The sequence below is a fragment of the Diospyros lotus genome, chromosome 8, assembly GCF_014633365.1.
Source record: "Diospyros lotus cultivar Yz01 chromosome 8, ASM1463336v1, whole genome shotgun sequence".
In the NCBI taxonomy this organism is placed as follows: Eukaryota; Viridiplantae; Streptophyta; class Magnoliopsida; order Ericales; family Ebenaceae; genus Diospyros; species Diospyros lotus.
The window spans coordinates 14,501,711-14,573,799 of NC_068345.1; the positions used below are offsets into that span (position 1 = coordinate 14,501,711).

The 72,089-nt window shown below is 35.4% G+C and overlaps 1 protein-coding gene and 1 non-coding gene across 4 annotated transcripts; one reads left to right on the forward strand and one right to left on the reverse strand.

Moving 5' to 3' along the window:
* The first annotated feature begins 9,399 nt into the window (after positions 1–9,399).
* On the forward strand, positions 9,400–24,308 carry LOC127807978 (transcription factor bHLH81-like). Of its 3 annotated transcripts, XM_052346263.1 has the most exons (6): positions 9,400–9,983; positions 10,690–10,833; positions 10,965–11,030; positions 23,428–23,496; positions 23,870–23,927; positions 24,033–24,308. In XM_052346263.1, exons 1-5 carry the CDS (start codon positions 9,528–9,530, stop codon positions 23,915–23,917), a joined length of 783 nt encoding a protein of 260 aa, XP_052202223.1. In that variant the 5' UTR covers positions 9,400–9,527; the 3' UTR covers positions 23,918–23,927; positions 24,033–24,308. The 3 variants fall into 3 exon arrangements, with proteins under 3 accessions (XP_052202223.1, XP_052202222.1, XP_052202224.1); XM_052346262.1 differs by lacking the exon at positions 23,870–23,927; XM_052346264.1 differs by lacking the exons at positions 23,870–23,927; positions 24,033–24,308 and having other exon boundaries at positions 23,388–23,496.
* Positions 24,309–67,317: 43,009 nt separating this feature from the next.
* TRNAW-CCA (transfer RNA tryptophan (anticodon CCA)) lies at positions 67,318–67,389 on the reverse strand. Its single transcript has one exon. It is a non-coding gene; the product is annotated as a tRNA-Trp (tRNA).
* Positions 67,390–72,089: the final 4,700 nt, after the last annotated feature.

The following is a 72,089-nucleotide window of genomic DNA, read 5'->3' on the forward strand; positions in this document are numbered from 1 at the left end:
AAAAATAATTTTTATATAATATTTTTAATCAAATAAAAATATAATATTCCAAATGCGATTAAAAAATTTATCACAAGATATTTTGGCATTGGATTTACTTTTCATTCAATAAATTTGATCAAATAGAAACATAACATTTCAAATGTCATTAAAAATTTTATAACAATATTTTTGACATTTAATTGTATGATTAATTTTTATTTTGATATGCTTAATAAATCGCATAAAAGAAATTTAGAGTACCAAGTTAATAAAAATTAATAAAATGAAATCTGATGAGTCTATTTTGAAATGTTTACTAGATTTATTGATATTATTAATAATCTTAAATCTCTTAGCAAAACTTGCATAACCTGAAATTGTTAGAAAGATCTTAAAGTGTTTGCCAAATGAATGGAAGCCCAAAGTCACTATCATTCAAGAGTTAAAGAATTTTCAGACTCTTGCCCTTGATGAGCTAATGAGATCTCTCATTACCTATGAGATGGAGCTCAAAGAAGAGGAAGAAGAGGACAACAACATCAAAAAGAAAAGAACTATTGTGTTGAAGTCCATTGAAGAGGAAGAGGAAAGGGATGACAGTGATGAGGATGACGAGCTTGCCCTCATCACAAGAAGATACAACATGTTAATGAAGAGGAAGTTCCTCAAAAAGAAACCTCAAAAGAAAATGGAGGAGTCTCAAAAGAACGAGTCAATTATTTGCTATTAGTGCAAGAAATCTGGCCATATTAAGCCCAAATGTCCATTGCTCAAGAAATCAAAGAAGAAGTCAATGGTGGCGGCATAGCCTGACAATGAAGAAAGTTAGCAAGATGATGAGGCTCAAGATGAGACTACAAGTGTAGTTCTCATGGCTCTGGAGAATGAGGTAAAATCATACTCTTTTTCTTTAGATTTAACATATGAACAATTCCTTGATGCATTTTATGATGTTTTTGATAAACTCAAAAAAGTTTCTACAAAAAAATTCACTTTAAAAAATAAAATGACTTCTTTAAGAAAAGAAAATGATGCTATGAAAATAAAAATCGAAAACTTTGAAATAGAAAGTGTTTCTCTAATATTAAAAAATGAAAGTCTTTAAAAAGAAAATGAAAGTTTGAAAAATCAAGTAAATGAGAAAATAAATTTTGTCAAAAATAAGCAAAATAAAGATAATAAAACAAAGAAAAATAATTTTTATAATTCTAACCAAAAGATCTATAGAAATACATTTTGGAAAAAATCTAAAGAAAAATTATTATTCTTTGGTATATGTTTTTCTTGTTATGAAGAAGGGCATAAAGCCTACTCATGCCCATATAAAAAAAAAATAGTTAAAAAAGTATGGGTGCCTAAAAATATAGTTCCGGAATTTTCTAATCAAGCCGGACCCAAGGAAGTTTGGGTACCAAAAACAAATGCTTGAAATGTTTGTAGGAAAAATCAAAGTCTCAATGGAGTGCAAAGTGGTTCTTGGATAGCGGATGCTCAAGGCATATGACAGGAGATCCGAACAATTTCCTTTAACTCAAACCAAAGGATGGAGGCTTTGTAACTTTTGGGGATAATGCCAAAGGTAAAATAATTGATGCTGAAAAAATAGGTAATGATCATTCCACTATCATTGAAAATGTGCTACTTGTTGATGGATTGAAGCATAACTTACTTAGCATAAGTCAACTATGTGATAAAGGATATATTGTAATATTTGAATCATCTAAATGTGTAGTTAAACATGAGTCCAATATCATATTTGTTGGTCAAAGGCATGAAAATATATATATAGTTGATTTAGATGACCTCTTAGCAAATAATGTAAGATGTTTATCTGCAACTAATGAAGATTGTTGGATTAAGCATAAGAAACTAGGTCATGCTAATATGGATCTACTCTCAAAATTAGTAAGACTTGATTTAGTAGAAGGTTTGCCTAAAATAAAGTTTGAAAAAAATAAAATGTGATGCATGTCAACAAGGTAAACAAATAAGAATTTCATTTAAATCTAAGAATATAGTATCAACAACTAAACTTCTTGAATTACTTCACATAGATCTATTTGGCCCAACTAGGACACTTAGCAAGGAGGAAAGAGGTATGGTCTTGTCATTGTTGATGATTACTCTAGATATACATGGGTTATGTTCTTAGCCTCAAAAGATGAAACATATGATTATTTTTCAGAATTCTGTAGAAAAATATAAAACAAAAGTAATCTCAAAGTAATCAGTATTAGAAGTGATAGAGGTAAAGAATTTGATCATCAGGATATAGAACTCTTTTGTAACATAAATGACATTAATCATAATTTCTCAGCTCCTATAACACCTCAACAAAATGAGGTAGTAGAAAGGAATAATAGAACTCTAGAAGATATGGCTAGGACCATGCTATGTGATAGTGATTTACCTAAATATTTTTTGGTAGAAGTTGTAAACACTGCTTGTTATATGTTAAATAGAGCTCTTATAAGACCAATTTTAAAGAAAACACCATATGAACTTCTTAGGCATAGAAAGCCTAAAGTCAGTCATTTTCATGTATTTGGATGTAAATATTTTGTGTTAAATAATAACAAAGATGCCTTAGGAAAATTTGATCATAAATTTGATGAAGCAATATTTGTGGGATATTCATGGTTTAGTAAAACCTATAGAGTTTTTAATAAACAAACTCAAACTATAGAAGAATCAGTGCACGTTGCCTTTAATGACTCTTCACCTTATCTACCTAGAGTGTATTTAGATGATGATGATGTTTCTCAAAATAATAATCAAATTTTACCTCAACTAAATAATTCATTAGAAACTCAAAACCCTCAAAATGATTTAAGTAATCTTCCTAAAGAATGGAAATTTGTCCAAAATCATCCTAAGGAGCAAATCTTAGGTAATCCAAATAAAGGAGTTAGAACAAGATCATCGATTAGAAATATATGTGAACATTTAACATTTGTGTCTCAATTGGAACCAAAGAAGTTTGAAGAGGTTGAAAATAATGAAAATTGGATGATGGCTATGCAAGAAGAATTAAGTCAATTTGAGAGAAATAAAGTTTGGTCATTAGTTCCTAGACCTAAAAATTACTCCGTTATTGGAACAAAATGGGTGTATAGAAATAAAATGGATGAATCTGGAATAGTAATAAGAAATAAAGCAAGACTTGTTGCTCAAAGGTATAATCAATAAAAAGGAATAGATTTTGATGAAACATTTGCCCTTGTAGCTAGATTAGAAGCTATTAGAATGCTTTTGGGTTTTGCTTGCTATAAAGATTTTAAACTCTTCCAAATGGGTGTTAAAAGTGTTTTTTTAAATGGATACTTAAATGAAGAAATATATGTTGAGTAACCTCCAGGTTTTGAAAATGACAAATATCCAAACCATGTTTATAGGTTGTCAAAAGCTTTATATGGATTAAAACAAGCTTCTAGAGTTTGGTATGAAAGATTAAATAAGTATCTTCTAGATAATAATTACTCAAGAGGAAAAATAGATAAAACTTTATTCATAAAAAATGAAGAAAATGAAATGCGCATAATTCAAACATATGTAGATGATATAATTTTTGGAGCCACAAATGAGAAAATACGCAAAGATAATTTGAGATGAGTATGATGGGAGAATTAAATTATTTTCTAGGTCTTCAAATAAAACAATTAGAAGATGGAATATTTATAAATCAATCCAAATATATTAATGATCTTCTTAAGAAATTTGATCTTGAATTAAACAAAGTAAGTCCAACTCCCATGAGTACTTCAACTAAGCTAAACAAGGATGATAATGGGAAGAATGTTGATCAAAAGAAATATAGATGAATGATAGGATATTTACTTTATTTAACACGTAGTAGACCAGATATAATGTTAAGTGTATGTTTATGTGTTAGATTTCAAGCTAATGCTAAGGAATCACACTTAACAACTGTAAAAAGAATCTTTAAATATCTTTTAGGAACAAAAGATCTAAGACTTTGGTATCCAAAAGGATCTTCTTTTGAATTAATTGGGTATTCAGATGTTGATTTTGCTGGAAGTAAGATTGAGAGAAAAAGCACAAGTGGGACTTATCAATTCTTAGGAAACTCACTTATTTCTTGGTTTAATAAGAAACAAACATCAATTGCACTCTCAACAGCTGAAGCCGAATATATAGCGGTTGGGAGTTGCTGTGCTCAAATCCTTTGGATAAAGCATCAAATAGAAGATTATGGAATCAAGTTCAATCATATTCCCATTAGCTGTGACAATACAAGTGCAATTCAATTAACTAAAAATCTCACTCTTTACTCTAGGACAAAGCACATTGAAATTAAACATCATTTTATTAGAGAATATACAAAAGAGAGAGACATTGAATTAGAATATGTAAGCACAAATGATCAATTGGCTAATATTTTTACAAAACCCTTAGGAGATGATCAATTTTGCAAAATTAGAAGAGAATTAGGAATGTTGAAACTTTCTGAGTAATATGATTCTTCAAGTTTATTATCATCTATGCGTTTAGCTATCTTAAATTTATTTTCCTTGCTTCGCTATACATCTTCAGTCGATCGAAGCATAGGCAATTTGAGGGTGGATTACCCGAGTTGAGGACCAACTCATGAGTATATCTTAGTTTGATTATGACAAAAAAGGAGGAGAAAGAAACTTATGTTTTATTTTTTTTCTTGATCTTATGTACTCCCATATTTGTTTGTCTTATGCAAAATGAATATAATTATCTTATATTTGATAAGTTTAATATGTTTTTTTATAGAAAATATTTTATTAGTTAACTATTTTATCAATTTTTTTATGCATAAAATCAGGGGGAGCATAGGGGAGTTATGTTTATATATGGTAAAACATGAAATTTTTGTTATCATAAAAAATGGGGAGATTGTTAGCTCAAAGGTAAGTAAATACGATTTTGATGATAACAAAAATATTTTTATAATATAAATGTATTTATTTCTTATACAAAAAGTAAATTTATTTTAAATTAAAAGTGGGTACAAAAAATAAATTTATTTTGAATTAAAGATAGATTGTCTTTAGACATATTTCCTTATTTTGATCATTTATGTCCCAAAAGTTTATGTTTAAATTTTCATTTCTTGATAAATGCATTTTTTACTTATGCAAAAAGTATATTTATTTTGAATTAAAGGAAAATTACTCTTAGACATATTTTCTCTTTCTCATACAAAAGTAAATTTATTTTGAATTAAAGAAAATTGATTTTAGACATATTTTCCCTTACTCATGCAAAAAGTAAATTTATTTTGAATTAAAGAATAATTATTTTTAAATATATTTTCTTATTTAATTATTTATGTCTCAAAAGCTTATATTTGAATTAAAGGAGAATTATTTTTAAACATATTTTCTATTATTCATGCAAAAAGTAAATTTATTTTGAATTAAAAGAGAATTGTTTTTAAACATTTTTTTTAATCATTTATGTCTCAAAATTTTATATTTGAATTTTAAAATCTTGATTTCTCATACAAAAAGTAAATTTATTTTGAATTAAATGTGAGACATGTTTTCTTATTATTTGAGAAAATTTAAATATTTTTTAAATTTCAAATTTCACATTAACATTTTCTTTAATGATTAATGTGTTTGGAAGATGTATATATATAGAGTAAGTATGGAGGCTCAAGGTAGAACAAACTTAATAGAGCATTCAAATAAGAGTGAGAATGTTCGAAGTGCTGGAAGTGTGCTGGTTAGTGGAATCTCAACCGTTGGTGACTTGTTTGTAATTGTCTCTAGTTGTAAGTTTGTTATTTTTTACTCACTTATTGTGTGAAAAGATTGTATTTGCTAGTGGTTCTTATTTAGGCAAGGGATTGTATATTGGTTTTAGCTCGAATTAAAAGGTAATGTTGATTCTCCCTAGTAAAAATTTCTCTTGTTCTGTATGATTATGTGATTTTATTGTTATCAATCCTACTGTAATCACCATATATTAAGATCACAAATTTAAGAGTTTTCAAAAGAGCTAAAATTATTAATTTTTGAAAAACTAAATTCACCCACTTGGGTATTTTTCTGGGCAATAGTACTTGAAATTGATTTTGTTTCCAAATCATATACTTTGATTTAGAGTATAAAACCATTTGATATTTTTCATCATCAAAACTAAACACAAGAGTAAAACATTAGTTCGCCTCGCAATCGATGTTCCCTTGGTCGTTTCAATCGTGCTTTTGCTGTCAACCACCATTGCGACTTTCATCGTCCTTCATCGACGATCATCAATCATCGGCCAACTTTCATCGTCCTGCTCAGCCAATGACTATTGGCCTTTCTTTGATTGGTCGCTTAGTCCATCGTTGCCGTTAACGTCTTTGATGACCCTCATTCAATTTGCCATTAATAGGTGCTTCTTCTATTGCTGGGTGTTTCAACAAACCCAAATCTCAATTCGGATCTAGTCCAACCCAATTGACCTGCTCTAGATCTGCTATTTAGTTTTAGATATGTCTTTTGGCTAGATTTGGCCCGAATACAGATTTGACAACCCAAATCCAGAGTTATTTTTGCCCAAATTTACTACACAGATCTAGTATTTTGATTTGTTTATATTGGGATTTTATTTATCGATCATTAGGCATCATTTGGGGTTATTTGATTTTCGTGATGGTTACTTTGAAATACGATATTCTTTTTATATTTAATTTTCATTGTAACAGATTAAGTTGTGTGCAATTTCAGACTGATGGATTTAAATGAAGGTGGAGTTATCAAGGGGGATTTACATTGATGACTGTGGAGTTATTAAGATCAGTAAAGATATGTTGAATCTGATCTCGTTACATATACTTTAAATGCAGCTAAAGATATCCATTACAATGAATTTTGTGCGAATTTGGGTGGTATTCTCTGTGGTGCAGTTTTTGTTGGTATTTATTAGGAGATTATTTTTTTGTGATTTTGTTAGAAAAAAGAATTTTGAATAATTTCATATTTGAATTTTGTGTCAAGGTGGAGTTTGTTACAATTGTGACCTGGAATTCAAATTTGACTAAGATTGGAACTCCTAATTTGACTGTGATTATGATTTCGAATTTGATTGTGATTATAATGTTATCAAATTCGATTTTATGTGACATTTATTTTATTTGGAAGAATATACTCGTAAATCATTTTTTGATTAGGATATGATTTTTTTATGTACATCTATATATGATTTTAGATCTATAAATAAATGTCCAATGTTATGAAATTAGTTGTAGCTATATCACTTTTATTATAACAATATTTGCTTAGTGATATTTTGAATGTGGTAATATCATTTTTGTACTAATAATTATTTATTTAGCCATATTTTTGTTCATTCTGCTAGTGATTTTTTTCTATTTGAGTTTTTTTACGTAAAATTTTGTATCTGTGCGTTTGTTAATTGATTTAATTGTGGTTTGTTGTCGATTCAATTTCGTAATAGAATAAAGCTTGAATTCAATTTTACGATAAAGAAGAAATCGGTGGTCCAATTTTTTCTTAATTTTTAAAAACTATATATTAGTTTTATTATTTTGTAGCAGCTAAATTAATGAAACAAAAAACCACTTTTAAGCATAAAATAAACCACGCCACCCCTTTGTTTAATATTGATCAGTAAGTGTCAAAACGTTATTTATAAGGCCAATTTAGCCCCTTTTTTATTTTTTAATAAAATGCTAAATTAGTTTATTTAACGATGGATAGAGACAACAATTACATCCACATCCACGATATATAATATTATTATTAAGCGCAATTAAGTAATTTCCATTTTTAATAAAAAAAAACATATTAAATGTCCCATCTACTCTTTTCGAGTGTTGGAGGATTTTTTTTGTTTTTTGTTTTTTTATTGTTTGGCTCACACTCAACCAGCCACGAAGACCAGCAGCAAAATGTGGGCCCCACCCGCAACCCATTTTTTTGATAAAAAGGTTGAAGGTGGCCCGTTAGGGAAGTTAGACGTCCACTCCACTCCTCTAACCTTAGCCATTACTTTTTCCACTCCCGTATTTTTGTGTGGACAGGGAGACGCCTCCAGTCCCTGCCCTCTTATTTTTCCCAAAAAAAAGCAAATCCCCTCCTTATTTTTCCATATAAAGCAAACCAAATCAACCATTAACACCGGTGAGTTCACACTCCGCAGTGTCCCTTCCCAAAAGTGACACCACATTGGAAGTTAGAAGATTTTTTTTTTTCTCCTCTCTCTTGTTCTCTTTTGTCACTCAAATATCGTCAACTTAATAAAAAATTCATTTATCTTTAAAGTTAGTTTTGAAAGATGACATTATTTTCGTGTTTGACTAAAATGATCACAACTTTTTATGAATTTAATTAAAATATGGTAATGTGTGACTATATGTGATTAGAATTGATTATAAAATATATAACGGTAAAAGTTGAGTAAGACTATGAATTTGTCGTTCTCGAATCGTACAATAGTTTTCTTTCTTACGACGTTATAGCATTTCATGCAAATATGTGTACCGATGTTCATGACTTAATAGTAAGAAATAACTCCTAATAACATTTTATTTTGCATGGTCTATAATATCATACTAATTGAACTACGAGTCTTTTCTTATCCTCTTAAACTTTTAGTCACCACTATATTATATTTTTGAATGTTTAGAAAAATAATTTATTGTGTTAGCCATCACTAATCAATTCAATTAAGATTTAAATGAGGGAGATGTATCTAATTCATCAAAAGGGTAGACCTATTGGTTCAACGAGGATGTCTTGCTTAACTTAGTTTGAGATAGTATGTAATGCGAATTTGGCTAAAATTTATAAAAAAATTCTTGAGAGCTAAAAGGGCTTACCAAATGGGAGTAAAAAGATCAAAATGTTATCGCCCACTTTACAAATTTACAAAGCGGGCCACTGCCTTACTCTCTCCTCTCCTTTCCTATGGTTGTCGATGCAACCACCATTGTCTTCACTTTGCTATTGTCACCTTACCTCATCAACTGTCGTTGCATCTCCCCTCTACCGAGGATGCAGTGACAATTGGCGAGGCGACGACAACAAGGCAATGAGACAGGGACGAGGTGGTTGTGGCATTGACGATTATAGGAAAGAAGATGAGAAAGCAGAACAGTAGTCTACTTTATAAATTTACAAAGTGGCACGCGGACATTTTGGTATTTTTACTCCCATTTGGTAAGCTTCTCTATCAATTTGTCTGGCTCTGTAGAAGAATTCAAATTTATATTCTAGGGCTAATTGAAGATGAAAAATAATAATATTAATTTAAAAAAAATCCCATTAGAATACTAGAGTTGGATTAGGAATTTTGAGAGCGCCAAACAAGGCCTAAGAGATGAACGGTAGAGAAGCATGATAAACGAAGGCAATAAAACAAATTATAGATACATGATGGAGATATAAAAGATATAAAATCAATGGCGTGGACTTTGGAGAAAAAGAAAAGAATTCAGAACTGTCTAGTCCTCTTAGAGAGAGAGAGAGAGAGAGTCCACTGTTCAGTGGAACCAACACCAAACCACCTGAAACTGTGAAAGCGGAGAGAAGAAACAAATGCAGCCAAGCGGCGGAGGCGGCGGCGACCTGAGTAGAGGACTTGCCCGCTTCCGCTCGGCTCCGGCGACGTGGTTGGAAGCTCTACTCGAGTCCGACGAGGACGGCGATCCACTCAAGCCGACTCAGTCCCTTGCTCATATCCCTCCGGCCAGTTCTACCGCACCTAGCGCCCGGAGCTCCGGCGCCGTCGACTTCCCCGCCTCCCCCGACCCGGCGGTGTTTGACGCCGGTGGCGTCGCCGCCTCCTCGGAGATGGGGTTCCTCCGCCACAACAGCTCTCCTGCGGAGTTTCTGGCGCAGATCAGTTCTTCTGGATCCGAGGGCTTCTTCTCCGGCTTTGATGTGTCTCCCAATTACGAGTATCTTTCGTCTTCTGTCGATGCCTCTCCCTCCAGTAAGCGGCCGAGAGAGGTCGATTCACAACGCCTATCTGCAAAGTTCTCATCGCAATGGGTTAGCACTGAACCTCAACTTCAAACTTGTCTTGGGAATTTTACTCCCTTTTGTAAAATGATACGTGTCTTCATTTCCAATACACAATTGCAGTATTTTGCCTGAAGCTTTCCCTAGAGTCTTCTTAATGTTTGTCTTGTCCATTTTGATAAATAAATAAAGATAATAGCATTATTAATTTCACAGATGAAGTGCCAATGCGTAGGCTAGGCTTAATTAACTGATGTTTGGATTATTTAGTTGGGTCAATTGGAGAATGAGCAAATCTGTTTATGTGCTTCTGGATTTTCTGGAGAATTTGGAGGCTTTTTTGGTTGTGCATATATAGGATTATTGCCCATGTATACATCGGTAATGACATTTGTACATGGAGTTTGTACCCTCAAGAAAGTATAAATATTTCTTCACAAAATTATCAATTAATTTTCGAAAATTATAAACAAATTTACATAGCAGAAGTGTTTATAATTTTCTAAAATTAACTGATAGTTTTGTGAAAAAAATGTCACTATTTCCATGTAAATGTACTACTAATTTTTTGAATGTACAAACTCCGTGTATAAATTAGCATTACCGTATGTATATTGTGCATCCTTTTAGTTATTTTACTTCCTTTAGGTAGAAATGACCCTTATATTTTGCAAGATGATGACATGAGTTTAATGGGTTGAGATATGCTCATATATAATCATGTTTGAGAGGTTAGAGGGGAGAGCAAAGTGCCCAACTACGAGGAGGGATGAGTGGTTTGCTGGATTCGGATATGGAGAAGCTTTTGGAGGATTCAGTTCCTTGTAGAGTTCGGGCAAAGCGTGGATGTGCTACCCATCCCCGCAGTATAGCTGAAAGGGTAAGAGTTATTGCTAAAATTGTTTTTCTTTCTCTCTTCAAATTTATTGGTGGAAAATGTACTCTATGAATTGATCATTATTTGATTGATCTCATTTTGGCCTAAAGCTTTTTTTTTTTTTTTTCTTTTAGGTTCGCAGAACTAAAATTAGTGACCGTATAAGAAAGCTTCAGGAGCTTGTGCCCAATATGGACAAGGTATTTAAGAGTTTCAATTGTGAGATTTGTTGCATATAAGATTTACACCTAAAGTTTGTTGGCATTCCAATATCACATAAGAAACCGAAGATAAATGACCTTGATGCCAAATAGTCAATAGCATGCCTAATTTACATGATGTCAATTACTTTGGATCATCAAGAAAATTGGAAAGAGGAATTTGTGACATACACCATAAATACTGCAAGTTAATGCCATCATATGACAATTGAAGGGCAATTAGTATTAGAAAATTTGAGTCGGCTTTCAGCCCATAAATTGTATGCTGCTATTTGTTTTCTTGCTATGTTTTTGGTTTTATATCAATAGTGGAGGTTATTATTCAAGGTCTAGTTGAATGAAGGTAACCGAACTCAAACAAAGGACCTTGGTTATTTTAAGTTGATAGATATTTTTGAGGTCTAGTTGTTGGTGTTGGAGTTGGAGAGATAGGGGGACTCTCAGAATTTGTTTAAGAGTGCATGTTGCTGAATTTTTCTTTCAAGAATGTTCTTAGCATTGAACTGAATCTGTTTATATTGTTTATTTATTTATTCTGCTAAATAACTTAGGAAGTACATTACACTATGCACTCATCTATTGGCTTAAGGTTGTCTGACAATTATGTTTTGACAACTTATCTGCAAAGGGAAAAATGAACTCAACGTCCGTAAGATTTGTCGTAAACGTAGGCAATACCTCTAAGGTTCTGAAAATAGCAATGACCTCGCTTAACATTACAAACTTTGATGCACTAAGTCCATGTCATTTCTTAACCCTCAGTTAAAATTTTTAAGATTTTCAAAATACCCTCTTGCTCCTCTCTTGTTCTCTCTATCTGCTCCCTTCCTCATCTCTTTTTCAATTTGTCTATCGAGGGTTTTTCCATGGCCAATGTAGGTCTCTCTCTCTCTCTCGCGTGCGCCCGCGCGCGGTTTGGTTGACATTGAATTTGATACAATAACCCTAGCTATGGGGTTCATTTTTAAATTGAATTTAAACAGTTTCAGGTCGTTTGGTAACGCTGATGGAAACAAGGTATTACCTCAATTGGAGTTAATACCTTGTTTGGTTTTCACCAATTGGAAGGGCAAAATAATCCAAGGATTATATTATCCCAGGGGATAAAACAATACCTCCCCCCACCTGGTATAGATCATGGTGGGGATTAACATTTTGCACTCATTAGACTATGTTACTCCTAAACTATAAAATGCCCCAGCCACATTTCTTTCTCCTCAAACAGTCCATCGCCTCCCTGTCCCTCAACCTCACCATTTCTAGATTTCCAGATTGACGACCACAGCCATTGACGGTGTTGGCGTCGATGTCAGCCACCTCCAGCGACGACCACTCTCTCACTGTTGCTGCATCTTGTTCTCCAATTTCAACCTTCTTTATTCACCATCAATTGCAGGCCTTTCACTTTCTTCTTCGTCTACCATTCTTCTTCATTTTCAATTTCAGTTGCCGGCAACTTCATTTCAGTCTTCTTTTTTTTCTCCTTCTTCTTCTTACTCTGCCACTACCATTGTACACTGCCACAGACTTCTTCTAATCTTCAAATTCAATTTCCAGTCGTGAGTTGTCCGATTCTGATTTTGAATTCCTGATTCTACTTCATCCAATTTACAGAATCTTCTTACTTTTTGCTGCATTTGCAGCTTGATTCCATTTCCAATTCTTGATCCAATATTTTTGCTCCATCCAATTTTGCTTTTGTTTGGTATATGTATATCTGCCGCCACTGAAGTCAGTCTGATCAACCTCGTTGGGCTATATCTGTATCTATTATCTATATATAATGTTTTAATTGAATATATATATATATATATATATTAGTTCATGTACAAATATTAGAAAACCTAAAGATTAGAAAATATTTCAAAGATAAAATATATAATTTGCTATTTAAAAGTATATTTTAATATTTTTTGTTCAAAATTAGATTTTTTAAACCTTATTTTTGTAATCAATGGGCAAATTGGTCATTTGACGATCAATGACCAGTAATACCTCATTTACATTTTGACAAAACCAAATATGGAATAATTATAACTTCAAGTAATACATTCTTTATCAAATGTGGTACTGTATTATTTAGTCCATCATTATCTTATTACATCTTTAACTTTATCCCTCATTATTTAATCCGGATACCCAAGACCCCTTTGCTGTTGAGAATCATTTAATTGGTTTTGTTCCCCTTCTCTATTTGTCTTTCTCGCTTTGTGCAAATTAGGTGTCTGAAACTTGTCCACAAGTCAATTGATTAATCAACAACCTAATCTAACAACAAAGATGGATTCCAAGATCAACGAGAAACAAGTTTGATTTATCAATTTTTTATTCCAAGATGGATTCCAAACCCACTTTTGGTTTGCTAAGAACCCAATATATATATATATATATAGAGAGAGAGAGAGAGAGAGAGACCAATCCAGATCCCCTTTTGAATGTATTTTCTATAATTAACATATTTTCTGTAATTAAAAATATTTTCAATGCTTTAGTTTAGAATTAGGTTTTCTAAATATAATTCTATTGAATAATATATATATATATATGTAGTTAAAAGTTAGAAAATATAGTTTATTATAAAAATTTAAAAATATAACTTTTGAAATTAAAATATATTTCTATAATTATAATATAATTTTATAATTAAATTGGGGGGGGGGGGGGGGGGGGGGGAGAGAGATTATGGGAAAAATGGCCATTTTACTCAATTTTTTAACAGCAATGAAGGTCATTGCCACTTTCAAAAAGTGTGGGGTTGTTTCTACTCTACAATTAAGGCAACATTCGGAGTGGTTATTAGAATTTACTCTATTTGAAAACAACACAACCATGTCATAAGAAGCATATAATAAATTGGAAATGTGAAAGGAAGAAACTTAATATATTTCAAATCAGTTTATCAATAACCAATTAGTATTTCAATATTAAAAGTACAAGATAACAAGAACAAGCCTCAATCCCTCTAAGTGAGGTCTGCTATAGATTCTATTTCACCAATATCTTTGGCCATTATATCCCATTTAATGCTTAAGACTTTCCCCTTTTTTTTTTCCTTTGTCTGTTTTGCTTCAAAATTCATCTGATCCATCCACTTCGCTCATAAATGTGCTTATTGAACTTTTTCTCATTTGTCTAAATTAACTTAAACTTATCTTGCACATTGGTGTTGTTCTAGCCTTATCATGAGCAATCTTATTATTGGCTTTGTCTTCTTTTTGGATGGTTGCACATTTGCAATTAACATCTCAATTACTCTAATATTTTGCACAAACATATATATAATTGAGATGAGAATATTGTGGCTGATATGCATCTATATAGGAAAAAACAAAATTATATGAAATAAAGTAAGGGTGACACTTGTTGGTCCGTTATGATGCGAGAGGGGGTAAATTGAGCCTTAAATTTTTTTTCAAATGATTTTCAAGCATTCCCTCAAAATTGATTTGTTATGTTCTGACTCTCTGAGTACAAGCAATCTGTTAGGATTGGATTGCACATACTAAGCACAAAAATCAAGAGAAAAATAGCAATACAAAAATTTAACGTACTTTGGTCTCAATGCCCATGGTCCCACTACAAGGGGATAATCCACTAAAATGTAATTTGCACAATAAAACTAGAAAACCCTCCCCAGACACAATTTTACAAGGATAAAACTAAAAAACCCCCATAGTCCTCTCTAATCTAGATAAGTAGTTATTCACACTCCTAACTCTGTTTATCTGTTTGTGAAATGCTCCTTTTCTCGAAGGATGAATAGCTACATTAAGCTGGCTACCTCATCTCATAAATTACTAGTGCGGACAATCAACAACTGACCTTGAGTTACCGATTTATAGATGATAACTCTAATTAGATTAGGTTTCTAATACCTATCCTTGTCCCATATGCACAGTCAGATTGGGTTTTTATCTAAAACATTCCATCTCAATTAGATTTGAATTTGAGGAGTTATCTAACACATGAATATTTTGACTGACTTAACACTTTTACCTTTCTCTTGGCAAATTTCTTCACAATAAATGCCCATGTTTTTGAATGGGCTAAGGGAGATTATTAATTCAATGCACTACCATTCTTCTTTTCTTCTTCAATGCTTGCCTATTTATATGAGAATTTAAATTTCACGTGTTCTGACCTGCCCAATGCTTATATGACCTTGCATTTAATACATTTCAAGTGGTAGGTGGCTTGAAGCCAATTTGAATTTTCATTCTAGCAGAGTGACTAATGACCAAATTAGGTGGTTGTTGCCATTGCCTGGTGCCCTTCAAGCACCTCAATAGCAAATGATGCTTTGGCTGAACTTGTCCCAAAGTGTAGGCTGAAAATTCTATAATCCAAAGGTCATCAACTGAAGAACAATCAGTTGGCTGATGTAGTGATTGAACAACTTAGGAATTCAAATTACGTTGCCTGATGAATCTTCAGGCAGCTGACGCTTCGATTGAATTTTTTGCTTTATTTTGTATAGGGTATTGAACTTCAGTGCTTCTTCAGTGGCTTACACTGGCTGATATTTCGTTTGATGAGAATCCAAAAATCATCACTTGGTCTCTGGTCAGTCGGCTTAACTTGTTTAGAGCACCTACTGGTGGTTGATCAGCTCCCGATGCTTGGTCAACCAACTAATGGGTCACCTGTTTGCTTCAAGTGATTCCTTAGGCAACTAATGCTTGTTGTACTAAAAGCCTTCAGAGAGTTTAAAGTTCATTTTTCTTAAGAAAAAATCATTCATCCTTCACTTACAAGGGTTTGTTCATCATCAAAAATAGACTTGTAGAATTATCATGCCTAGTTTATGCAACTTGGCTCAACAATGCCTAGTGGAGATGAGAAGATAAAATGCATAAGACAGTTTGGATATGTGAAAAGACCACCAATAAAAGCACCTATGAAGCGAGTGGATAAATGGAAGAAGTTTATAGTAAAAGAGGAAGAGAAACAGCAAAAAGAAAAAAAAAAAAAAAAAAAACTTGATGGAAAACCCTTAAATGTGCTATAGGATATAATGACCTTACAAAAGATATGACCATTGATAGAGATTACCAAAAGTTTAGAATTTATATAGTTGACTCTACCTAATGGGACTAAGTCCTGTGATTGTTGTTGTAGGCTAATATTTTGCATATATTGGCAATCAATTTTTTTGTTTTAGCTTGGCCACTTCCTTTTTCACATGAGACAAGTGCATTCTTGGGTGCTTTTGGGGACCAGTCCACTAGCCATTGGTATCTCACATACCTTCGATTTTAGTTGAGGATGAAAAGAATCAATATCTCTTTTTGCGCCCTTAATGCATTGAAAAACAGCTTATTAGAAAGTTGGTTCCAAGACACAAATGAAACTCACCTCAAGGACTCCTTGGCTATCTTGAAAAGGTTGCTAGAAAGTCACTGAATCCATGCTTGCCTAATGATACAACAGGAGGAATTCAATTAGGTACCTTTAAGCAAAGGAGTGGCTTGAGTTAGGATGACCCCAAGATAGTGTAACAGTGTCATCACTTAGTGCCAAGGTGGCAATCTAAACTGAACTCAAAGGTGCCTTGTAGACACACAAAGAGCCATAGTCTGAAAGCAAGCAGTCTCTTTAGGGTTGAACTTGGCCTACCAAATGTGCCTATGAATTTCTTTTGGTCTTTTTGATGACTTGAACCCTGGGTAGGGTTAGGGCTCGCGTTCTCAATAAAAGAATATTGATTTGCTCAATGAAGCAATAATTAACATGAGAAACCACACGAAGCAAGACACATAATAGCTTGTAATGCTAGAGGAACTTACAGTTTGGAAGGTTTAGAGACTCAAAGCAACTCCAAAGTGCCAAGGTTAAGGTTCCCTAGAGGCTTGGGGGCTGCAAGGTTAGGATGTGGTGACCTTGAGCCACACCTCACACCTGCTGAATCTCAAAAAATGATGGCTTTTGAAGCCTGAATGCTAAACCCTATGTCATCCTTGGCAACCTAATGACCCCAAGGTTATCATCCTCGGCGACCTACCAAGGCGGCAAAACTTGTGTCCCCCAAACTACACATTGTAATGGGACCCATGAATTGAAAATTATCGCCTAATTTCTCGTGGGTAATCGAGGATCAAAAGTGGAGAAGTGGGAAATGAGATCACAGATAAGGAAATGTATCTCAAGTGATCACCATTGCTGAGAAAAGCTCAAACTAGATAGTGTTTCTTGGTGGAGAAGGGCTAGGCAAGCTTCAAGAAACTTGATGATGCATTCTCGTAGAATGACAAGAATTCAAATAGGCCTCTGGTTAGAAATTACCCTATTTATATGGCTTTTTGACTATCGTGCTCGAATGTTACATTCACACGATCCCCAAAGATGTGTGCATGATGGTTGTGGCCATAACTTTTCACCTTCCTCTGCTCAAACATGTGTTCTAAAGCCCCTGTTAATTGTGTGTATAGGCTATTCGACTCCCCACAACCTACTGTTACTCAGACATGGGGAGTGTAAGACTCCTAATCCAATATCTACTCCATACTAACATGTGGTGCAATATCTATATGGACTATTCAACTCCTCACCACTAATGATTACTCAAACATGGGTGGAGAACCCCTAATGCAGTTATCAACTGCATATTGATATATGTGTTGTAATACCTTCCTGTCATGTACTTAGGGTTTAGCCTAGGGTTTGGATTGGAAATCAGAAGAATCTGAGGTAATTAGGACCAAAAACACAAGGATTGGAGGGAGAATTGGTCATAAATGGGGGAGATGATAGACTGAAATGAGGGAGAGTTGCTGACAGAATAGAGAAATGGAGAGATTAGAGAGAAATCAGAGGGATCAAGAGAGGGATCAGGGGGAAAATTAAGAGAAAATTGAAAAGAGGGAAATGACTGAATTCAATTATCAATTCAAACATACATTCTCTAACTACCTTAGCCTATTTATAGGCTGTTCCAACCTATCTAATTGAGAAGCACAACTATTCTCCGCAACCTAGAATGAAATATAGTAATGCATGTAAGCTAACTACTATTATAATGACAATTATAGTCTCGGGGATCCTTGGGGTTGTGACACTTCCATATTGGACAAGCCAAAGCCATGCTACCCTTTGCCTCCATGTGTGATGCCACCCCATACTGCTCCTATTAAGGTAAGGCTTTTCGAAGCTATCCCCAGAGATATGGACAGAATAGCCATCATCAACCCTATCAACACGCCAAGAATGATGAAAAATACCTCCCACAACAACTGGATTTTCTCAAAAAATTAGGGAAGATATCTCACAATGTCAAGTGAGGATTTCAACTTTGCCATGTTAGACTCTGAGTATAAAAGACTGATATCATAATCATATTGATAATCAATTACGTCCTTAAATACAACCATTCTAACGTACGTAGACATCAGAGGCGAACCCATCCCAAAAACATCCAGGGGCTGGGGTAGTTTTTTCATTCCCTTTGCAGGCTAACAGGAGGAGCATTATCAACTCGCCATCCTACTTGGCATTGATTCTGTTTCTGTTTTCCCAATGGTCCAACTCATTTTCTTGAAGGTGCATTTGCATCCCCAGCATGGACTGACATCATTGCCATTGATGCTAATGGTGTTCTCCCAATGATAAATTTTGATGCCATTAGGTTGTAATCTATATGTCTTTGAATTTTCTCCAACTAAATATATAATTACTTCCTTATGGAGTGGCCAAATATGCCCATGAATAGATGAGGAAGAATGCTGGAATTGTTCAATTAACTTTTCTTGCTTTCAATTGTAAGTTTCGAGTCTGATGTATTTTCCAAAGGAAATAATTATCAATTTTGCAATTGTAGGAGAAAACAGGAAAGATAAAAAAATTTAAGCATATGTTTTCAATTATTGATCATAAATTCATCTAAAAGCTTAAGCTATTAGAGAGGGGAGTAACTTTATTTTTGTATCATTATTTTTATTTTCAACAGATCCTTCTTGTGAGGCTAGATTTTACTGCATAACTAGGCTTAATACATGCCACTATTTAACTTTTGTAATCAACCCACCTAGTGGGATTAGGGCTTGTGATTATGGTTATGAGGTTTGACATATATGTCTGCAAGTTCTAATATAATTAACTACTAATCCATAGTTTATGTTATAGGAAAGAGATATAATCTTATTTTAATATTAATATTTATATTCTCAATAATACAAGTTCTGTGCAAAGAGTCAATTCAATCAAAACCTTCAATATTGACTAGATAAAGTACCAGCCAATAAATTTACTAGGCTTGGACATGTGGCTACTTAAATTGGTTTATTTGTGTTTGTGGAGAAGAGAACCCAAACCATCAATGAGATAAATTTATGTAATTGACCCCACTTAGTGAGATTTAGGCTGTGTGTGTTGGTGAAAGGAGAACAACAAAAGAGAGTTGGATCTCAATGGAGAAACATATTGATAGCATTTGGATGTAAGAAGGGATAACCATGTAATGTTATTCTTTTGACCACCATCATCACAAGAGAATAGATGCAAAGAATACTCTTCTGCTCCTTCTCTACAACTTTGTCTCCTTTGTAGTATGAGGTACACATGGTGAGATAACCTGAGATCTAACTCTTTATATCAACTTCCTTATGTATCAAAGACATATTATTCATGGTTTGCAAAAAATAAAAAAAAGACCTATTATTCATAGGGCCTGATCGATTTAAATAATCTTATGCCTAACATTTTGGTTGCCAAGCGAATGTGAAGACATCCAATTTAATAATCTTGCACGTCATTGTCAACTAAGTAAAAGAAAAAGTCCCTAGTAGTTAGAGCTGTTCATTTTGTATCCACAACAGTGAGAACATTGTTATATTTACTCAATATATGAGAGAATCATAATGGTTTCTAAAGACTAAGATAGGAGAAATGAAATTCTACATTGGAACATTGATGGAATACAACAACATATCCAACCTTTATCCCACTATGGAACATTGATGGAATACATTGTAACAAAAACATGACATATACACATTTTTGTGTTCCATTAGAATTGTTAAATAGTAAATTAATTGAGAAGCCTTGGCTTGGTTTAGCTGGTTTTTCCTTATTGTGGTTTTTGATTATGTTTACTCACTAATTTTGGCTTACTATGCAAATATTGTATTAGGATTTTTATTTTTATTTTGTTCATTTATGACTTACTAGCAAGTCATAGCTTCAAAACTTGATAAAGTTTTCAGTGGAATTCATGCCTGAGCTGAGCACTTGCTTTATCTGATGGCTTCTGACTTCTAGAATTTCTCACAGTTTAGTTTTTGGAGTTAGTCTTCCAAGCAAAAAAAAGAAGTTATCTACTTATATAATGCCATTTATGGGTATTATACCTAAGGTTTGTGGCAACCATCAATGTGCTTCAAATAAGTAAACTATCAGCTAGGCTGTTTGCTTGTGTATCATATCAAGTAAAAGTTTCATTATTTCTTCCTTTTCTTTACTAATGTGAATGCCTAACTTTAATTATAACAATTTTATTGATTCGTTTTAGGGGGTACTTAGCACTTACAGTGTTCAGGAATACTAGATCATTTTTGTAGCTGTCTAGAGCCTTATAAAGCAATATCAGCTGCTTTTTCTTGAGCTTGTGCTTATGTGAATGAATATTTAGAGTAATTTAATGTTGAACTCTCTATGAAAATGTTTCTGTATTTCACTATTTTTATCACATAGAAGTTTTGTTGAGAACTCCCCCCTATTGAGATATAGAAAGACATGCAAATCAAATCAAAGAGAAATTGAACCCCTACCATAACAAGAAAAGAAAGCAAAGATTCAGTGTGATTGGTCTAGCAATAGATGTGTACATGATCCCTAAAAGAGATAATCCACCAATAATCAAAATTATAGCGTTTGAATGAAAAAAGTGTTACACTCTTTCAACTCACACCACCACGATAACTCAGTTACATCCTCCCTAATAACCCTGACTATGTCATTGTGTTACTCAATTATCTCATGTCAAGAGGTCTATTTATGGATAACAACCCTCTTGGATTTTCTGTCCCTACCTGATTTGGGATTTTGGGTACTTGAAAACACAGTCCCATCTGATCTGGGATTTGATGAGTGATTCAACAATTTTTCCCTTGATACAAACCTCCAAATACATAGAATCTCACAAAACACTATGATTAATCTGTTATGCCCCATTTACCTTGATCTGCTTGTCTTCGTCATCTGGTTCTACATTCTCATCCTCAAATTACTCTTGACAACTTGAACTTGAAGTTTTCAACATGGTCAAATTGGTTATTCTTCCTTGATTCCCCTTTGGGAGTCTCTTTACCATACTTGTACTTGTCGCCAGAAACTTCAACACTTTGAATTGATCTCTCCCTTATCAGTTATCACTGTTTGAAGGGCTTGCATGATTCATGACACCAACTCCTTGAACAACCCCTACAACAGCTATCTCTCTCTTCCATACTTGTACTTATCACCAGCAACTTCAAATTGATCTCTCCCTCGTCACTTTCTGAAGAGCTTGCATGGTTCGTGACACCAACTCCTTGAACAACCTACAACAACTCTCTCTCCTTTCCCCCCCCCCCCCCCCCCCCCCCCCTCTCTCTCTCTCTCTTTGTGTATATAATTTCTCTTCCTTTCGAAAAAGTACCCAATCCCAAAAGACTAACTAATAATTATCATACCAATTGTTGAGAAAATTCAAGAACGCTATACTACCTGTTTTGATTTAGGGAGACACAAAATTGAAGAGAAATTACACCCATAGAAAAAAGAAAAAGAACATAAGGACTTAATGTGATTATGCACATAGAAAAAAGAAAAAGAAAATTGCATCCATAGAATTTCTGTGTGTGTGTGTGTGTGTAGAATGTATCTTCCTCCCTTGGAAAACTACCCAATCCCAAAAGACTAACTAATAATTATTGTACCAATTGTTGAGAAAATTCAAAAATGCTATACTACCTATTTTGATTTAGGGAGACACAAAATTAAAGAGAAATTACACCCATAGAAAAAAGAAAAAAGAAAAAAGAACAAAAGGACTTAATGTGATTTAGTCTATCAACAAACCTATGTTCATGATCCTCCAAAAATATAATTTATTAATTACCATAGATACAATTTTTGAACAAAGAAATTATAAATCCTCTCTCAACTCAGACGAGCCAATAACCTAGTTACATTCTCTCTAAATAACCCTAGCTATTAAGGTGTGTTACTCTATTACCTTGTACTTAGAGGTGAATTTATATATAACCATCTTGGGTTCCCTATTCTTGAAAACCAATTTCCATTTGATGTGGGGTTTGTGGTGTTATTCAACTTGAGCAACTTGAAATCCAAATATATGGAATTTAAATTTAATAAAAATAGAAATGTGGATAATGCCATGGTGAGACTTGAAGATCAAATTATTCTTAGAAAATATCAATTTTGATATGTTAGACTAATTGTTCAAAATGAAAGATTATCGAGAATGCTACTCAAAGTTAAAGTGGAGAAGTGCAACCAATATTTTATGTGATCATATAATTCCTTTAAAACTAAAGAGAAAGTTTTATCAAAAAGTTATAAGACTATCTTTGTTATATGGTTTAAAATCTTGGGCAGTACAGTACTAAAATGTGGAAAATGAGCAGAACTAAGATGAGGATGTGCAACCATACAAGACAGGACAAAAATAGAAATGAGATCGTATATATAAGGTTAGAGTGATGCCTATTGAGGTGTGATTAAGATGGTTTAGCATGTGAGAAAAAGATCAATAGGCACACCTGTGAGGCGTGGATGGAATAGAAGTAGTTTGTAGCAAAATGAGTAGAGAATGACAAAAGATTTGGTGGGGAAGCCTTAAACATAACATGAGATATAATGGCTTTATAGAGGATACCATGATGAATAGAAATGATGAAGAGTGTTCAAAATTCTTTAACCGATCCCACTTCATGGGATTAAGGCTTGTGATTGTTTTTTTTTTATGTCATTATAGTTCTCCTTTCGATGGGTAAGTTTTTGTTGTGGGATGCAGAATGTTTTTCTTTAGAAGTTAATGTTGTTGGAGACTAGAGGGAGGTGTAGCATAAGTTGCCACAATTATGGATTTTTCATACTTCTGTCTTTCACTTACAATATGCTTCTTCTAAGAGCGCTTTCTTTTTTTTGCAAATTTCTTTATTTAGTGAGAATTGCTGTTTGGGTTACTTCATGCAAGGTCATAGTATCTATCTGGTTTTGAACTTAAAAAATATTTTTCATGTATTTCTGCAAAGGAATGAGCAAATTAAATTCAAAATTGATTATGACACTATCTCTTTAACCAGCTTTAGCTTACAATATTTCATGGCATATGCTCAGTGATCTCTTATAACTGCAATTCTATTGCCGCTACATGTAGCAAACTAATACAGCTGATATGCTGGATGAGGCGGTAGAGTATGTCAAGTTCCTGCAGAGACAGATTCAGGTATATTCTGCACTAAGCAACCTTTAATTTTGCTGTGTACTGTTAAGACATCGATGCAGGGTCGGGGGAGGTGTCCTTTTATAACAATCATTGCCATGAAAAAATATGTTTCTTTTTTTTTTTTCCCTTTTTCGTTTAGTGTTCCATTTTGAGCAAGCTTTGATGGCAAGGGTACTGGTAATAGGAGTGTAGAGATTTCTGGCAATGTAAACTGTATCCTCTATTGGTTGAATTTGAGGCAGCAATGGCAAATTTGGACATAAATAAATAAGTTTTGAGTATTGCTGAGATGTGGATATGAGTGGACCAGCTCTATGTTTTATCTGCGTGATCAAAGGAGGTCCTCACAAAGTGAAAAATCGAAATATGGCAGGAACTCATGGAGCATCAAAAGAACTGCAAATGCATAAATAAAGATTAACTGGGAGAAGGTACTCCGGAGTATGCCATACGCAATAATGGTTGCCTGTCTAGTAGATTTTCCTTACAAATATGGTATTTATCTTTATTTTTGTTGAATTCTTCTGTATTTGTAGATATCAGCTGGCATGCGAGCATGTGACTGTAGCACCATGGCCAAGAGTATCATCACCTTCAACAGAGAAATATATATCTGAAGCTCATTGGCATGGCTGTAGTTGGAAAATGTTGTACACTGTAATGTTTCTTGGCAGACTACTTCCTGGCTCCTTTTAGGTAGAAATATTTATTTTCCATGCCCACAATTGTGTGTTTGGAAATTTGAGTGCCATAAAGCTTGCTGTTTGCATGAAGAGCTATTCGGTAAATAAAATCATTTCATATCATTTTCAGTGGATGGATTTCCCGATTCTTGCATTCTTATCATAGATTTATTCTCTTTGTAACATTTGATCTGTAGTTTAAATTAGCTTGTTTTATGTAAAATATAAGGAGAAAGATTTTGGGTAAACAGAGGTTGGTCGACATGCTCAGTTCGGAGCAATTAGGAATGTTTAGAAGGGCATCTCTAACTTTTTTGACTTGCAAAGAAATTGTCTCTACAATTGCATTGCTGCATCCCGGGATCTTACAATCACAAAGGAATGATTTTTATCTTTGCTAACAATTATGAATGAGATCTGTTGTAGTGCGTATGTGGTATTTTGTACCATGTCTTGTTGCATTTTCTGATATGAATAGGATTTTTACTGTTTGGCTGCATGGAAAACGACAAGTATCAGTCGGCCATTGTGGAGAAAACGTCCATTAAATTTTCATTCGAGATGCTTCTTTGCTGCTGTATTTATTAGTTTATGTAAGTGCATGTCATGGATCATGAACTGCATGTTTGGTGGGCTGTTTAGTCACTGTTGTATATGGTTTCGCTCAAAAGCAATACAGGTCTTGACATGGAAAGACGAGTTTGCAGTGTAGTCTTTATAACCTCACCATTATGTTCGTTGTTCCAAGTACTGGAGTGCCTTTTAAGTGCTTATGTTATAGCCTTGTATGGTAGGTGAGGTGAATCCAAAGTTTTGAATGTCTCGTGAGTTTTAATTACTCTCTTGTTAGAATATATTTTTACCTAGAATAATCATTAGAATATTTACTTGCTGAAATAAGAGTAATATCTGCAAAGACAACCTTTCCCCCCCCCCCATAAAATAAGCATTAAAATATTTAAATATCATGCTAAATAATTGAAGGAAATTTTAGTCTTTTTTGAAACCTTTAATGGTCTGTACTGTGCATTAAAAACACTTGCAATTATTAGTTTAATGATTTTATTTTTCAGCTTCAACACAAAATTAATCGACTAATTTTGGCTCGTTCTTGAGTAACTTTGATTAGTAATTGATTAATTTTTTACTACATTCTATTTTACTCTTTAACTACTCAATTGAATTCAGGAACTACTCAATTATATATGCATTGCTTACTACCAATCGAGAGATGTATAAGATACTCAATTATTGTTGATTGACTATTAACTTATACTCGATTGCTCACTAAAAATATTCGATTAAAATCTCATAATTATTGCTCAATCAAAATCACTCGACTAGCATAAAATTTTACTTGATTAAGCTTAGCTCTTAATCGATTATAAAAGGAATATCACTCGATTATAAATTTTATCACTCGATTGCTTTTAATATAGCTGAAACTTTCAATAAACACTCGATTTATCCTACGTCTTACTCGACTATCATTTAAACAACATATATTGTTTTGAATATAATCAAAACATCTAAAATATTATAAACATTGAACTTAAATATAAAACTTAATTTTCTGATCAACATTTAAATAATATAAACACAAGTGTTGTTTGTGAAAGTTAGTTAAAGTTAACTTTTCAATCACATTCATTTGGTTACATAAAAAATCTTAGAGAATAAATGAGACATTTTTAACCCATATGGCTTTGACAGCAAGTTGAGAATAGTACATGTTACTCAACTAAAAACTTTCTTTTTTAGATTCAAATAAAAATTATTCTACAAGGTTCATAACATAACATAGAGATAAAATATCTCATTCATTCATATTATCAAATAAACACTCTTGAAACACACATAAGTCAAGTATTTCACTTTTACTTGACTAAAATGAAATATATAGAATATTACAAATATATTGAACACAAAATATGTTATTCAACAACAAACCACAACATATAACACAAAGATACTCTAACTTAAGCATTATGATATTTCAAAATAAGAGCACACACAAATCATATCTATGATATAATCTATAAGTTCTAAAGCATTATGATTTTTCAATCATATTAACCAAAACAAGAACACGTATAAGCTTAACAAAGCATATATGACTTCTATCCTATAAACTCTAAGTCATTATACATAAATACTACTAATACTTTCTTTGAGTAATTCTTGAAGGATATAAATTTTAAAATTTTATTACTCAAATGTATTTAATATAAACATGAGCAACACTAGAAGATATTGCTTGAAAAACATGCAACATTTAAATCTTTCAAGTAATTGAATGATTTTGCTTATCAAGTAACATATATTCAACTTAACAAGTTCTTCAAGAGATCTTTCTTAAATTTAAGAATTTGAGAACTTATAGGTATTTTAGTTCTATGAAATAGAGTTTAGGACCACTTGCCTAGGTGTGAATACACTTACTCAAAGGCAAGGATGCTAGACACTTATGCATCAACAAAAGCACCTTGCTCCTAGAAATGAGACATGCTTTCACATATTTAGCAGTTAGGATACTCAAGGGGGATCAGTGCATGGAGGGGCATTAGACTCTGGATCTACTGGAGCTGACTTAAAGGCTAGATGGGCAGGTGAGGGAAGAGGCTACTAGCTAGAGGGTTGTGGCTCGGGCTGAAGTTGTGTCATTGTCGTTGGGGGGGGTGGGGGTGGTTGTGGTGATTCTTCATCTGATGAGTCAAGTAGCTGGTCCACCTTTTGATCAAATTCCCTATAGTGATCATACATCTTCATCACGCCTGAGTATATAACTTTCTGCCTCATCTTCAGTTCTTCAAACATGGCCTCTTGCCTCTCCTTCATTTTCCTTACCAACTCATACAATCATCTCAAAGAATAATCATCTGCTGGGCTCCGTGTGTAACACCTCGCTTTTTCTTGCCGAGCGTGTCGCTATGCTAGGGCCCAAAATATATATAAATTCTTTTTTTTTTTCGGTATATATCTTAAACCTCAAGTACTGAATTCCAAACGCAACCCCCAGCATATCATTCACAATGCGGAAGCAATAATCGAAACTTGATATGGTACATAACTGAATTCACTTTAAATGAAATATAAGAATTCGTATCATTACATCTTCCAATATGGAGACTCATCATTAAGAGATAATAACTAAATACCTTAAATAATAAACAAATGATACCTTAAATAAAATCACACATGATCCTCCCTCAACCCGACTAAATAATATCTTGACCTTCATACAGGAGCAAATACCGGATCTACTCGCCAAACTCATTGGCCACGTCATCACGTGCTGGTTAGATCTCAACTGCCTCCTTACCTCAGTTGTAAGTCTTAACTAGAACATTTGAATATTCCAGGGGCATAACCTAATTAGAAGATGAACCTTCTAGTGAGCGTTTTTAAAAACAGTTGCATGAATGCATGATGCGAATACATGAACAACATTTGCCCTAATGTAACTTCTCAGGTCCAACCCAGCATGGAATCCTAGGAAGAATCCTGACACCTTTGGTAGGATAATCTTAACGTTGTTCCATCAATTGCTCTTGAAAAATTATGACTACACTATCGGGGCGACATCCCAATCCCATGCACAAGTATCAATATGTCAATAATATCATGTCATATAAAAATCATGACTTTCCATGCAATAATATATGAACAAATATGACAAAATGATCATAACTTTTATGAATATCATGCATAATATAACACATATGAGTTTTTGAGAAAAACCACTCACCTGATGCCCAAAATCCAAAACCTCAAAGAATGCGCATTGCCTCGATTTGCGCGCCATACCTAAAAAATTGTACAAATCACTTAATCTCGAGCACAACAATCCTATAAAACATATTTATTCTAAGAACCTCAAAAGAAAATTCCAGAACTTACCCTGAAGCTATGTTTGCATGCAAAACGTGGCTAGTCTTTGTAGAAATTGAGAAACTGAAAAGCCAAACACCAAATCTCTTTACACAAACCTCCTCAACTTATTTTTCTCTTTTTTTTTCATATTTTTCTCACATTTTTCTGGAATCTCACGCTCTAGGGCTAGTGGGCTGCACGTGATGATCGTGCGTGTAGCCCACGTGTCAGGCATCTTCCCCGGCGCTGGGTAACCGGTGATGCTGGTTCTCTCCACCAGTTTTCTCCCCTCATCCAGTCGATCAGAATGGCACAACTTGTGCCTTGAAAGGACAACCGGAAGACCTTCAATTGGAGGCTTAAAGCCTCGGCCAGCCACCCACCTCCCTTCTCTGGCGAAGCTTCGAACACCCACCAAACGCACACGAAAACGCGTCAAACTTTCCAGAATGATTCCTCTCGGCCTAGGGAGAAAAAGCCCCTTAATCTCGAGCCTCAGTTCGTTCCAAATCGCGATCAATTTGAACCTTTAATCTTGCAAAAACCCTCAGCCAACCCTTCTATTTATAGCTGCAAATCGAGCCTTGAAACACTCGAGGATGGCCGACCCAATGCCTTAAACACTTCCCCTAGCCCTCGGATGACCCAAAAGCATCGACCAACGGCCTCGAATGGTCGATTTACAGGCCACGACAATCCAGCCAAGTCACGATTGAAAACCTCGAAATTCGGCCGCCCCCATGCTCGATGTCAGCCAAGCCTTGGTCTTGGAGCATCCCTCGACCAAGCCCTCGAGATCCCAATGGTCGGAGGCACCGATTGATGGCCGGCAGACCTACTGGTCGGCCATGGCAGCCTCTATTTTTGCAAAATTGTAGTTTGGCCCCTTTATTTTCCCAAATTACACTTTAGCCCATTTTCTTGATGCCCCTTAACTTTCCATCATTTCCAATAGGACCCTCAAGTCCTAATCCTTCCATTTCATCCCCAAAGATTCTAAAAAATCCTAATTTTGACCTCCGTCGAGTAAATTTGAGAAATTATACTTAGGCCCGAATCTTTGTTTTGACCTCAAACCCTTTATTTTCTTCCTAAAACCAGTAAAGGGTTGATCGTTAAGAAAAAAATGAAGCCCCCTCAAGGTTCTGTTGACTTCCTGAAAGTTTCCTACGACAATTTTGTTTTTCAGCCTAAATTATAGCTGCATTTTAACTGTGCCAAAAATCGTTCCTGATCTGATTTCTTTCGGTGCCATAAATCATGCCTCAAAATACTCATCATTACCATATCATTTTCCTTTGGCATCTTGGCTCTAGGGCACTCCCTTTCGTTGATTCGTTCAATTTTTCAGGCTATTTCGATACCAATCTTCCCCGAATTCTCATTTTTCTAAAAAAATACTTATTCTTAAATACCCCAAATTTCTTGGGTGTTACATTTACCCCTCCTTAAAGAAATTTCCTCCTCAAAATTTTCATCTAACCGATCATGTAGCTAAGACCAAACTCAGCTCATTATCTAAACACCTCAATCACAGATCAATTCAATCCTTAACAAACACCCTAGTTTGCATTCATTACACGACAAATGCTTACGAGCATGCCGTGTCATTTACAGAATTTCCTGTTGTGGCTTTTTACAGACGATCACACATCTTTCAAACTTTTAGGCACACATATCCTACCCCGAAACTTGAGAATGCCATCACGCATCTAGAACATCAGAACCCTTGGGTTGTCCATGATCATCAATCCATAGACAAATACATTTGTCAACCATACATGCCTTCCGTATCTCGTTCAGCAGATCTAGCTAAATCGTTAGGCCAGTGATAAGATCAGACGATCCCCTCGGCACTACACTCATAGTTAGTAGGCCAACAAGCCTCCAACAACTGCCACTCACAACTATCCACCAGGTCCTGCGTCGGGCACCTCATTGTCACGCCCTGGTGATACGAAGTAGTGTAGTCGTAGTCCTCAAGGAACTCCATCCACTGTCGCTACCTCTCATTTAGCACTTTATGCGAGAACACATATATCAGGCTTCTCGTGGTTCGTGAGCACATCAAAATGTCCCACCATTCCGGTAGTGTCTCCATAATCTCGAGAGCACATACCACATCTGTCAGCTCCAAGTCATACATCGGGTAGTTCGCTCTGTGCCTCGGCATGCTCCCTACATGATCATCCATCCATGTTGCATCAACACGCAACTCAATTCCTTTGAGCTATCGAAAGCTCTCCCTGCATCCGAAAGACCATTCCCATTTGACTCTTTTTATGAGTCCTATCATGGACATAATTATTTCAAAGAGTCCCTTCACGAACCCCTAATAATTTGCTAACCTCAAAAACTTTCAATCATTTCATAGACAGTTAGAGATCTTATCACAGTGCTCCGGTCCCTTGGAACTTGGATCCTAGTCAAGACATAACAATTACGGTGCTACCTAAACTTTGAAATTTGACTGTCTCCTTAGCAGTCCACTAAGCAACTTTGACCTTGGGTCCCAGACCCATTGTAATACCCCATGTTGCAAAGTGTCAAGTAAGTTCAAGGAACTGAAAATCAGTTTGAAAATTTAGTTAACTAATTGCAAAATCGACCGGAGGGAGTACCCTGGACCCTAAATTTTTAAGGGAAATAGTATGGTAATGATGAGTAATACGAGTTATGATTTTAGGCATCAAAAGAAGTTGGATCGGGAACCGTTTCCGGTATAGCTATCTATCGGGTTGAGAAAATCAAATGATCGTAAGGGATGTAATACTTGAGGAAATAGGATATTTTAAGGGATTGTGAATGTTTGGAGATAAAAATTCAATTTCTGACTCAGGGGTAAAATCGTAATTTTTGAGGTTCGGGTAAAAGTGTAATTTACCTAAAAATTAAGGGCATTAGCGTAATTAGTCCATTTTTCAGGGACTAAAATGCAATTAAAAATTAGCTCGAGGACTATGTTGAAAAGGATCTAAGTGCAATTATCCAAAAGTTCGAGCCAAAGTGTAATTCTTAAAACTTTTTTACTAGGGGCATTTGGGAGATTCAGGAAAATCCTCATAAATGACTTTAGAGATAATGATGAAATGTCATGATGACATTAGAGATAAGATGAAACCTCATGATGACGTTAGAGATAAGATGAAGGCTCATAATGACTTTAAGGATAAGATTTGGATAAGATTTGATTAGATAAAATAAAATTTGGATAAGATTTGATTGAATATGATTTGATTTGGATAAAGATTTGATTCGGATAACAAAGATTGCAGAAGATCTTAAAAGATTTAGAATGATTGCAAAATATCTTAGAAGATTTGGTAATGATTATATAATATCTTAGAAGATTTAAAATTGATTTGGATAAGATTTGATTCGGATAACAATGATTGCAAAAGATCTTAGAAGATTTGGTAATGATTATTATATAATATCTTGGAAAATTTAGAATGATTACAGAATATCTTAGAAGATTTGGTAATGATTATATAATATCTTGGAAGATTTAGAATGATTACAAAATATCTTAGAAGATTTGGTAATGATTATATAATATCTTAGAAGATTTGGTAATGATTGCAGAATATCTTAGAAGATTTGGTAATGATTATATAATATCTTGGAAAATTTACAATGATTGCAGAAGATCTTAGAAAATTTAGAATGATTAGAAAAGATTTTGAAAGATTTGAAATGATTGCAGAATATGTGTTTCTTGGTGGCTAAGTTTCCAAAACCTATAAATAGGGGTTCATGGCTAAGGATTCTCTCATTCGAAGTTGTGATAAATTCGTGCTTGACGAGAGCGCTTTGGGTTTAGTGGATAGAGGGGTTTTAAAGCATACATGAGGCATCACACGTGCAGAGCACTTGGGCAGTGCGTAAGGACGTGTAAGGAGGTGATTTGGTCAAAATACTTGAGGAGTTGCACGAAAATTCGAGGTTGGGCATAAGATTCAAGGTGTTCTGAGTTTCGTTCGAGGTGAATGTTCACCCTAAAACTTGGTTTTAAGTTGTGAGTAGTTTACCCCAAAATTTGGTATTTGTGTTACATAAATGTGTTGTAGTTTATGCAAAATGGTTTTGTGCATTGAAACGGTAACTGGTGACGGTTGATTTTATGAGGGAGGTTCGTCCCTAAACGTTTTGAACTTGTGCATTGCATTTTATAAAATATTGTTTATATGATGCATTGAATTGTGAAATGTGACATTGTCTTGAGTTTTGTGTGTACATATGGAATGTCAGCCTCAGATGTTGTCTGGATAGTGTAGCCATAATTTTCCAAGGGTGTGATGGAATAATAGGGGTATCTGATGCTGGTGTGCATGTCATGATAGCCGCTTTGGTTTCCATGCCAGACCGTTTGGTCAGGGAAGTTACACTAGGACGACTAGGTGGTCCATACTATGTTCATGTGGGATGTCAGCCTAGGATGTTGTCTGGATAGTGTAGCCGTAACCGTAATTCTCCAAGGGCGTGACGGAATAATAGGGGTATCTGATACTGGTGAGCATGTCAGGATAGCTGCCTTGGTTTTCGTGCTAGGTCGTTTGGCTAGGGAAGTTGCACTAGGACGACTAGGTGGTCCATGTGAAATTTTGGAGTTGGGATTGTATGGTGGTTCCTGGATGCTTAAGGTGGGAATATAATCTGGTGAGATGCGTTGGCAGCCCCATTTAAGCTAGAATCGCGTCGCGTCGTCGAGTCGATATGGTGGTATAGCTTTGAGAGAGATTGCTCTTTTCCCATCGTAGGGTTGAGTGCTGGGGATTCTCTTAGGCTAGGGCTTACCGGGTGTATTAGTTTATTTCATGTCTTGTATTCATTCATGAAAAATGCGCTTTGAACTCTCACTTAGATGATTCAGCATCTAATTTGAACTATGTCTCTAGAATATTCAAACGTTCCAGGTGAAAGCAGCGGTGCGAAAGGAAAAGGAATTACCGAGGAGTGACGGCGATTAGTTGATAGGTTGTGATATGTCACTTTCAATAATGTTGTTTATTTTGAGGACGTCTTGTAAGTGTTGGTTTGACTTTATATTATAAATAAAGTGGTATCGATTATGACCTGTTAAGGTTTCGATCTAGCTTCCGCATTTGTGTTGGTGAACCTGTCTTAGTTTATTGATGGTTCATAGTTGATATACTGAGAAGGTGTAACGGGATCTTCGGGGACAATTTTTTGATGGGTTTGTATTTGGAAAAAAAATATCCCCGAAATCTTACATTACGTATCGCTCTAGAGAAGTGGGGTGTTACACTCATACCGTGAGACAACCTACAAGCTTCTCTGGTACGTTAGCCACAAGCTTATTACTAGCCTTCTGCCTTGGTCCCTAGCCTCAGATCCGCTGTTACAGGCCATACACCCATGGTGTTATTGTCATTCTAGAGCCTCCTTGTCCTGTCTCCAAGAGTTGTAATTTGACCCGAATCCTATCACTTCTGATACTTTTCTCAGTACCAGCTGAATTCTCCAAATCTCATGGATCCTTGATCTTCTTTTCGAAGTTACACTTACTCAGGTTACCAACATTTCCTTGAACCAACCTCTATTCAAAACTTTTGGTTCGTCTCCTGAAATCTATCAGGACATCTTACTTTTTGGAACTTCCAATCTTTATGGTGCTTATGACAACCAACTTTGATTTCACGTTCACTAACATGGAGCCTCATGCTCTCATCATTTCTTTCACGGTTTGCTTACCTAGCAAGCCAATCTCTACCACAACATCAATCGTGATGTTCCCTAAGAGATCCCAACATTATCCTCAATGTTCCTCATGCGTCTCTCTATCCGAGGAGTTCACTAATATCTCATCAATAGACACAATTACCAACACAACTTCAATGCAGATGGTACATTGGTCAAATCATAAGGTAACATCAATCATGACTCAAACGCTGATTTCCATAAATGGCTCATTCATTTATCTTAACCTCGATCACATATCCATCATAGAAAAACATCCCAGCCTCTTGCAGTTGTTTTATAATTCATCAAATTTGAGGTGAGAGATATCGATTTTTAATTATCACCTTTTTCAAAGGCTGATAATTTACATCCTTAGTCAAGCCGCATAAGGCTAATCATCCTATAACCTCAAGCTATCATTGGCAATTTCATCATTAAGAATAATCCCGATAAATCTTCTGAGAATTATCCTACTATTTCCCATTTTTCTTACGACTTTTCACTGATCGCAAGTGCCTGTACCTCATATCGACAGGCTTCTTATTTCCATAACTTGCTGACATCACTCACCGATACATCTCCTAATTTACCTATCAGGCTACCTAGACTAACTGTCTAGCCATACGAGAGTTTCATTCTCCAAAATTGAAAATTTCAGATCTCTAGTCAATTTAGGTCCATAGCTTCCCCTACTGCAACTTGTCATCCTAGCACATCTTCCATCACTTGATTCTCCCAATCGCGTCAAATATTCGAACAACCTTCAAGACGACAATCCATAACTAAACTACCAGCTAGAGCAAGTAGGTACTTTACATCACCTACGATACTCCAATCCTCATCAGATTTCTTTTTGAAACCTCTAAAGTTTCATCACGAATCCTTAGATCCTCAATCAATTCTTTCAAGAAATTTCTCAAGAATCTCAAACCGATTTATCTCTAAAGATCCCGAATCAGATCACGATATCTGATTCCAATTATCTTCAGTGAACTCAATTTCCTTGCAACTACGGCTCTCAATCCACCATTTATCAAGGTGCTTCTGAGTTCTCATCGACGAGTCGATCACCGACAACTTTACCTAATTCCGTAGGTCTATTTGACACACTAAACCGTAGTCACAACTTCTATTGACTAGGTCTCCTTATCATTCCTTTTTTGGTCGATACGACCTACCAAGCAACTTTTGCTTTCTTAGTACCCGAACTCTACCTTGAGTCGAGATTGCCATCTCACAACTCATCATCAAGGTTTTAGACTTGCCATGCTCCACTATCTGAAATCTCATTTACCGAGAATCCACTGACTCTCGTTTTTCATTCTTCAGATCCAGTTGACTATCTGCACACGACCATTTAATTAGTTCTTCCTAGACACTACACTTACCGTCAGTCAGAACACAAGCTATCATCATCACCCCATCATATAGTAGGCTTACTCCTACACCATACGTCAACCCTCACATAGGTACGCCATGGGTGAAAACTGTACTATTTCGTCGTAGTCCTTCGAGAACTATCATTCACTATCGCTACCACGAGTCTAACTCTTTCTGCAAGAACATTCGTTCTAGGCCCTCATCATGGCCTGTGATTTCATCACCTCATAGGTAGTGCCTAGATGTAATACCCTGGAACTTGATATAAAGCTTGGATGTTGTAGTAGCAAAATGAATGGTATTTTGATTCAGGGCATTAATGTAATAAAGGAAATGATTGCAATGATGATTCCTTATCCTAGAAGACATGAGTAGGAGAGATGAGATTGGATTTGAGAATTTTTATGGTTGTAATGATTAATCTTACACCAAAAGTCTTGGAATGGTTTAGCTTGGAAGTTTTAAGGTTAGCTTGGAAAGGAAGAATGGTTGTAATGATTGATTTTACCCTAAAAGTCTAAGATGACATAACTTGGAAGACTTGACTTGGAAGACTTAACTTGTAAGACTTGAATTGGTTTGCACAAAAAGAAGATAAAAGAGCTTATCTTAAAGGCCATGTGAGGGTGTATTTGGAGGCTTGGGATTGGAAAGCATAGAGGCTTGCATTGGAAGATAGTATCAAAGGAAGGAAATTTCAAAATTGCATTAATTGCTAGGGTAGAAAAAAGGGGTTAGCTTGGAGGCTAAGAGAAATCTTAAAGATTTGGGATTTGAGAGGCTATATAAAGGGGAGAAGGAGAGGCCACGTGAAGCTAAGGAGAAAGAAAGCAAGTAAGTGCAAGAAAAACCAAAGAAAAGCAAGGAAGGGAAGATAGAGACACCTCGACGGAAAACGGAAAAAAAAGAATGGAAATCAAAGTGGTAAATCAAATTTCTTTCCTTAGGGTCGTAGAGCACAAAAATAAGAGTCCGTAGGTTCAAACGGAAACCGAATCGGAGCAAAATTGAGCAAGTTATAGCATTTTTAATCTTAGGTTGCAAAATCCGTAACAAGGAAGGAGGAGGCGCGTGGCCAACCTTTCGGGGGCCTGTGAGGGCGCGTCCGGCCTCTGTTTGGCCTTAAATTTTCACTGTTGTTCTCCTATTTTAATTACCTACAATCCTATGTAAAAATATTTAAGGTTTAGTCCACTGAAATGCGTGATTTCTGCAGAAACAACCCCTAGTGCTCGAAACCGGGCTGTGAACAGTGCTCCGAAAGGTAAACTGACAAGGTGAGTGGTTCTTGCATTCAATAAACTTCATATTGGTCATATGTTGGTTCATTTGTGTGATGTGTGTGATGATTGTGGCTTACACTTCATGCTTCTCTTTGTTAAAGCATATTTCTTCGTTCTTGCATGCATATTCGGTGTTGTGGATGGTTGATGAGGTGGGTGTGGTGATTTGGGGAAGGAATCCGGTGACCTCGATGGGGCTAAGGAGTCCGGTGCCCTCGGAGGGGCTAAGGACATCTAACTCCAATCACGTGCCTCGGTGGGCTAAGGTGTTTGTGGAAACTTGATTCTCACGTTGCATTTTACATCTGCATGCATTACCACCTTTGAACCATCTCACTTAGATGTTATTATCTAACTTGGGTGTTTATACCCCTAGGACATTCAATATCCCAAGTATATCGGAAGTACTAGGTGTTTCAGATTCCAGGTCAAGCGTGGACAAGGAGGTGGACCTTCGCTAGCTTTGGGATCTTGGATTCATTATGTACCCTTGTAACCTAAGTAATATATTATGAATAACAGCTAGGGTATTCAAAGTTTGTAATAAAATGATGCCCTACAGTTGTACTGCATTAATAAGTTGTGTCCTTCTGGAGTATTGAGAGTCTTTTACATTTCTTATACTTGTAAAGAAAATCTAGTGGAAACCCTTTTATTTAGCTTTGGTTAAGCTTGGAGGTTCGATCCAATGCTTTCGTTGGTAAGGGTTTCCATAACGGCCGTAGGTGATGTTAGCTTATAATTGATATCATTGTGTAATTGGAAAAGTGGGGCGTTACAAAACTTCTCAAGATCACGCATCTACCATGTCAATTTCATACGTCGGGTAGCTTTTCCTTTGATCCACCCAACTCTTTCTTTGAGGCAATTGCAAACACGACCATCTCATGATCTCATTGCCATACTAGATACCGAGATATTCTACCCCTTGAGCCTCGCACTGATCGTCGTGCACAAACTCCCAAGATGACCACGAACCAATATACAATTCTTTAAATAGGACACTCAGTCCATATTCAATCCATCTCATTTTGGGTTGATTCCCTAGGCTTTCGGCTTCTTTTAACCTCAACTAGTGGCACACCTCGCATCTTAGATCATTGGGACTTATTCCCCATACAAGGTACAAACCCTATTGTGTTGTCCCAGATCTTCAGCATATGATCATCTCCCAGGCAGTCAGCTATGATGCTTCGGTCTATAGGCCTCCCGTACCTTACCGCTAGCCATCCATCAGCCCTCTGCACGTGGGTCCCTAGATCCAGATCTATCACTGCGAACACTGAACCAGTAGTGCCGTCACGTTACTAGGGTTCCTTATCCCGTCTCTGCGAGTTACATTGGTTGCACCACTATCGCCTTATCAATTGACGCACACTCACGCCATCACTTGGTCATCTTTGGCCTATCACTTGACCCAATCCGCTGGATCCCTAATCTATACATCTTATTTCTGAGACACTAAATGATCCTTGAAAATCCTTATCTTTCGATCCTAACTCATTAGCTAGGCTATGCCACATCAGACTAATCATTTTGCTTGAACTAACTTCCATCAGACTTCCACTATTCACTATGAATAGTATACCAGGTAAGTTCTCAGGAAAGAGAGGTGGGTCATAAACGAACACACTTAAATACCAAGTCTTTGCTTAGTCAAGACTTTCCTAGACATGCACTTCCACTACACCACACTTAAATCCAATAACCACGGTTATCTAATCATCCTTACGTCCGAATGAAATCATCGGACCCTAACTTTCATAGCTAGGTCATCCCGACTAACTATTTTATCGCTTAACAAGGTTAGATCCTCAAATCAATAACCCCTAAGACTTCAACTGATAATTCCCCAAATCTCCAAATAGGGATTTCATTTTACGAACCATTAGTCTCATTTCCCCTAAGCCTCCACTTGAGGTTCCTACTAATTGGTTCCATCAAAATCAGATCCTCTTAAGTCTCCAAGTTGCTTTTCCCTAAATTTTCAAATAGGGTTAAGCTCTAATATCAACTATATCCGAGTCGCTTAAGTCTCCCAATAAACTTCTGCTCTGAGTCCACAACCCCTAAATCATCAAGTAGGTCTTTGACTCAACTTTATCTTTGATACCAAGTGTATCAGAGTCACTTAGGGCTTCCAATCGGACTTCTTCTCCAAAAAAAAAAAAAAAATCAGCTCTGATACCAATTGTAACATCCCGCTTTTTCTTACCGAGAGTGTCACTATGCTAGGACCCAAAGCATACATAAATTCTTTTTTTTCAGTATATATCTTAAACCTCAAGTATTGAATTTCAAACATAACCCCCAGCATATCATTCACAATGCGGAAGCAATAATCAAAACCTAATATGGTATATAACTGAATTCACTTTAAATAAAACGTAAGAATTCGTACCATTACATCTTCCAATATGGAGACTCATCATCAAGAGATAATAATTAAATACCTCAAATAATAAACAAATGATACCTTAAATAAAATCATACATGATCCTTCCTCAACTCGACTAAATAATATCCGGACCTTCATACAGGAGCAAATATCGGATCTACTCGCCAAACCCATTGGCCACGTCACCACGTGCCGGTCAGATCTCAACTGCCTCCTTGCCTCAGCTGCAAGTCCTAACTAGAACGTTCGAATATTCCAGCGGCATAACCCAATTAGAAGATGAACCTTCTAGTGAGCATTTTTAAAAACAGTTGCATGAATGCATGATGCAAATACATGAACAAACATTTGTCCTAGTATAACTTCCCAGGCCCACCCCGACATGGAACCCTAGGTAGAATCCTAACACCTTTGGCAGGATAATCCAACGTTGTTCCATCAATTGCTCTTAGAAAATTATGGCTACACTATTGGGGCGACATCCCAATCCCATGCACAAGTATCAATATGCTAATGATATCATGCCATATGAAAATCATGACTTTCCATGCAATAGCATATAAACAAATATGACAAAATGATCATAACTTTTATGAATATCATGCATAATATAACACATATGAGTTTTTGAGAAAAACCACTCACCTGATGCCCAAAATCCAAAACCTTAAAGAATGCGTATTACCTCGATTTGCGTGTCACACTTAAAAAATTGCACAAATCACTTAACCTCAAGCACAACAATCCTATAAAACATATTTATTCTAAGAACCTCAAAAGAAAATTCTAGAACTTGCCCTGAAGCTACGTTTGCACTCAAAACGTGGCTAGTGTTCGTAGAAACCGAGAAACTAAAAAGCCAAACACCAAATCTTTTTACACAAACCTACTCAACTTATTTTTCTCTTTTTCCCCATATTTTTCTAGCATCTCATGTGCCCTTACGAGCTAGGGCGAGTAGGTTGCTCGTGATGATCTCGCCACGCGTCGGTCATCTTCCCCCAGCCCTCGGATGACCCAAAAGCATCCACCAATGGCCTCGAATGGCTGATTTATAGGCTGCGACAATTCGTCCAAGCGCGATCGGAAACCTTAAAATTCGACCGCCCTTGTGCTCAATGTAGGCCAAGCCTTGGTCCTAGAGCATCCCTCGACCAAGCCCTCGAGATCCCAATGGTTCGAGGCGCCGATCGATGGTCGACAGACCTGCTGGTCGGCCATGGAAGCCTCTATTTTTGCAAAATTATAGTTTGGACCTTGCCTTTTTCCAAATTACACTTTGCCCCCTTTTCTTGAAGCCCCTCAACTTTCCATCATTTCCAATAGGACCCTTAAGTCCTAATCATTCCATTTCATCCTCAAAGATTCCGAAAAATCCTCATTTCGACCTCCCTCGGGCAAATTTGAGAAATTACACTTAGGCCCAAATCATTGTTTTGACCTCATACCCTTTTGTTTCTTCCTGAAACCATTGAAAGGTTGATCGTTATGAAAAATCGAACCCTTCTCAAGGTTCCGTTGACTTCCCGAAAGTCTCCTACGATGATTCGATTTTTCGTCCTAAATCATAGCTGCATTTTAGTTGTTCTGAAAATCATTCCTGATCTGATTTCTTTCGGCGCCATAAATCATGCCTCGAAATACTCATCACTGCCAAATCATTTTCCTTTGGCATTTTGGCTCTAGGGCACTCCCTTCTGTTGATTCAGTTAATTTTTCGGGCTATTTAGATATTAATCTTCCCCGAATTCTCATTTTTCTAATAAAATACTTATTCTTAAATATGAAGTTTTACATTTGATATAATTTTGATGATGAAAAACAATTGTATTTTGATGAAGAAATAAAGTTATGAGATTTCAATGTTAAAGAATTTTATGATTCAAAATATTTTTTTTCATGTTATCATTTATCGTTTCAGTTTTTATAAAAAGAATAGTCGACTATGTGTTTATGTTCTGTTGACTATGTTTGTGGATAGTCGACTATGTGGTTTAATGCTGTCGACTATGTCTGAAAATAGTTGACTATGCTGATTTGATCTGTCGACTATCAAGTAAGGATAGTCGACTATGGCTTTTCATCTGTCGACTATTTTTGTTCATAAAATTCAAAATTTTCTTCACATTTTTGCAATAGTCGACTGTGCATATGTATCTGTCGACTATGAGATTTTTGTGTTATAAGATAGTCGACTATGTGTTTTTGTCTGTCGACTATGTTTTGTTTTATTTGTAAAAATAGTCAACTATGCATTTTCTTCTGTCGACTATGTGTTTTGCAGAAAGCTTCCAACAGCTAGTTTTTGGCACATTTAATGCTCGCCCAACCACCACAACGGTCGGATTTTTGGATCTATCTACCATCAACTATAAATATGGGTTGGGAGAATCGATTGAAGGTTGTTGGAAAACATTTAATATCTTCAACCACCGAGCTTTCATTTTTACATCGAGCGATTAATATCTTCTCTCTCTGTATTTTCATTTCTGAGGCTTTGTATACACTGTTACATTCATTGTAAGCCTAAATTTATCAGTTGGAGAGAGTTTGTAACTAAGAGTTTGTACTCTTAGACTCTCATATTCACGATTATTGTAATTGTCCTAGCGTAAGCTAGAGGGCCCATTATATTGGGAGGTTTGTAAGTTTTTCCTAGTAACGGACTAGAGGACCTACTCGGGTTGAGTAGGGGGTTGATAGTGAATTTGCTTCAAAATCCTTAGTGGGTAGCTAAGGTAGTGGACTAAACTTGGAAAGCCGAACCACTATAAATCTTTTGTCTTATGTGCTTCCTATTTTTATTTGTTCATGTTAGCATTTTTATCCCTACTTAATTCATTCATTCATTCATAAGATTTCATATTTACTTTTCACAAAACAAGATTGTTTTTACACAGTTGATATCTCTGTTTCTCTACTTCAATTTTTAATATAACCAATTCACCCCCCCTCTTGGTGTGTGCCATAGCACCTCCCGTTCTAACAAAATACCCCAAATTTCTTGGGTATTATATTGTGGATGGGTCTCATGTAGTGGAGGCTTTTGTGATGGGCCTCCTTCTTCTTGAACTGCCCCCCCTGAAGGTACTCCACTTTCCAAAACTGGGGCTTCCAATCTCTTCAACTGTTCCTTACTTCTACGGGTGGATGCTGGGCTAATCTTGTCAATAGGGTTTATGACTGCAAAACTTGCATTTTCTGTCACTCTTTTCTTTAGCAAATAACAAGTAATCAACCCCCCAAATGACGATCCTCCATCTCCTGATGCATTCTTAATAACCGAATCAATTATATAAAAAATATGCTTGGCCAAGTCAATATGTACCCCTAATATCATTTTTTCCATGAAAGTGGCCTGCTTAACTGAGATAGCAGCGATGAATGCACGAGTCATGAAATGTGAACAAAGTAACCTGTGTAAAATATTGCATTTTGGAGGCAGACTCTTTTTAGGGAGGGTAGGACCTAACCAGATAGCATCATCTTTACCAGTCATGATTTTTGCTAAATTTTCCTTTCCTAAGTCCACATTTGACTCATCCTAGGCTCTTTGGGGTTCTTCTCTTGGAATTTGGAACATATCAGCTATGTCCGAGGACCTCAATTCAACCTTAACTTTTCTCACTTTAGTGGTCAAGCATCTATTCCCTAAGTCATCCCTACTACTAGTCACATTTGCATAAAATTCTTTGACTAAGGGAATGATGGCCTTATGTTGAAACTTAACCCATGACTGTTATCCTTTTGCAGAAATTAATGGCAACAAATCACATGGTGGATCCTCAAACTGCTCTAGAACAATCCCTCTCTCACAAATCATCGATCTCTTGGCATATCGCTCTTTGTAGTTTTGTTCTACAATTGGGCTAATGAACCTAGCGCTTGAAAAGTATGGGTTTTGTTCTATGGGTTCATCATTAGGGGTTTTTTTCTCTTCTTCTTGGTCTTTTTGGGGCTCTTGAACTTTCTCCTACAACCTTGGGTCGTTTATGTTTTGGAGGCATGGTCGAATTGTGGGTGTTTGTTCTAGGGAGTTGGTTGTGAAATCTTGTCAAACACTTGGTGGGCAATTTTTGTTCTCTCCCTTTTTCTTCTTCCTTCAATCAACCAATCAATCATCTTCTCTTCAAAACAATCTCCTTTACTCCCTCTTATCAACAACTCCTTCACCCAACAAATGACAATCTTCAATTTAAACAGTGTAACTTCTCCTTACCTGTCAGCCGTTTGCTTTCTACAGAATTCGAATGCGACAGTCCCCATATTCGAATGATCGAGTGTTGTACTCCTACTTTGGCAACCAATTTTGATCTTCAAATGAATGACTGGATGATGTTTGAGGGTGGATTGAAATGGGTTGAGTGAATTTATATGGAGGTTATGGGTGGATTTGATGAAAGGTTGCTCGGTTTGAAGATGAGGTTTAAATGAAATGGGTGCCTTGATTTGAATTCATGAACGGTTTTAAAACTAGAAGGATTATCATTTGAATGAGATGAGATGCATTCGAATGCTTGAGGTGTGTTCGAATGAAGGTTGGGTGATTTGAATGTCTGTTCGTGTTTCAGAATGATAGGCAATGGGTGATTTGAATGACTGTAAGACTGTCCGTATGTGTGATGTGAGTTTTTAAAGGAGTGAACAATTTGTTCGAATAAATTTCAAATAGTAACCCAATTTGTGAAGGATTTGTACAGGGCATCCGAATGTAATAGTGTTATCATTCGAATGAATTTCACAGACGTTCGAATATGCTGTTCAAATGTTAGCAAACTTTTAAAAATTTATTATTATTATTTATTTATGCCCCTAATGCCCTAAACTCCTATCACCACAAAATTTTTATTCAAACAAAACACCATCAACAGTTATACATGTAAGCATGGATAATCACCCAAGTTGAGTTTTAAACAATTCAAGCATACCTTACCCCTAAACTTGTTTCACACGTTGTAATAAAAAAAAAAAAGGGGCTTAGGAAATACCTAGATGCCTTCAATTTTTTAGTAAAATAATCCAATGGCTTATTGTGCTTTGCTAAAACAAAAATGAAATCACCAATCAGTTAGAACATTAGAATCATATTAGAAATGTTAAAACATTTTTTTTGTTGTTGTGGATTTCCTAGTCGTTTCATCTCTCTGGATCTGCAAGATCCATGCTTGTTTCCTCCTTTGGTAGGAATTCATAATAAGCTTTCAACTTGTGTCCATTTACCTTGATTACTTGACTATTCTAAAGATTCTCTATATCATAGGTACCATGATTAGAGATAACTCGAATTCTAAAAAGTCCAGTCCATCTAGACTTTAGCTTTCCAAGGAACAAATGAAGCTTAGAATCATATGAAAACACATGTTGACCTACGTGAAATTTTTTTCTGCTAATGTGTCTGTCATGTAAGTTCTTGATGTGCATTTTTGAAATTCTAGCATTTTCAAAAGCTTCATTTCTTATTTCTTCCAATTCATTCATCCGCAATCTTCTATTATGGTTTATTTCATTCAGATCTTCATTTATTTTCCTGATAACCCAATAAACTTTATATTCCACTTTTACTAGCAGATGACATGGCTTTTCAAATACCAACCTATAGGGAGATATGCCTAAAACTGTTTTATATGCAATTTTGTAAGCCCATAGAGCATCAATTAACCTCAAAGACCAATCTTTTCGATTTGAATTGACCGTCTTTTCCAAAATTCTCTTTATTTCCCTATTGGCTAATTCAACTTGACCATTGGTTTGGGGGTGATATGGCGTGGAGTCTTTGTGCACTGCCCCATACTTTCTCATGAGCTCTGCCACTAGTTTATTACAGAAGTGTGATCCTCCATCACTAATGATGGCACGTGGCATCCCAAAACGACTAAAGATGTTTTCTTTCAAAAATTTTACTATTGTCTTATGGTCATTATTTCTGGTTGGTATGGCCTCAACCCATTTGGATACATAATCAATAATAAGCAAGATGTACTCATATCCAAATGAATTGACAAACGGACCCATGAAGTCTAACAATCAAAGATTTCTAGAACATGGATGGGTTGTAAAGACATCATGTTTTTCTTGGTCAGGCTTCCTAATCTTTGACAACGGTCACATGAAGAGAAAGATTGGTTCACATCCTTAAACAATGTTGGCTAATAAAATCCACCTTGAAGAATTTTTACTATGGTTTTTCTTATTGAAGAATTTTTACTATGATTTTTCTTGTGAAAAAATGGCTTCCGCAAGCAAGAGTGACAAAAGTTGATTATACTGTGTTGTTCATGCTATGGAATGCATCTCCAGGGATGAAATCTTCTAGGTTCTCTCACATTCAATGTTTGTGTTAATTTTGTTAACTGGCTTCTTATATCTTCCATGGCTCTGTTTGTTTGCTCTTGGGTTTTGGCAACTTGATTGTTGATACTTGTTTGACTTTGGATGAATTGATGCAAGGTGTCTTCTAAAGGTCTCTTATGAGGTGGTTGATAAGTATTGGATGAAAAACCTTGATTTGGTTGGAAAGATTGTTGTTGTGCAAGAAAGGGTGTCTGAGAATGATTTACAAAATCATTTTACCAAGAAAAGTTTGGGTGGTTCGTATTGTTGGGATGATATGAGTTGTAGTTTTGGTTGTTTCCCCCTTGATTTTGGTTTTGCCTTCCCTCAAAATTGTGTGGATGAGTATTATTGGTTTGTCCATACAATACCTATTTAAAAGCAGGTATTGTAGGACATTCATTAGTCTTGTGATCTATTATTTCACACACTGCACATTTTACTTCCACTTGGTTAGTAGCAAATTGTGATTTTTGTGTTTCCAGACTTTCAATCTTTCTTGTTAAGGAAGCTATTCTAGTATTCAGATCGTCACTCTCACTCAATTGGTACCTACCTATAGATTGTGGATTTTCTCTTGAATCACTAGAAGATGTTGGACCGACTTCCCAATTTCTTGTATTCTCTGCTAAGGTGCCAAAGAAGTGAAACTTATTCTGTAGTATTTTCATAGAATTCACCATTGCACATTGTTGACACTTGCATTTTCAGACTGGGAGTGAGTGAGTCATGAAAGAAGCCAACCACTTTCCATTGTTTAAAAGCATGGTGTGGGAAAGTGTGAAGAAGGTCTTTAAACCTTTCCCAAGCTTAAGCAAAGTTTTCATTGGGTTTGTAAGTAAAATTCGTTATCTTTCTTTGGAGAGTAGTAGTCTTATTGGTAGGGAAGTATTTTTTTAGGAATGTTGTTTACATCTTTCTCCAAGTTCCTATAGATCTAGGTGGGAAAGTATTTAACCACATTTTAGCCTTATCTTTTAGTGAAAATGGAAAGAGTTTTAATCTTATGACATCCTCATTCACTGTTTGATCCATGCAAGTGCTACAAACTTCCTCAAATTCTTTCATATGGGTGTAGGGATTCTTAAAGTCCATACCATGGAAGGTTGGTAACAGTTGGATTGTGTGAAATTTGAAGTTGAACATGTGATGATTGATAGGAAAAATGATGCATGAGAGAAATGTCTGCCTAGGAAGATGGAGATAATCCCTAAGAGGTGTGAACATTTCTTGATCAATGGGATTGGATTCACCATGGTCACTACCAGGGGTAGACATGTTATCGTGTTGAGACATGAGTGAATGTAGCAGTGAAAATTCAAAATCAGATAGAGTTTTTCGATTAGTTAGAATGTAATTCTTGTTCCACAACTCTACCAGATCTAAGTCTCATACACAATGCCAAACTAAAAAGGAACTGATACTGAAAGAAAGAAAATAATAAAATGACCAAAATAAGCTGGGAATGATTACTTACTTACCTTAATCTCCCAGGCAACGATGCCAAAATTTGTTGCATCACTCACCCTACATTGTCACTTTTTATCTTCTTTTTAGGTTATAACAAAGTTTATTAAGCAACTAAATTATTAAGAAAAAAGTGAGGCCTTTATACTCACCAGTGCATGAGTGTAATTGCAGCATAAATTTATATTTTTCAAGTAAGTTCAGGTCAATTCATAGGGAGATTACTCATGGAAGGAGATAATCACACCAGATTAATTAGCTTAAAGAATATGAGAGTGGTTTGAACCAATGGTAATTAACTATTGTCTGGATATGGTAAGATCTTGGGTCAAGACAATTCGAGTGCCAAGCCTAACTGATTCCCATATAGCTTTCTTAGGAATAACAAAAAGTTCAAATGGCTTGAGGTTTAGTCATTAAATACACTACTGATATGATGATAACTCTTGTTCTAGTAATCTCCATACATGGCACGGAGGACTCTATGTTAAGAAGCTATCATAAATCAGTGTAAATAACGTTTAACAAAATAGTTATTCAAGCTTGGGTATGAGGATGTTTCCAGGTTAAGCAACCTCCATACATGGCATGGAGACTCTAAGTTAGGCATATGAATCAATCCAAGCCAGAAGTTTTAATGAAGAATAGTTCTCAAGCTATCATAGTTTCTATTATTGAACATCTGAAGTTCGGCTACCTTGGGTAATTAGTGGAATTGGACACTGTCCTTACCTTATCTCAAGTTTAGGATTAGCCACACATCTTCAGGTAAAATGAACAATTTAAATTAAACTTGACAGATGAAGAATGAACAGAATAAAAATGAGCAATAATTGATAATAGGAATATGAACTACTGTTATATTGAATACTGAACTGAACTACAACTGGTATTGAACTTGTAATGTATCTGAAGTTAAATAAACAAAAAGAAAACGAAGAACGAGAACTAAAGTGCGTGTTCAAAAGTACAAACCAATAAACAAGTATATATATATCCCTTTTTTTCCCTTTTTACCCCTTTGTTTTCACCACCTCCTACTAACACTATTTTCCTACCTTTTAGTGCCTCAAAGACCTCCTACTTATGATGTTATTGTTATTACAATAGATGTATTTTCATTCCCATTTAAATATATATTTATGAAATGATGAGTATCAACTGTAAAGTGATTCTAGAAAGTTTCTTGATTGACGAACCAAAAAGATGGTCATCCTATTTTAAGAAGTTGATACTCAGCGCACACACACACACACACAAAAAAAAAAAAAAGAGGATGCATAGAGGTCAAAAGACACATGATGAACCCCTAATCCCATTCCTTTCAATCCATTGTTGTAACCCTTAGCCCTATTACAACCCTGTTTCAGATCCCACTTGATCCTTGGATACACCGACACTAAAGACTTTGCTTGGAATTTGAAGTTGATTACCCATGCATTATTCTAATTATGAAGCTATGTCAAAGTCCCTTTTCATTCTTGACTACATTCTTCATAATTGGATGATACCTCTTTGAACTTGAATTATATTTACTCTAAATTAAGGTAGATCCTTGAGGGTAACTTTGAGTGATCATTTTGTTGAGAGAGACATATCCATAGTGAGATTTGCAGTCAAAGCTTAGAGGACTTAATGTAATATACTAATTGATTTAACCATAATTCTCCTAATAGTATGCCTTGGACAAAAGTTCAATAAGAGATATCCATTCGTGTATCCAAAGTCCCAATGCTACTAATCATACATTTTTGCTTCACACACGAGATTTGGTCTATTAATGAGTTTGTGGATAATAATTTTTTCTTCCATTCAGTCTGATTGTTAAGGGACTAGCAACGTTTAAGTTGGGAGGTGATTGATGCTCAAAAATGTCAAAATTTTGCCATATTTTTATTGCCCCCTAATCAATTTAATGAGCTAAAATGTCAAACATACTTGTTTGCAAGCCCAATGGAAGGTAAAGATCAAAGGTCAAGATAATTCATTCAAGTGCATGATCAAGTGTATTCAAATGAGGATGAGTAACTCAAGAAAGAAGAAGTAGCCTAGGCAAAGTCATTCGAATGTCCAAGTAAGCCATTCGAATGTCTAGGCTACTAGTTAATCATTCGGATGAGGATTAGTCCAATTTGAATGAACATTAAGCAGGGAAGCAAGAAATGAAAGTCATTCGAATGATTCCAACCCATTCAGATGAAAGCAAACATATGCCGATGCTACAAAAGTCATTCGAATGTATAGAAGAAATCATAAAGCAAAGTTGAAATTCATCCATATGAAGTCATTATTGCATTCGGATGACTAGAGAAAATCAACAAGGAAATGAACAATAAAGTGAAATTCATTCGGATGAGTAATGCACACATTCGGATGACATGAGAAAATCAAGGAAATCAAGCTTGAAATTCGAATGTCTTCACCACCCATTCGAATGTCATCCCAAAGACAGTCTGACAAATGCGCAAATGAATGTGATGGGAACAATAAATTCAAGCAACTTTCTTGGTAACATTTCACCAAGTGGTCCCCCTCATCCATGCACGACAAGTTTAAAAGGGGATGATCCTCCTCGAAATCAAACGAGGGGACGATAATATCAAACTTTTTTTTTTATTCTCAAAATTAGATAGGAATCAGTAAAAAGTAGATAGTCTTTTGCTTTACATTCTGTTTTGCCGTCTTATCTTTAGTATTGGTCTGTACTTTTGAACACGCACTTCAGTTCTCGTTCTTCATTTTCTTTTTGTTTATTTCACTTCAGATACATTGCAAGTTCAATACCAATTGTAGTTCAATTCAGTATTCAATATAACAGTAGTTCATCTTCTCATTATCAATTATTGCTCATTTTCATTCTGCTTATTATTCATCTATTAAGTTAATTTAAGTTGTTCATTTTACTTGAAGATGTGTGGTTAATCCTAAACTTGGCACAAGGCAAGAACAGTGGCCAAAACCACTAATTACCCAAGGTAGCCGAACTTTAGATGTTCAATAACATAAATTAAAATAGCTTGAGAACTGTTCTTCATTAAAACTTCAGGCTTAGATTGGTTCGTATGCCTAACCTAGAGTCTCCATACCATGTATGGAGGTTGCTTAACTTGGAAACGTCCTCATACCCAAGCTTGAATAACCATTTTGTTAAATGTTATTTACACACTGATTTATGATAGCTGCTTAACATAGAGGCCTCCATGCCATGTATGGGGATTACTAGAACAAGAGTTATCATCATCTCGGTAGTATATTTAATGACTAAACCTCAAGCCATTTGAACTTTCTATTATTCCTAAAAAGCTATATGGGAATTAGTTGGATTTGGCACTTGAATTGTCTTGACCCAAGATCTTACCATATCTAGACAATAGTTAATTACCATTAGTTCAAACCACTCTCATATTCTTTAAACTAATTAATCTGGTGTGATTATCTCCTTCCATGAGTAATCTCCCTGTGAATCGACCCAGACTTACCTGAAAAATATAAATTTTTGCTACAATTACACTCGTACATTGGCGAGTATAAACGCCTCACCCTTTTTTGAATAATTTAGCTGCTTAATATACTTTATTATAACCTAAAAGGAAGATAAAAAGTGACATTGGAGGGTGAGTGATGCAACAAACTTTGTTCATCATGTGTGTCTTTTGACCTCTATGCACCTTTTTTGTTTTGTTTTGTTTTGGCTGAGAATCAACTTCTTAAAACAGGACAACCATCTTTTTGGTTTCGTCAAGAAACTTTCTAGAACCACGTTGTAATTGATACTCATCATTTCATATATATATATATATATATTATTTTTATTTTTTTATTTTTAAACGGGAATGAAAATACATTTGTTGTAATAACAATAACATCCTAAGCAGGAGGTCTTCAAACACTAAAAGGTAGGAAAATAATATTAGTAGGTGGTGGTGAAAACAGAGGGGTCCAAGTGGGAAAAAAAATTATGCGTTTAGGGCTCAATAGGGTTGTTAAGGGAGAGGTCATTTCCAGAAGAAGAAAGATCGGTTGAAGGCTTAAATCTCAAAAATCAATCCCACTTTCCTTTCCTTGAAAGCAAATCTACCCTATCCTTGAATTCAAAATTTTTTAACTAAAATTCTGTTGTTGACACCATGGCATTCAAAACAAATTATTGTATTGAAACTATTGAAATGAAAAATTGAGCAAGAAAAATGGAATTCAGAGTAAGCTTCTTATTCTCTCAGAAGTGATAGCAAAATGCTCACTAGGGTAACAAATCTCCACTTAAGTTGAGAAATTAGGCAATTTACTAATCAATTAACTATGATTTATTTTATGCCATCTGGACAAATGAACAAAATGGAATATCCTAAGCAATCCTAATCCTCATTCAAAATCTCATACATTTTTGGTTTCAAGCAAAATATTAACATTCAGTTAGCCAGTTTGTGAATCCAAAGCATCAAGCACAACAATCTAATTCATAGAGTAAGCAATTCAAAAGGAAGGGTAATTAAACTTTGTGATGATATTGATATTTTGGTTTTGATGATTCACAAAACTTTACATATATTATGAAAATAAAATCAATTTCAAACTATCTTATGATTTTATGAAATCATGTTATCTTATGCAAATTAAATTTAATCAAAAACAATATTTCTTATGTATTGTAAAATCAACATATTTTTCTTAAACACATTGGTCAAATCATGTCTAATTGTCGTTGAAAAATGATAGCAGATTTTTACAAATTATAAGACAACATGTCGACCAATGTTGCCTCATGCTGTCGACTACTTAATATAGGTTTTCAGTCGTTTGAACATCATGCTCTCTGTTGTTTGTTGTCGATCGCCTCTGCATCATGAACTGTCGACCGGTTCTATCATAGACAACTTGTAATAGCTAGATTCTTCACTCTTCCATGATAGTCTCTTCACTTACAATGGGATAATTTGTGTATAAGCTTTCAAATCTCTATAAATTCAAATCAAGAGGAGATTTTAAGACACCGAAGTGATCCATCTACAACCTTCCAAGTGCTCATCAATTATTGTGCTTCATTGGTGCCCTAAATCTCTTTGCTTTCAAGACTTGTATTTTATTTGTGTAAAAACATATTTCTATCCTTGTATTTATTCTTGATTGCATTGTAACTAAGAGGGCATACTGTAATACTCCAAGAGCCCAAAGAAGGGTAGTATATATTGAGGATGAGTAAGAAATGAAACAACACCAGCTGGATACCTTTTGGGTTGAATGTAGGCAAGGAACTCCCGGGTTAAGCGTGCTTGAACTGTGGAAGCTTAGGGATGGGTGACCCCCTGGGAAGTTCGCATAAGCCCATTAGGGTAACTTGTTCTGTTCCTTTCTATCGCTCGATGTGAGATGTTACAGGTGGTATCAGAGCCGACCCTTGGAGAAGGTGATTCGATAAGGGCGGGGAGTGGCGCTGGGGCGTGAGGACCTGAACAAGAAACGGCTCCTAGCAGGCTTCTAGGATGGAAGCCCCCAAAGGGGAGAAGATCTAGGATCCTGTAAAGTCGTATGATGAGGACGTCATGTGCTCAAGGGAGGGAGAATGTAATACGCTAAGAGCCCAAAGAAAGGTAGTATATATTGAGGATAAGTAAAAAATGAAACAACACCAGCTAAATACCATTTGGGCTGAATGTAGGCAAGGAACTCCCGGGTTAAGCGTGCTTGAGCTAGGGGAGCTCAAGAATGGGTGACCCCCTGGGAAGTTCGCGTAGGCCCATTAGGGTAAGTTGTTTTGGTCATTTCTATCTCTCGATGTTACAAGTGGTATCAGAGCCGACCTTTGGAGAAGGCGGTCCGATAAGGGCGAGGAGTGGCATTAGGGTGTGAGGACCTGAACAAGGAGTGGCTCCTAGCAGGCTTCTAGGATGGAAGCCCCCAAAAGAGAGAAAATCTAGGATCAGTTGTAAAGTTGCATGATGAGGACGTCATGTGCCTAAGGGGGGAGAATGTAATACCCAAGAGTCTAGAGAATGGTAGTATATATCGAGAATAAGTAAAGAATAAAACAACACTATCTGGATACCTTTTGGGCTTAATGTAGGCAAGAAACTCCCGGGTTAAGTGTGCTTGAGCTGGGGAAGCTCAATGATGGGTGACCCCCTGAAAAGTTCGCGTAGGCCCATCAGGGTAAGTTGTTTCGATCTTTCCTATCACTTGATGCAGTATGTTACACATACTCTTAGAAATTCATCTCTTATATCGTTACTTGTGTTCCTAGCTTGTATAGCTAGAGGACCTACTTGTCATAGTAGGAGGTTTGTATTACCTAGCTTTGCTAGAGGGATTGCTTGTCTAAGCAAGAAGATTGTACTTTTCTAGTTTGGTGCTAAAGGGCCTATCCGATGTGATAGGAGAGTTATAATAATTTTGTTTGAAAATACTTAGTAAGGAGCTAAGGTAGTAGATTAGACTTGTTCAAGCCGAACTATTATACATCATTTGTGTCACTAAATTTCTCTTACTTTGCATTTCATAAATAATGCTTTGCAATCTTTTAACCATCCTTATCTTGCATAAATGTTTTGTTCTTTTTAGGTAACAAAATTTTCAATTGTATATCAAAATTTTAAATAACTCAATTCACCCCCATTTTGGGTATTATTGCCATAGCTATTTGATTCTTTCAATTAGTATCAGAACCAAGTTCCCAATCTTCTCAAATAGGTCTAACAACCTAAGGACAAGATCCATCTATGGCTCACTTTGCTAGTTCATCGCAATCCGAGGGTCAAAGCACCACTCATCCACCTTTATTTGATGGTACTAACTATAATTATTGAAAAGTAAGAAAGCAAATTTATCTTATCTGGGATTTCACTCTTATGCAAGCCATCAAGAAGCAAATCACATTAGTTGACATGGAGAAAATCGAGACGTGGACAATAGAAGAAATGAGAAACATGGAGATCAATGCAAAAGCAATGAATGCATTGATATGTGCCCTAAGTACGAAATATCAACTTGCAAGACCGCTAAAGAAATATGGGACAAGCTAGAGGTAAAACATAAAGGTACAAATTAGGTAAAAGAAACAAAAATCAGTTTACTTGTTCATGATTATGAATTATTCTCCATGAAAGAGGATGAATCTATAAAAGATATGTTCACTAGATTTAATGATATAGTTTCAGGTTTAGAATCACTAGGAAAAACATATGCATTTGGAGAAAAAGTAAGAAAAGTTTTAAGAAGTCTTCCTAGAATTTGGGATCCAAAAGTCACTACCATAACAGAAGCTAAAGACCTAGACACTTTAACCTTTGATACTTTGTCAGGATCACTAATGACACATGAAATTATGATGAAAAGAAATTATGTAGATGAATCAAAGAAAAATAAAAATCTAGCTTTTAAGGTAGAAATCAATAATCAAGATTCACAAGATAGTGATGCCGAAAACTTTGCAATTTTTACTAGGAGATTTAATAGATTTATGAGAAATGGTAAAATCAATCAAAGAAGGCATTTTAAAAAAGATAATGAACAAAAGGAAGAAGGTTCTAAAGAAATTAGATGTTATGAATGCGAAAAAACAAGTCATATAAGGACCGAATGTCCTCTCTTTAGGAAAAAGAAATAGAAAACCTTAGCCACATGGAGCAAGAATGACTTCTCATCGGGAGATGAAGATCAAGATGAAGAAGTAGTCAATCTTTCTCTAATGGCCAAACTTGAAGAGGTAAGTTCTTCAAATCCTTTAAATTTTACTCTTGAAGAATTACTAGATGCTTTCAATGAAGTTATGAATGTGTTTGAAGAAGTAAGCTTTAAATACAATGTTCTCAAAAAGAAATTAAAATCATTAGATAGTGAAGTAAGAATATTGAAGGAAGAAAAAGACTTGGATAAATGAGAAAAGGATTTAGTAGATGAAAATGAAATTCTTACCAAACAAAATCTTGACTTAAAGGAATTATTGGAAAAACTTGTTAAAGGGAAAAAGAAACTAGAAATAATCCTAGGTGCTCAAAGGAGTTTTAGAGACAAACAAGGAATAGGTTTTTGACCCCTGTCAAGATAATCAAAACAAAACTAATTTTGTAAAAGCCTCATATCAAAAATCGAATTCAAAAGATTATTTTCGTAAACCATACTTCTCAAAGAATAGGATCACATGTCACTATTGTAACACCCCGCTTTTCTCTTACCGAGCGTGTCACTATGCTGGGGCCCAAAATATACATAAATTATTTTTTTTCTTTCTTTCTTGGTACATAACTGGAATCCTAAGTGCCGAGTTCCAAACAAACCCCCCTAGCAAATCATTAAAAATGCGGAAACGATAATCGAAACCTGATATGGTACATAATCAATTCACTTTATTTATAACATAAGAATCCATACCATAATTAACATCATATCCCCAATATTGAAATACATAAATACATGGAGATTCTATAATATTCTAACAAGGCTAAACATTAATAAAGCATCAGTTAAAACATATCCGAGTCAGCTCGCTGAATCCATCGGCCACGCCATCACGTGTCGTCATATCTCAACCTGTTCCTTGCCTGAGCTACAAGTCTAAACTGGAACGTGGAATGTTCCAAGGGCATAACCCATTAGAAGATGAAACTTCTAGTCAGGGTCCAAAACATATATACGAATGCATGATGCAATAACATGAACAATATTTGCCCTTAGTGTAACTTCCCTGGCCCGCAAGCCCGGCTAGGAATCCTAGGCAAATCCCGAACCTCTGTAGGATAAGTCTAACGTTATTCCCTCAACGTCCTTGGAGAATTACGACTACACTCTAGGGGCGACATCCCATTCCCATGCACAAATATCAACGTGACAATAATATTGTGCCATGCAATTATCACGACTTTCCATGCAATATGACAAAATGAATCTTATATTTCGTAAATGTTATGCATATATAAGCAACCATATCTTTCATAAATATCATGCGCATAATAAACAATCATATCATGTAGGATAGGATAACTCACAAAACCATATTTAGTATAAAATTTCTCACATTTGCCCTAAAGACCAAGACACCTCGAAAAGCGCGCACCGCCTCGATATGCGCGCCCGACCTCGATTCTCATGCCAACTCTCAAAAGTTGCACCAATCTCATCATCTCGATCTCCTCAATCATAAAATAATATTTAATCATTAAATATCCTCAATATTCCATTTATTTCCTATTTTCTTTCATTTTTCTTTCTAAAAATCCCAATAAATACATCGAGATTATTTCCTGAAATCTATTTTCACAATAATTCATAATATCCAATGAACTTCAAAGAAAAAATACTGAACTTACTCGGATGCTGCCATTTCATGCAAAACAAGATTCTTTGCCTCTAAAACCGAGGCATCGAGGATCCCAACTTCAAATCTTTTTGTACAAACCTCCATAAAATATTTTTCTTGATTTTTTCAAGATTTTTTCGAATTTTTCCGGAGCTTCACGCGCCCGCACACGCCCCCATATGGTCTGCTAGGCTCCTGCGCGTGTGAAGCCGCGCGTGCACTACACGCGCGTCGTCTACTCTGGCCAACACTTCGCCAGTCGACGACCGAAAACTTCCCTCGATCCCACCTCGACGAAGCCCTCCTCCAATCAATCATGACCACACCTTGAATGGTCTGAAAAGATGGCTTGAAGGGCCTCAAACGGCCGGCCAAAGTCTCGGCCAGACCCACTGCCTCTGAACTCCGATTTGCTTCGAAACCCATCCAAACCAACACGAAAATGCTCCATTTTCTCCAGAAACTCTCCTTAGCTCATGGGCTTCAAAGGCCCTATGCTTTTAGCCTCCAATTCGTTCGGTTGAGCCTTCGATTTGAAACTCATACTTCTCCAAAATTTGGCCACTTCGAGCTCTATTTATAGGTGATCATCGAGCTTCAAAATGGATTTGTCCGCCTTTCCATCACCTTAGGAGGCTAAACCTCCCCTAGATCGACCTTGAGGTTCCCTTATCTGACCATAATTTCGATTTGCAAGTATCGACCATTCGGCCGAATTCTTTGGTCGATTTTTTTGCTTTTTCAGGCCACTGTGATGACTATTGTCTCCCCTTGCCTTCCCTCATGCCATCCCCGTGGCTGAAATCGGCCATGGCCGACCGGCCATGTGCTGGTCAGATTGCCCATGCCCAACTTTCAAATTTTACACTTTAGCCCCTCAAAGTTTTGGTTATTATCACTTTAGCCCATTTCACTTAACCCCTGAACTTTTTAATATTGCCATTGAGTCCCTCAAGTCCTAAAACATTCATTTGACCCTTGAGGATTCCGAAAAAATATCGTTTCGGCCTCCCTCTAGCAATTTCCAAAAACTACAGTTAGGCCCGAATTTTTTTTTTGCCCTAAACCTCTTCGTTTCTTCTTGAAACCACTGAAGGGTTGTTTCTTATGAAAAACCGAAGTCCCATCAAGCTTCTGTTGACTTCCGAGAAGTCGTCTATAACAATTCGGCAACCTAATTGGCAGCTGTTATTTTGTTGTACCAAAAACTGTTCCTGATCTGATTTCTTTCTACACCATAAATCCTATCTTGGGGTGTTTGTTAATGTCACATCATTTTCTTTTGGCATCTCGACCCCAGGGCACTCCCGGCAGTCGATTCGGTCAATTTTTTGGGCTATTCAGATGCCAATTTTCTCTGAAATCCCATTTCTTTAATAAATTGCTTATTTTTAATTAACCCAAATTTCTCAGGTATTACAACTATTGTGGTAGGCATAATCAGTCGATCAACAAATGTTTCATAAGAAACAACCCACATAGATATAAACAAATTTGGGTACCTAAAGAAACATTATATGCTAACATGAATGGACCCAATACGATTTGGGTACCAAAGGAAGCAACTTGATTGCTTGTGTGACAGGTCACTCTTGCTACAAATATTGTTAGGAGCAAGTGGTTTCTAGATAGTGGTTGCTCAAAACATATGACTGGAGATGAACAACTCTTCAACAACATCACCTACAAACAAGAAGGTAACGTTATCTATGGTGACAACTCAAAAGGTAAAATTTGTGGCATTGGCTCTATATGTTTTCCCAATTTTGTGCTTGAAAATGTTGTTTTGGTAAATGGTCTTAAACACAATTTAATTAGTATAAACCAATTGTGTAACAATGGAAATAGAGTGTGTTTTAACACCTATGCATGTGAGGTATCATGTTTGAAAACAAATGAGATAAAAATTGTAGGAAATAGAATAGATAATGTATACATAATTTACCTAGACCTATCCTTATCTAGTATAGAAAGATGTCTAGTAACCACCATATCTCAAAATACTTGGTTATGGCAAGTAGACCAGGTCATGCTAGTATGAATCTTGTTAACAAATTATCTAAACATAATCTTATTAAAGGGTTACCTAAGTTAAAATATGAAAGAAATCACATTTGTGATGCATGTATGAAAGGCAAGCAAATAAGTATGTCCATTAAACCCTCAAATGAAGTCTCAACTTCTAGACCACTAACATTACTTCATTTAGATTTTTTGGGACCTATGAGAACCCAAATCCTAGGAGGAAAACATTATGTTGGTTCCTAATGATGGTAAATATATCCTAATAGGGGGGTGAATTGGGATTTGTATAAACTTTCTATAATTTAAAACTTTTATTGATGGCAAAGCACTAGGTTTCGAAATAAGACTTTTTGTTAAGTAGATTTCAAAACCTACTATATATGTTTCGAAATATACCTCACTATTTTGCAAGTTTCGAAATATGAAATGTATGTTTCGAAATCTTTTACCTTGTATTTCAAAATAATGATGTTTGGCAAAGATGATTTGCATAAGTAAGAGAATACTAATGGTGTTTGTTTATAAAAGACATGTTTGTATGTATGTATACCATTAAGCTCAAGAAAAACTTTGTTTTAGATTTTGATAACAAAACTTATGAAAGCATGTGCAATAGGAAATAATGATAAGCAAACGTTAAAGAACACTTGCACACAAGATATACAGTGGTTCGGCACCCCGCCTAGTCCACTACCTTCAAGCTTACCCACTTGAAGGATTTTTCAATGCCAATCACTTTTTACTAGTAATCAACCACAACAACCTTACAAAGTGAGTTTTTATGGGCTCAACTCAAACCTAGCACTAAGTGAGTTTTTACAGACTTAACTCAAACCTTACACCAAATGAGTTTTAAGACTAAACTCGAACCTTTGACAAAATGAGTTTTAAGCTCAACTCAAACTTTAGGCTAAACTTGAACCTTACAACAATCAAGAAAAATAACGTTTTATCTTTTACGACCCAATGAGCAATAAATGCCTTACCGGAGGATGTACAAACCTTTATATTGGCTTAAGATGAGGAGAGCTAGAGAGGATGTAACTTCTTGCTTTAGCTTGCTTCTCCTTCTCACTTTCAATGCACAAGAGAAAAGATGTGTGTGGATCTTCTTTGAAAGCTCAACCAAATATTTTAATCACCTCTTGTGCTTGAGTGTGTGTCCCTAGTGTGTGCTCACTTGTTCTTGCTTGATCAATCTCAATCAATCTCTTCTTATCTTCAAATACCTGCTATTTATACCAAGAGATAGAAATTTAGTCGTTTTATAGCCGTTAGATACAAGACAGAAAAGTAGGTTTCGAAACATACTTAATAGGTTTCGAAACATCACAAAAATACACTAAGGTTTCGAAACATAAACAACAGGTTTCGAAACATACAACCTTTTACAGCTGGACAAGCACTTAGAAACAGCATATAAGCATATAATGGGAGACAGAATCTAAAGAATATTATGGGCATTAAGATTAAACAATGGTCTCTACTTTCAAATTTACAAAACAAAATTGCAAAACAAATGCATCTTAGTTTTTAAATGATCTGCTGACAGAATGTCAAAGGTTTCAAAACATACCTCTCTGGAAATGAGGTTTCGAAACATAATATACAGGTTCCGAAACATAATCCAAAACCTGGTTTAAAAACACATACATTGCATAGATGTTTCGAAATAGCATACACTGAAAACATTTTCAAAGGGGTTTCGAAACATGCATAGAAACATGGCAGATTTTTAGAAACATTTGTATGACAACACAATCCACAGCATGTATATATCACAACATATTTACATTTCTTTAGTTTAAGTAAAAATATAAATAAAAGAAAATGTGAACATTTACTTTAATACATAAATGTAAATAACAAAGTACCCCCTATTTGGATTCAATAAAAATATTTAGAAAATCAAAATCCAAAATAATAAAAAAATAGATTTTGGGTTTTAGTACAAACTCAAGATTTTACGATTTTACCACCTCCAAAATATATACTTTCTATTTAATAAAAAAATTCATTAAAAATCGTTTTAGCACTAGTGAATGTTAGCTATTAAAATACCGGGAGATAATTTTCTAAAAAGAAAATATTTTCTTATATGTCTTCTTATAAGGTGCTAACCTTCCAGACTTAGTCAAAATAGGGTTTTGAAATCTTGATACTTGAAATTCTTTTGGTTTTCATTTTCACAAAATAGTACTTGATATTGAAATTGATATATGTTAAAAACCATAGTCTTGACTCATGACTTAGGAATTAAACTAATATATGTTTTTCATTATCAAAACTAATATACAAAAAGTGCAACAACACATTATACTCTTGTCATTGTAGATGACTACTCTAGGTATACCTAAGTAATATTCCTTGCCTATAAAAATGAAATGTATACACAATTCAAAATATTTTGCAAAAGAGTTCAAAAAGATAAAGGTGTATGCATTTCAAAGATAAGGAGTGATCATGGAGGAGAATTTGAAAATGAACATTTTAAACATTTTTGTAAAGATAACGGTATTGAACATAACCTTTCTTGTGCTAGAACTCCTCAACAAAATGGATAGTTGAAAGAAAAATAGGTCTCTACAAGAAATGGCTAGGACCATGTTGTATGACAAAAATCTCCTTAAAAATCTTTGGGCGAAAGCCATGAATACATCATGTTATATTCTAAATAGAGTTTCTATAAGGCCTATCTTAAAGAAAAATCCATATGAACTATATAAGGGAAGAAAACCTAATATTGCTTACTTTCACATCTTTGGCAGCAAATGCTTTATTCTAAATAATAAAGATGCCTTGGGTAAATTTGATTCCAAATGTAACGAGGGTATATTTTTAGGGTACTCATTACTAAGTAAGGCATATAAAGTATTCAATAAGAAAACATTAGCAGTAGAAGATGTTGTATCATATTTTTTGATATATCAGAAAAAGGGTTTAATGAAAAATCTATCTTAGAATAAAATATCGTTTATGTTAATCTCATATTTCAAAATCAACATTTTATATTTCGAAACATGCATGATAAGTTTTGGCGTGAATGTTCAAATACTTGAAAAAATCCAAAATTCATGCATCATGTTTCGAAACCTATGTTCTATGTTTCGAAACCTTGGTCATTAATGTATTTATACATGTTTCGAAACTCCCTTTGATAAGGTTTCAAAGTTTTCCAAGTATAAATCATGTAAACATATATGAGATTTAAGCATATGTTTCGAGAAACCTACATGGTATGTTTCGAAACCTTTAAACCCTCAAATGAAATCTCACATGTGGTGGTATTTCTGTCATTAAATCAGCTTCGAAGTAATTTCATGTCGGGTCAGTTTTGGAAGTTGTCGACGACATTGACTAGGCTACTGTAACACAGTTCCAACTTTCACAAAATTCTCCAATCAACAAGAAAACAACCGTATAAAGAGAGAGCAGCAACCAACAAGAGAAATTAAGCAAGTAGGCAAGAAATAATCAAATAAAACAAGTAAAGAACTCAAGAGATCAAGTTAGAACCAAGAATATGGGAGGCTGAAACTAAGAATGGTAGCTAGTTTCGGTGGGTAGTGGGCTGCTTGATAACCTAAAGAGTAGAGGAGAAGAGAGAAGAAGAAAATAGGAGAAGAGCATGAGCTGTGAGCTGCAAGTAGAGGAGAAGAGATGAGAAGAAGAGAAGAGAATAACGTGAGTCATGAGCTGCGAGAAGAGATGAGAGGAAGAGAGGAGAAGAGTGTGAGCAGAGGAGAAGAGAGGAGGCCGGCGTATCTTGACAATAACAAGGAGAGGAAGATCGGGTCGATTGGCGGCTGGCACTAGAGAAGAAAGGAGTTTTCAGTGGCTAGACAGCTTGAGGAGGGTGTTTCTGACAGCTCCCGAGGTGTTTCTAACGGCTGACTTGAAGATTGGAAGGAGAGGGAGAAGATAAGAGTGACGTCGGGACTCGGGAGGAAGATGGGAGTGCTTTCAACGACTGGCTTGAAGGTTTTATTTAAAACTTGGGCTGCCCAGGTTTTAAATAAAATCTAGGTTTCATGAGGCACGCCTTGCGCCCTGACGTCTCGCCGTGCAAGGCGAGGGCCTCCCCAAATTTTAAATAAAATCTATGGTTTCGATATATCATTTTCTCTTCTCTAGGGACTCCACCTTGGCATCCCTGGCTTAAGGGTTGTCGGGTTTTGAGATCCTTACACTACTCCACTACCTTAAGTCCTCACTAAGGATTTAAATGTAATAACCCAATTATGGGTCTAGAATATTTTGGCTATTAATGTTATGTGAGTGGAATTTTGAAATATTAATTGAAATGGATGTTTTAGGGGTTGTAAGTTTATGTATATATGTGATTTTATAATTAATTAAGTGGTGAAAAAAGGAAAGAAAGACTAAGTAGGCATATGCATAATTTCAGTAGGGCAAAATGGGAAGAATGGATAAAAGGGTGTCTTAGAGAGAAGCCAAACCTATTCTTCTCCTTCTCTTGTTTCTCTCTCTTTCCCTCTTCCTCTTACCCCAAATTTCTTCTCCTTCAATTTGGAACTTCAAGGAAGGGATTGGTGGTCGAGATTAAGGGTTTTTAGTGGAAACTTGGAGATCAAAGTTTGTGATTCTTCTTTTCCTAAAAAATCCTCCATTGAAATCAAAGTCAAGTTCCCTTCTAACTTCTTTAAATAGAAAGCTTCCACCTAGGATCCTTCTTGATGGAAAATTTAGGGTTTTTTTCCCTTCCATTGAAGCCCTTGAAATGCCCACTTTTGGGTGAAAGTTAGTAAAACCCTTCATTTGGAAATGGGTTATTTTGAGAAATCCAGTTGTTTGCGTCTCGTGTCTTTTTCTTTGAATTTTCGATCAATCGTTCATATCATCTAGATGGGGACTTGTGTCTCCCCATGTTTTTAAAAAGGAATGGTGCATTTGTTGTTAGGGTATAGAAGTATGCATGAGTTTGGTGTGAATAGCATGCATTTTTAGGGTGTTCTACAATGTCTCAGTTTCCATCTATCCACAATTCTTGGGAAGCTGTCGACAATTTTTAAGGAACTGTCGACAGGCTTCGCATAGAGGCTGTTGACAATTAGATACTGAGAGGGTGATTCTTAGGCTGTTGACCGGTTGGCAAAGGTTGTTGACCATTTTGCCTTAACTATCGATAGTTCCTTCATTGGTGTTGATAGTTTCCTCCAGAAACCCATGTCAACAGTTTCTCTTTGCCGGTCGACCGGTTGCTTCCCTTATGGCTTAATACTTTAATTTGTTCATTCAAATTGCCCCCAATTCATTGTGGAAACTCCTAAGAAAAACCCTCCAACATCTAAAACCTTGAAATTTGTTAGTAATGGGTGGGAAATTGAGAGAGATCCAACTATTGGTGCATTTATCGGTATATTTTGTGTGAAAGTGGGGAAAAAGAGGGCTATGGGGGTCCTTTATGCATATGAACACAACAAGGGAAGATGTTTTTATAAAATGTCCTCGGAATAAGAAAGCGTTAGATGTTTATGATATTGTATGTTACATACATGGTTATATGTGTGCACATTTAAACTTTTGAGAGATGGGGTGTGATAAGGTATTAAGGAAAGGATATCCTATCATGTCGATAGGTCTATACCCGACCGTGGTTATCATGCCGGTAGACTTATGTTACTTGTGGGAGCTTTGCCTCATAATGCCGCCTAGGATGGACTAAGGCGTGGGTGGATAATAGTCCACACTTTATAATGATGTAAATTCATTGATGAGTTGGTGTATAACTTGGCATATGAACACAACTTGCATAATTCTATCTATGATGTTAACCTTTGGGGTTCTGCCTTGGGATATGGGCTATTCTCTTATTCTTATTATTGCTTTATCATGCTTCAGTCTATTATGCCCTCAGCTGCTATTTATACTTGTTGAGCTTTGTAGCTCATGTTATTTTCTTGCATCATTCCAGGTTCAGCTAAGGGGAAAGCTAACGAGGGTGGTGAGTCTAGTTGTGCTTGAGATGGGTTAGATATGTGTATAGAGTCGCTCCAAACCAAGATCCTTGGGAGTTGTTGAGGATGAGGGGCTGAATCTTATTTTGTTGTAGTTTATATCTCTTTCTCATTATTTTGTTATGTATGGGCAATTAAGCCCGGGTAAAAGAATGATGTAATGCTACATGGATATGTGTATCTCTTTTGTGATCTTATAGATGAGATGGAGATTATACGGTTGATTTATGGATTTTGTTTTTGTACCTTTTCCATGACAACTCTCTCACGAACCTTTTATGCTAGTAGGAGTTTTGGTAGATAGGCCATTATATTTAAAATACTTCACTAAAATGTTAGTTTAAAAAGGGAGATGTTATATTTTCAAGGGATCAACTACAACCCTCACACAACTTTACAGACTCAACAAAATCCTCAATTTTTATATGTTAAATTGAAATCTCAACTTTTAAAGTCTAAGTTGAAAACTCAACTTTTCAAATCTAAGCTGGAACCTCCACTTTTACAGGTTGAGCAGTAATTTCTATTTTTAAGAACAAAACAACAACCATACATACCTTTTTACAGGGTAAGGTAGAACCCTTACAATAACTTATTGGAAGGAAAAATAGAAAGTAAGCTCATAACAAGACAACCCTCAAATGATAATAAATAAAGCACATGAGGGTATGTACAAGAAGAGTTAAAGAATAGAAGTGCAAGCACTCCACACTGTTTTCTAATTCTAGTTCAAATGATCTTTCTTAAAGCTTGACCAAATGAAGGCTTGAGGTAAAAAGAATATAATCAGAGGAAGGTAAGTACTCAAGTGATATAGTTTGGCCTGAAACAAGCTCAACTTGGTTGGACCTCAGCTCAGTTTGGTTTGACACTTTTTTTAAGTTGGCAAGGAAGTCAACATCAAGATCTTGTGTAACACTTGGCCTTAAATAGAAGCTTTGAGACTTGAATTAAACACCTGTTATCTGTACATACTTAATAGCTTCTCTAATTTGACTAATAACAGTCAAATTAGTTATACAAAATATACATATATTAAAGAAGAAAGCACTTTGCACAACATATAAGCATTTTTTCATTCTATTAGAAGAGACAACAATTAGATCACATAAAAATAAAGAAATAAAACTTAAATGGTCAAAATTGTCCCTTTCAATCGCTCTTTGTAACAGCTATAGAATCAAACATTGAATGTTTCCAAAGGTTCTTCATTTAAGTTGCAATCAACTATAGAACTGCCTAATACAGAAATAAAATATTAAAACATTACTTTTACACAAACGAGGAAAGCAAAAGGAAGTTATGAAGTCAGGAGCTAGGCTTCATAAAACACACAATAAGTCATATAGACACTAAAAAGGAAAAGAAAAGTTTGGAGTTTGGAAAAGTTTATTGTCTGCATCTTATTTCCTTATTTCTATAGGTTTTTTCTTCCATATTTGTCACAGATACAGCCTTGTGTATAACACAACCTGATCGGCTGCAACAATAAAGATCTGTTTCTTTCCTTTTTGTTTCTTTCTTTCTCTTCTTATTTTTCTTTCTTTTTTGTTTTTTGATAGATTGATCAACACTGAAGAATTACGAAATTTTAATAAATTTTACAATACAGAGGTGTAATGTTATTTTTCTTGTCAATAAAGATAGAGACTACTATAATTTGCCAAGGCACCAAAGATAAAAGCAACCAATATGAATTGATTGAAAGGAAAAACTATCCTACGTATACTAGCACTTTTCGAAGAGACACCCTTACCGTACAGAGATTGTTTCCATGGTTTACCATTGACCTCCTAGGCCATAATGAAGCAGACCTTTATTGCTGCTCCATGGCCACCCCCCATTCTTGGTATAAGATCATTAAGAGTTAAGTTCCACTAATCAATAGATGCCTACAATCAATAATTCCAAGTGTTTCGAGGCATTCACATCTTTCGTTGAAGAACTGAACTTCAATGATAAGAAGTGAATTAAAATAAATAAATTGAATGATGACTACAAAAGATGATCACCACCAATAGAGAAATGCTGAGCCCCAGATATGATAAAATGAAGTATAAATGAACTGCATGCCAATTAGCATTAGTCAAAAGTTCAAACAAAAAAAAATAAATGATCAAATAGAGTAAACCTAGAGATGCTCAAATACAGTAGTGAAATGAACTTTCAACAAGTCCCTTTGCAATGCCTGCAATAAAATGAAATTTCTAAGTGGTTTGTCCTTATACCACACGCAGCTTGCAAATATATTGAAAACAGCTGTATGCATGGTTATATGATCCATACATCTCAAAGTTCACCAACAGCCATCTTCACTGCTTCAGAAGGTGACTAGCATGCTGCAATGCAAAACAAAATCAAGAAACTTCAGTGGAACCATCAACTAAACCGTGAGGGTCAAGTTTGATTAATTACATAAAACGCTTGATTAATTGAGAAATAAGAAAAGGAATAAACTAGAGGCTCGTATATAATAAATATATCATACATATTCAAAATTGAAGCACAAAACAAGAAACCAAATGAATCACAATTGATCAACACTTAAATCATACCCTGCTGGCAATATTGATTATGCAAATAATGAGAGCTAAACTTCTCGATCTTGCACCGTGACAGACAGACATAATTAGCTGATTTTGGGATTAATCTTTGATAATATGACTTATATTGCTATTTGGGATCTCACTTTGGCTCATGATTCGTGATGGGGGCTTTGCATACAGAAAGGCAAAAAATTGGTTGCTTAGAATGGAAGGCAGCTGGTATGGTGTGCTTCACACAAAATTTCTTCTTCTGGTTATATTCTATTGCTGGGTTTAAGATTTTGTTAGAATGGGAAGTACAGTGGGAAGTTAATATGATCAGCAGGAGAGGGTGTCGCTGTTGTGTGTTTGTGCATTGGTTCTCTGTAAAAAATTGAACTGGGGCGGCTGCTAGTTGTTCTTATATGACGGATTTTCGATTAACATAATTTTTTATCTTTCATCAAGTAAAAATAAGAAGGCAAGCAAATTGTATGCCTAAAAATAGAAAAATACACAAATAAAGAATTGATAACCGAGATCTGTGAATGAACATTGGGCATGCATGTGATATATCTTCAAGTAAATAACGAAACTAATTGTGGAACAAGTTCTTGTGAAATAATAATAGAAGGGGTAAAGAAAATAAAAGAAAAACATACTCGTACTAAATATAAGAAGGAAGGGATGACCGTCGATGATGTTGACGATGAAGACAGCGGGTGGAAGTTGTTGTTGTGGTTACAAAGGCATTGCTGAAAAGAGAGAGAGAGTGAGAGAGAGAGAGAGAATGAGAAGGCAGATACATACAAAACCCTAACTGAAATAGGAGAAGAAGAAAGAGGGAAGCAACAAAGAAGCTCGGCTCAATAAAAAGACAAAAATTTTGAACCCGACGTGAATCGAACACGCAACCTTCTGATCTGGAGTCAGACGCGCTACCATTGCGCCACGGATCCTTGTTGTATCTCATTGCCATCAAATATTTTTATGGAGTTTTATTAAATTACTGTAAATTGCCTTTACACCCCTGTGGTTTTGGTCATTCGCGTGAAGACCCCGTATGATTTTAAAATGGTTCTTATAGTTTCATTGTTTGGCTCAGACACCCCTTGGGTTAGTTTTTTGCACTAATAATGTCAATTATAACTAAATTAATTTAAATTAGCAAAATATTCTCTACATCCTCTATTAAAAAACTAAAAAATATATATTAAAAATAAAAAATGAATAACAAAACCTTTAAAATCAAACATACTACTATTGTGCCAAATAACAATTTTCATGGAAATTGTGAAATAAACTTATTATGAGACATATATAAAAGGTAAGAATGAAGGTAAAAGAGTTAAATTAACTCTAAACTTTTTTATTTTAATCAATTTGGGACTTATCGTTTTGCACAAATTCACCTTTGAACTTTTTGAAATGTTGCCTCTTTCCCTTAAATGCTAGTTTTTGCTTCAAATTCACCCTTAAATTAAACCATTCTAAAACTTCAAAAGTAAATTTGAGCCCAAAAAAGTTAATGCACTAATCTCATTAAAACAAAAACATTTTTCTCAATTGATTTCTCTTTTAACCACTTAATTTAAAAACGATAATTAACAAGTAATTAATGTGAATGATTGTTTTATTTATGATTTTCTTTTCTTATGAACTAAATAATTATTGTAAAATGTTTGATCCAAACTTAATTATGAAATTGATGTGAATCATACGATTCACTAACAACTATTGATACAAACAGTTAGCTTAAAAATAGGAGTGAATTAAGCTTCACCCAAAAATAAAATTTTAAAACTACTATAAATGAAGAAGTAAAGGAATTGAAAGAATACAGCACACAAGATTTTTATAGTGGTTTGACCCCACTGCCTATGTCCATTAATTTGATTTCTCACTAAGGATTTCAACCAACTTACTAAGTTGCTTTTGAATGGGATCAGTTATAACCACTTTACATGGCTTTTCAAGAATCAACTAAAACTCTTACACTATCTTTTCTAAGATCACGCAAAACCACAATGGCTTACAAAAAGCAAAGGTTTGTAACACAAAGAAAAGCCAACAATAATGTTTACAACAAAATAAGGCTTCTCCCAAATATAGAGACTAAGGATAGGAAGTTTAAGCATATTCTTTCTGTTTTTACAGAATATCAAAGATCTGTATGATAATTGCTCTTTGAAGATTTGAGAATGGCTTTATAATACTCAGATTTTGCTTGTATAACTATCTAACATTGATCTTGACCATTTCTTGTAACGACCCGTTAGTGGGTCCGGGTGATGTATATATTGGAATGAGATATATATATATATTATTATTATTATTATTAGAGTACTGTTTTGGTGAATCATATGTGATATTTTTAGTTGATGTGCAATGGAATGGGAAGAGTCAAATATTTGATTTAAGTGCTAATGAGACCCGACATAAGGCACGGTATTTTTGGAAATGTTATTTGGAGTTTAAATGGTGTCCAAATTAGTATTAGAATGATTTTCATTTAAAATGTTATACCATAGGGGCATTCAAGTAATTGTTGAGATGTGTGTATATATATATGTGTGTGTGGAGTGGCCAATTTGCATGAGAGGAAAGAACTAGAAGACAAAGGAAAGATGAGAGGGAGGAAGACCGATCGGGAGGAAGAGAAGTAAGAGGGAGGGTTTCATTCTCTTCTCTTTTTCTTGCTTGTGGTGATTCAAAAGGGGTTGTGGGAGTTAGTTACCTTCATCTTCTCATTTTCCTTCTCTTTTTGTTAGTTTCTTGTTGAGTGTGTCAAGTAAAAGGACTTGAAAGCTTGTTAGCTCAAGAATGATCATCAAGAGAGGCTTCTAAGGCAAGTTCTTATTTCCCTTACCTCTCATATGCTTCTAGCTAGGGTGTTTGGGAATTTGAGTATGAAAACTCCATGTTTTCTCAAAGAATGTTTGGTTTGAAGGGCTATGTAGAAACCATTGTAAATCTCTCCCCTCCTTGGTTTGATCTTGCTAGTCTCATTTACACTTCGAAATAAGGCTTGTTTTACCCTATAACCCTTTGGGAATGATGTGTTTATCATTAGGATGTAATGGGTGCAAGTGTTTGTGCATAACTTGCATGTTTTGAGGGTCTTCGGGGTGGTTCTTGGCTTCGACTAGTTGACTGTTTCTGTCAGGCTGTCGACCATTTTTTCCCTATGACAGCCTGCGCATGTTTTGTTGTTTCGAGCATAACTTTTTGTAAAAATATCGAATTTGCAAACTATTTAAAGTTTGTAAACTAGAGTCGATAGGATTTGTTTTGATACAAGATTTGGGTTATTTGGAGAAGTATGGTGCATGTATATGCCCTATGAATTACCACATTGAAATCTAGGATTTATGTTTCAATCTGATAGCGGTCCAGTTTTTGTGGCATAACTTTCTATGGTATTATCCAAATTGGAATCCTCTTTTTATCTCATAAACTAGACTTATTAAGCTTTTTTTTGGTATATATCTTGTATCATTTGGTTATGTTTTGAAGTCATGGAAACCCTGTCAATCTTGGCCTAGAATATGGAGTTCTTCCATCTTGAGCGATTTGCCTTAATCTGATTTTTGAGAGATAAATAACTTACTTTGGTATATGATTGGAGTATGATGGGATACATTTATAGAATAAATGATAATGTTTCTAGATATAATTCCTTGAGAGATTAGAAGGGTTTTCTTGAGCATTGTAGAAGGGTTTTCTTGAGCATTATTGATGCATTTTGTATTCACAAGTCAAGTAGCGTTGGGTCGTACAACGTTATGAGTTGGGACGTTGCACTTGTGGGTATGTATTGGTAATGTGGGAATGCTTGTCTTGGGAGTTGCTCAGGAACGTTAGAGTAGGTGTGAAGGTGAAGTGTGTGCCATGAGTCAAGTTGTGGTTTCAAGAAGAGATATGGAGTGGGGTATGAGTCCATGCGCATGTGACGGCTATGGGGATGTACATATGGGTTGACCTCCCTTCTTGGCTAGAGCATCGTGACGATGAGGCCACTACATACTTGGCATGTGGTATCGTTGACGGGTGCCAGCTTATTGGGAGTAAGTTGAGAGCGGACCGAGAGTGCACTATTATGATGAGGCTACTGCATACTTGGCGTGTGGTATCATAGTTGCGTGCTAGTGCCGTAGAACTGAGCTGGTTGAGGGCGCCACTATGATGAGGCCACTGCATACTTAGCGTATGGTATTATAGGTGGGTGTTAGATAGTAGAGGATTGAGGAGTGGACTGAGGGTGTAATACCCGAGAATGATTTGAGGTCATAAATAATATTTGATGAAGGGCATAAATGGACTTTGTGGAAAATAAGACTATAGGGTACACTAACGCAACTTTAGACGATCGAATTAGTCAGAGGGAATACCCTGGACCCTAGATAGCCAAGGAAAATGATATAGTATCGACAAGTAATACGAGTTATGATTTTAGGCATCAAAAGAAGTTGGATCGGGAACAGTTCCCGGTACAGCTAAAAAAAGGCAATTGTGATTTAGGCTGAAATACCGAATTATCGTACGAGGCATCCGGGAAGTCAATGGAACCCCAAGGAAGTTCATATTTGGCATATAGAGTAACCCTTCAGTAGGTTTTGGAAAAACAAAAGGGTTTGTAGCTAAAACGAAGATTCGAGCCTAAGTGCAGTTTTTTCGAAATTGACAGAGGGAGATCGAAACGATATTTTTTCGAAATTTTAAAGAGAGTGTTTTAGGATATTTCAAAGGGTTATAAAGGTCTTTAAAGAGAAGTTCAGTTTTTGAGCCAGGGGCAAAATCGTAATTTTTGAGGTTGGGGTAAAAGTGTAATTTACCTAAAAATTAGGGGCATTAGCGCAATTAGTCCATTTTTCAGGGACTAAAATGCAATTAAAAATTAGTTCGGGACCATGTTGAAAATGGTCTAAGTGCAATTATCTAAAAGTTCGGGCCAAAGTATAATTCTTGAAATCTTTTTACTAGGGGCATTTGGGAGATTCAGGAAAAAGCTTCATAAATGACTTTAGAGATAAGGATGAAGTCTCATGATGACGTTAGAGATAAGATGAAGGCTCATGATGACTTTAAGGATAAGATTTGTATAAGATTTGATTGGATAAGAAAAGATTTGATTTGGATAACAATGATTACAAAAGATATTAGAAGATTTGGAATGATTATAGAAGATTTACAATGATTGCAAAGAATCTTAGAAGATTTTGGAATAATTACAAAAGATATTAGAAGATTTGAAATGGTTATAGAAGATTTACAATGATTGCAGAGAATCTTAGAAGATTTTGGAATGATTACAAAAGATATTAGAAGATTTGGAATGATTATAGAAAATTTACAATGATTGCAGAGAATCTTAGAAGATTTTGGAATGATTGCAAAAGATATCAAAAGATTTGGAATGATTATAGAAAATATTAGAAGATTTGGAATGATTGGAAAAGATTTTGAAAGATTTGAAATGATTGCAGAATATATATTTCTTGGTGGCTAAGTTTTCTAAACATATAAATAGGGGCTCAAGGCTAAGGATTCTCTCATTCGAAGTTGTGATACATTTGTGCTAGACGAGAGTGCTTCGGGTTTAGTGGATAGAGGGTTTTTAAAGCATACGCGAGGCATCACACGCGTAGAGCACTTAGGC

What these genes read in the sequence shown, in the direction of transcription:
- LOC127807978 (XM_052346262.1), top strand. Translation starts at nt 9,528, where the DNA reads ATGCAGCCAAGCGGCGGAGGCGGCGGCGACCTGAGTAGAGGACTTGCC. An exon ending in CCCGCAGTATAGCTGAAAGG is followed by an intron (nt 10,834 to 10,964) that starts GTAAGAGTTATT and finishes TTTTTCTTTTAG; the next exon opens with GTTCGCAGAACTAAAATTAG. An exon ending in TTGTGCCCAATATGGACAAG is followed by an intron (nt 11,031 to 23,427) that starts GTATTTAAGAGT and finishes CGCTACATGTAG; the next exon opens with CAAACTAATACAGCTGATAT.